The sequence below is a fragment of the Spermophilus citellus genome, assembly GCF_964194105.1.
Source record: "Spermophilus citellus genome assembly, chromosome: 5".
NCBI lineage: Eukaryota > Metazoa > Chordata > Mammalia > Rodentia > Sciuridae > Spermophilus > Spermophilus citellus.
The window spans coordinates 32,310,369-32,382,457 of record NC_138186.1 but is presented as its reverse complement, the minus strand read 5'-3'; positions in this window follow the sequence as shown (position 1 = coordinate 32,382,457).

The following is a 72,089-nucleotide window of genomic DNA, read 5'->3' as shown; positions in this document are numbered from 1 at the left end:
CTCGCCAGTCACTGCTTAGGGCTACATCAAGAGGAAACAAAACATAGAGATAGAACGTGAAACTACATTATTGTGTCAAGTTTCAAGAAGCTAGCACAAACCGTGTTGGATTTAGAGTTCCAAATACATCTATCAATATAGGAGAAAACAGAGTGAAACCTAAAAATTCAAACTGTTACTGGAAACGAACGCTTCAACATAGAAGAATTAAATTTGGGGAACCAAGTCAGCTTAGTGTACTGATCATTACCTGAAAGTATCATCCAGTTTGGGTGAAAAAATATTTGCTGAGATTTCTGGAGATTCGTAATTTTTGGACGCTTGGCAACCCGTTTCCATAAAAGTGTTTCTCCCAGTCACTGCTAAGGGCTACATCAAGAGGAAACAAAACATAGAGACAGAACGTGAAACTACTTTATTGTGTCAAGTTTCAAGAAGCTAGCACAAACCGTGTTGGATTTAGAGTTCCAAATACATCTATCAATATAGGAGAAAACAGAATGAAACCTAAAAATTCAAACTGTTACTGGAAATGAACGCTTCAACATAGAAGAACGAAGTTTCGGGAACCAAGTCGCCTTAGTGTACTGATCATTACCTGAAACTATCATCAAGTTTGGGTGAAAAAATATTTGCTGAGATTTCTGGAGATTCGTAATTTTTGGACGCTTGGCAACCCCTTTCCATGAAAGTGTTTCTCGCCAGTCACTGCTTAGGGCTACATCAAGAGGAAACAAAACATAGAGACAGAACGTGAAACTACTTTATTGTGTCAAGTTTCAAGAAGCTAGCACAAACCGTGCTGGATTTAGAGTTCCAAATACATCTATCAATATAGGAGAAAATAGAGTGAAACCTAAAAATTCAAACTGTTACTGGAAATGAACGCTTCAAAATAGAAGGACGAAGTTGCGGGAACCAAGTCGCCTTAGTGTACTGATCATTACCTGAAAGTATCATCCAGTTTGGGTGAAAAAATATTTGCTGAGATTTCTGGAGATTCGTAATTTTTGGACGCTTGGCAACCCCTTTATATGGAAGTGTTTCTCGCCAGTCACTGCTTAGGGCTACATCAAGAGGAAACAAAACATAGAGATAGAACGTGAAACTACATTATTGTGTCAAGTTTCAAGAAGCTAGCACAAACCGTGTTGGATTTAGAGTTCCAAATACATCTATCAATATAGGAGAAAACAGAGTGAAACCTAAAAATTCAAACTGTTACTGGAAACGAACGCTACAACATAGAAGAACGAAATTTGGTGAACCAAGTCAGCTTAGTGTACTGATCATTACCTGAAAGTATCATCCAGTTTGGGTGAAAAAATATTTGCTGAGATTTCTGGAGATTCGTCATTTTTGGACGCTTGGCAACCCCTTTATATGGAAGTGTTTCTCGCCAGTCACTGCTTAGGGCTACATCAAGAGGAAACAAAACATAGAGATAGAACGTGAAACTAATTTATTGTGTCAAGTTTCAAGAAGCTAGCACAAACCGTGTTGTATTTAGAGTTCCAAATACGTGTATCAATATAGGAGAAAACAGAGTGAAACCGAAAAATTCAAACTGTTACTGGAAACGAACGCTTCAACATAGAAGAATGAAATTTGGGGAACCAAGTCAGCTTAGTGTACTGATCATTACCTGAAAGTATCATCCAGTTTGGGTGAAAAAATATTTGCTGAGATTTCTGGAGATTCGTAATTTTTGGACGCTTGGCAACCCCTTTATATGGAAGTGTTTCTCGCCAGTCACTGCTTAGGGCTACATCAAGAGGAAACAAAACATAGAGATAGAACGTGAAACTACATTATTGTGTCAAGTTTCAAGAAGCTAGCACAAACCGTGTTGGATTTAGAGTTCCAAATACGTGTATCAATATAGGAGAAAACAGAGTGAAACCGAAAAATTCAAACTGTTACTGGAAACGAACGCTTCAACATAGAAGAATGAAATTTGGGGAACCAAGTCAGCTTAGTGTACTGATCATTACCTGAAAGTATCATCCAGTTTGGGTGACAAAATATTTGCTGAGATTTCTGGAGATTCGTAATTTTTGGACGCTTGGCAACCCCTTTCCATGAAAGTGTTTCTCGCCAGTCACTGCTTAGGGCTACATCAAGAGGAAACAAAACATAGATATAGAACGTGAAACTACTTTATTGTGTCAAGTTTCAAGAAGCTAGCACAAACCGTGTTGGATTTAGAGTTCCAAATACATCTATCAATATAGGAGAAAATAGAGTGAAACCTAAAAATTCAAACTGTTACTGGAAATGAACGCTTCAAAATAGAAGGACGAAGTTGCGGGAACCAAGTCGCCTTAGTGTACTGATCATTACCTGAAAGTATCATCCAGTTTGGGTGAAAAAATATTTGCTGAGATTTCTGGAGATTCGTAATTTTTGGACGCTTGGCAACCCCTTTATATGGAAGTGTTTCTCGCCAGCCACTGCTTAGGGCTACATCAAGAGGAAACAAAACATAGAGATAGAACATGGAACTACTTTATTGTGTCAAGTTTCAAGAATCTAGCACAAACCGTGTTGGATTTAGAGTTCCAAATACATCTATCAATATAGGAGAAAACAGAGTGAAACCTAAAAATTCAAACTGTTACTGGAAACGAACGCTTCAACATAGAAGAATGAAATTTGGGGAACCAAGTCAGCTTAGTGTACTGATCATTACCTGAAAGTATCATCCAGTTTGGGTGAAAAAATATTTGCTGAGATTTCTGGAGATTCGTAATTTTTGGACGCTTGGCAACCCGTTTCCATGAAAGTGTTTCTCGCCAGTCACTGCTAAGGGCTACATCAAGAGGAAACAAAACATAGAGACAGAACGTGAAACTACTTTATTGTGTCAAGTTTCAAAAAGCTAGCACAAACCGTGTTGGATTTAGAGTTCCAAATACATCTATCAATATAGGAGAAAATAGAGTTAAACCTAAAAATTCAAACTGTTACTGGAAATGAACGCTTCAAAATAGAAGGACGAAGTTGCGGGAACCAAGTCGCCTTAGTGTACTGATCATTACCTGAAAGTATCATCCAGTTTGGGTGAAAAAATATTTGCTGAGATTTCTGGAGATTCGTAATTTTTGGACGCTTGGCAACCCCTTTATATGGAAGTGTTTCTCGCCAGCCACTGCTTAGGGCTACATCAAGAGGAAACAAAACATAGAGATAGAACATGGAACTACATTATTGTGTCAAGTTTCAAGAATCTAGCACAAACCGTGTTGGATTTAGAGTTCCAAATACATCTATCAATATAGGAGAAAACAGAGTGAAACCTAAAAATTCAAACTGTTACTGGAAACGAACGCTTCAACATAGAAGAATGAAATTTGGGGAACCAAGTCAGCCTAGTGTACTGATCATTACCTGAAAGTATCATCCAGTTTGGGTGAAAAAATATTTGCTGAGATTTCTGGAGATTCGTAATTTTTGGACGCTTGGCAACCCGTTTCCATGAAAGTGTTTCTCCCAGTCACTGCTAAGGGCTACATCAAGAGGAAACAAAACATAGAGACAGAACGTGAAACTACTTTATTGTGTCAAGTTTCAAGAAGCTAGCACAAACCGTGTTGGATTTAGAGTTCCAAATATCTATCAATATAGGAGAAAACAGAATGAAACCTAAAAATTCAAACTGTTACTGGAAATGAACGCTTCAACATAGAAGAACGAAGTTTCGGGAACCAAGTCGCCTTAGTGTACTGATCATTACCTGAAAGTATCATCCAGTTTGGGTGAAAAAATATTTGCTGAGATTTCTGGAGATTCGTAATTTTTGGATGCTTGGCAACCCCTTTCCATGAAAGTGTTTCTCGCCAGTCACTGCTTAGGGCTACATCAAGAGGAAACAAAACATAGAGATAGAACGTGAAACTACATTATTGTGTCAAGTTTCAAGAAGCTAGCACAAACCGTGTTGTATTTAGAGTTCCAAATACATCTATCAATATAGGAGAAAAAGTGTGAAACCTAAAAATTCAAACTGTTACTGGAAACGAACGCTTCAACATAGAAGAATGAAATTTGGGGAACCAAGTCGCCTTAGTGTACTGATCATTACCTGAAAGTATCATCCAGTTTGGGTGAAAAAATATTTGCTGAGATTTCTGGAGATTCGTAATTTTTGGACGCTTGGCAACCCCTTTATATGGAAGTGTTTCTCGCCAGTCACTGCTTAGGGCTACATCAAGAGGAAACAAAACATAGAGATAGAACGTGAAACTACATTATTGTGTCAAGTTTCAAGAAGCTAGCACAAACCGTGTTGGATTTAGAGTTCCAAATACATCTATCAATATAGGAGAAAACAGAGTGAAACCTAAAAATTCAAACTGTTACTGGAAACGAACGCTACAACATAGAAGAACGAAATTTGGTGAACCAAGTCAGCTTAGTGTACTGATCATTACCTGAAAGTATCATCCAGTTTGGGTGAAAAAATATTTGCTGAGATTTCTGGAGATTCGTAATTTTTGGACGCTTGGCAACCTTTTTATATGGAAGTGTTTCTCGCCAGTCACTGCTTAGGGCTACATCAAGAGGAAACAAAACATAGAGATAGAACGTGAAACTACATTATTGTGTCAAGTTTCAAGAAGCTAGCACAAACCGTGTTGGATTTAGAGTTCCAAATACATCTATCAATATAGGAGAAAACAGAGTGAAACCTAAAAATTCAAACTGTTACTGGAAACGAACGCTTCAACATAGAAGAATGAAATTTGGGGAACCAAGTCAGCTTAGTGTACTGATCATTACCTGAAAGTATCATCCAGTTTGGGTGACAAAATATTTGCTGAGATTTCTGGAGATTCGTAATTTTTGGACGCTTGGCAACCCGTTTCAATGAAAGTGTTTCTCCCAGTCACTGCTAAGGGCTACATCAAGAGGAAACAAAACATAGAGACAGAACATGAAACTACTTTATTGTGTCAAGTTTCAAGAAGCTAGCACAAACCGTGTTGGATTTAGAGTTCCAAATACATCTATCAATATAGGAGAAAATAGAGTGAAACCTAAAAATTCAAACTGTTACTGGAAATGAACGCTTAAAAATAGAAGGACGAAGTTGCGGGAACCAAGTCGCCTTAGTGTACTGATCATTACCTGAAAGTATCATCCAGTTTGGGTGAAAAAATATTTGCTGAGATTTCTGGAGATTCGTAATTTTTGGACGCTTGGCAACCCCTTTATATGGAAGTGTTTCTCGCCAGTCACTGCTTAGGGCTACATCAAGAGGAAACAAAACATAGAGATAGAACATGAAACTACACTATTTTTTCAAGTTTCAAGAAGCTAGCACAAACCGTGTTGGATTTAGAGTTTCAAATACATCTATCAATATAGGAGAAAACAGAGTGAAACCTAAAAATTCAAACTGTTACTGGAAACGAACGCTTCAACATAGAAGAATGAAATTTGGGGAACCAAGTCAGCTTAGTGTACTGATCATTACCTGAAAGTATCATCCAGTTTGGGTGAAAAAATATTTGCTGAGATTTCTGGAGATTCGTAATTTTTGGACGCTTGGCAACCCGTTTCCATGAAAGTGTTTCTCCCAGTCACTGCTAAGGGCTACATCAAGAGGAAACAAAACATAGAGACAGAACGTGAAACTACTTTATTGTGTCAAGTTTCAAGAAGCTAGCACAAACCGTGTTGGATTTAGAGTTCCAAATACATCTATCAATATAGGAGAAAACGGAATGAAACCTAATAATTCAAACTGTTACTGGAAATGAACGCTTCAATATAGAAGAACGAAGTTTCGGGAACCAAGTCGCCTTAGTGTACTGATCATTACCTGAAACTATCATCAAGTTTGGGTGAAAAAATATTTGCTGAGATTTCTGGAGATTTGTAATTTTTGGATGCTTGGCAACCCCTTTCCATGAAAGTGTTTCTCGCCAGTCACTGCTTAGGGCTACATCAAGAGGAAACAAAACATAGAGATAGAACCTGAAACTACTTTATTGTCTCAAGTTTCAAGAAGCTAGCACAAACCGTGTTGGATTTAGAGTTCCAAATACATCTATCAATATAGGAGAAAGCAGAGTGAAACCTAAAAATTCAAACTGTTACTGGAAACGAACGCTTCAACATAGAAGAATGAAATTTGGGGAACCAAGTCGCCTTAGTGTACTGATCATTACCTGAAAGTATCATCCAGTTTGGGTGAAAAAATATTTGCTGAGATTTCTGGAGATTCGTAATTTTTGGACGCTTGGCAACCCCTTTATATGGAAGTGTTTCTCGCCAGTCACTGCTTAGGGCTACATCAAGAGGAAACAAAACATAGAGATAGAACGTGAAACTACATTATTGTGTCAAGTTTCAAGAAGCTAGCACAAACCGTGTTGGATTTAGAGTTCCAAATACATCTATCAATATAGGAGAAAACAGAGTGAAACCTAAAAATTCAAACTGTTACTGGAAACGAACGCTACAACATAGAAGAACGAAATTTGGTGAACCAAGTCAGCTTAGTGTACTGATCATTACCTGAAAGTATCATCCAGTTTGGGTGAAAAAATATTTGCTGAGATTTCTGGAGATTCGTCATTTTTGGACGCTTGGCAACCCCTTTATATGGAAGTGTTTCTCGCCAGTCACTGCTTAGGGCTACATCAAGAGGAAACAAAACATAGAGATAGAACGTGAAACTACATTATTGTGTCAAGTTTCAAGAAGCTAGCACAAACCGTGTTGTATTTAGAGTTCCAAATACGTCTATCAATATAGGAGAAAACGGAGTGAAACCGAAAAATTCAAACTGTTACTGGAAACGAACGCTTCAACATAGAAGAACGAAATTTGGTGAACCAAGTGGGCTTAGTGTACTGATCATTACCTGAAAGTATCATCCAGTTTGGGTGAAAAAATATTTGCTGAGATTTCTGGAGATTCGTAATTTTTGGACGCTTGGCAACCCGTTTCCATGAAAGTGTTTCTCCCAGTCACTGCTAAGGGCTACATCAAGAGGAAACAAAACATAGAGATAGAACGTGAAACTACATTATTGTGTCTAGTTTCAAGAAGCTAGCACAAACCGTGTTGGATTTAGAGTTCCAAATACATCTATCAATATAGGAGAAAACAGAGTGAAACCTAAAAATTCAAACTGTTACTGGAAACGAACGCTTCAACATAGAAGAATGAAATTTGGGGAACCAAGTCAGCCTAGTGTACTGATCATTACCTGAAAGTATCATCCAGTTTGGGTGAAAAAATATTTGCTGAGATTTCTGGAGATTCGTCATTTTTGGACGCTTGGCAACCCCTTTATATGGAAGTGTTTCTCGCCAGTCACTGCTTAGGGCTACATCAAGAGGAAACAAAACATAGAGATAGAACGTGAAACTACATTATTGTGTCAAGTTTCAAGAAGCTAGCACAAACCGTGTTGGATTTAGAGTTCCAAATACATCTATCAATATAGGAGAAAACAGAGTGAAACCTAAAAATTCAAACTGTTACTGGAAACGAACGCTACAACATAGAAGAACGAAATTTGGTGAACCAAGTCAGCTTAGTGTACTGATCATTACCTGAAAGTATCATCCAGTTTGGGTGAAAAAATATTTGCTGAGATTTCTGGAGATTCGTAATTTTTGGACGCTTGGCAACCTTTTTATATGGAAGTGTTTCTCGCCAGTCACTGCTTAGGGCTACATCAAGAGGAAACAAAACATAGAGATAGAACGTGAAACTACATTATTGTGTCAAGTTTCAAGAAGCTAGCACAAACCGTGTTGGATTTAGAGTTCCAAATACATCTATCAATATAGGAGAAAACAGAGTGAAACCTAAAAATTCAAACTGTTACTGGAAACGAACGCTTCAACATAGAAGAATGAAATTTGGGGAACCAAGTCAGCTTAGTGTACTGATCATTACCTGAAAGTATCATCCAGTTTGGGTGACAAAATATTTGCTGAGATTTCTGGAGATTCGTAATTTTTGGACGCTTGGCAACCCGTTTCAATGAAAGTGTTTCTCCCAGTCACTGCTAAGGGCTACATCAAGAGGAAACAAAACATAGAGACAGAACATGAAACTACTTTATTGTGTCAAGTTTCAAGAAGCTAGCACAAACCGTGTTGGATTTAGAGTTCCAAATACATCTATCAATATAGGAGAAAATAGAGTGAAACCTAAAAATTCAAACTGTTACTGGAAATGAACGCTTCAAAATAGAAGGACGAAGTTGCGGGAACCAAGTCGCCTTAGTGTACTGATCATTACCTGAAAGTATCATCCAGTTTGGGTGAAAAAATATTTGCTGAGATTTCTGGAGATTCGTAATTTTTGGACGCTTGGCAACCCCTTTATATGGAAGTGTTTCTCGCCAGTCACTGCTTAGGGCTACATCAAGAGGAAACAAAACATAGAGATAGAACATGAAACTACACTATTTTTTCAAGTTTCAAGAAGCTAGCACAAACCGTGTTGGATTTAGAGTTTCAAATACATCTATCAATATAGGAGAAAACAGAGTGAAACCTAAAAATTCAAACTGTTACTGGAAACGAACGCTTCAACATAGAAGAATGAAATTTGGGGAACCAAGTCAGCTTAGTGTACTGATCATTACCTGAAAGTATCATCCAGTTTGGGTGAAAAAATATTTGCTGAGATTTCTGGAGATTCGTAATTTTTGGACGCTTGGCAACCCGTTTCCATGAAAGTGTTTCTCCCAGTCACTGCTAAGGGCTACATCAAGAGGAAACAAAACATAGAGATAGAACATGAAACTACACTATTTTTTCAAGTTTCAAGAAGCTAGCACAAACCGTGTTGGATTTAGAGTTCCAAATACATCTATCAATATAGGAGAAAACGGAATGAAACCTAATAATTCAAACTGTTACTGGAAATGAACGCTTCAATATAGAAGAACGAAGTTTCGGGAACCAAGTCGCCTTAGTGTACTGATCATTACCTGAAACTATCATCAAGTTTGGGTGAAAAAATATTTGCTGAGATTTCTGGAGATTTGTAATTTTTGGATGCTTGGCAACCCCTTTCCATGAAAGTGTTTCTCGCCAGTCACTGCTTAGGGCTACATCAAGAGGAAACAAAACATAGAGATAGAACCTGAAACTACTTTATTGTCTCAAGTTTCAAGAAGCTAGCACAAACCGTGTTGGATTTAGAGTTCCAAATACATCTATCAATATAGGAGAAAGCAGAGTGAAACCTAAAAATTCAAACTGTTACTGGAAACGAACGCTTCAACATAGAAGAATGAAATTTGGGGAACCAAGTCGCCTTAGTGTACTGATCATTACCTGAAAGTATCATCCAGTTTGGGTGAAAAAATATTTGCTGAGATTTCTGGAGATTCGTAATTTTTGGACGCTTGGCAACCCCTTTATATGGAAGTGTTTCTCGCCAGTCACTGCTTAGGGCTACATCAAGAGGAAACAAAACATAGAGATAGAACGTGAAACTACATTATTGTGTCAAGTTTCAAGAAGCTAGCACAAACCGTGTTGGATTTAGAGTTCCAAATACATCTATCAATATAGGAGAAAACAGAGTGAAACCTAAAAATTCAAACTGTTACTGGAAACGAACGCTACAACATAGAAGAACGAAATTTGGTGAACCAAGTCAGCTTAGTGTACTGATCATTACCTGAAAGTATCATCCAGTTTGGGTGAAAAAATATTTGCTGAGATTTCTGGAGATTCGTCATTTTTGGACGCTTGGCAACCCCTTTATATGGAAGTGTTTCTCGCCAGTCACTGCTTAGGGCTACATCAAGAGGAAACAAAACATAGAGATAGAACGTGAAACTACATTATTGTGTCAAGTTTCAAGAAGCTAGCACAAACCGTGTTGTATTTAGAGTTCCAAATACGTCTATCAATATAGGAGAAAACAGAGTGAAACCGAAAAATTCAAACTGTTACTGGAAACGAACGCTTCAACATAGAAGAACGAAATTTGGTGAACCAAGTGGGCTTAGTGTACTGATCATTACCTGAAAGTATCATCCAGTTTGGGTGAAAAAATATTTGCTGAGATTTCTGGAGATTCGTAATTTTTGGACGCTTGGCAACCCGTTTCCATGAAAGTGTTTCTCCCAGTCACTGCTAAGGGCTACATCAAGAGGAAACAAAACATAGAGATAGAACGTGAAACTACATTATTGTGTCTAGTTTCAAGAAGCTAGCACAAACCGTGTTGGATTTAGAGTTCCAAATACATCTATCAATATAGGAGAAAACAGAGTGAAACCTAAAAATTCAAACTGTTACTGGAAACGAACGCTTCAACATAGAAGAATGAAATTTGGGGAACCAAATCAGCTTAGTGTACTGATCATTACCTGAACGTATCATCCAGTTTGGGTGAAAAAATATTTGCTGAGATTTCTGGAGATTCGTAATTTTTGGACGCTTGGCAACCCGTTTCCATGAAAGTGTTTCTCGCCAGTCACTGCTAAGGGCTACATCAAGAGGAAACAAAACATAGAGACAGAACGTGAAACTACTTTATTGTGTCAAGTTTCAAGAAGCTAGCACAAACCGTGTTGGATTTAGAGTTCCAAATACATCTATCAATATAGGAGAAAATAGAGTGAAACCTAAAAATTCAAACTGTTACTGGAAATGAACGCTTCAAAATAGAAGGACGAAGTTGCGGGAACCAAGTCGCCTTAGTGTACTGATCATTACCTGAAAGTATCATCCAGTTTGGGTGAAAAAATATTTGCTGAGATTTCTGGAGATTCGTAATTTTTGGACGCTTGGCAACCCCTTTATATGGAAGTGTTTCTCGCCAGCCACTGCTTAGGGCTACATCAAGAGGAAACAAAACATAGAGATAGAACATGGAACTACATTATTGTGTCAAGTTTCAAGAATCTAGCACAAACCGTGTTGGATTTAGAGTTCCAAATACATCTATCAATATAGGAGAAAACAGAGTGAAACCTAAAAATTCAAACTGTTACTGGAAACGAACGCTTCAACATAGAAGAATGAAATTTGGGGAACCAAGTCAGCTTAGTGTACTGATCATTACATGAAAGTATCATCCAGTTTGGGTGAAAAAATATTTGCTGAGATTTCTGGAGATTCGTAATTTTTGGACGCTTGGCAACCCGTTTCCATGAAAGTGTTTCTCCCAGTCACTGCTAAGGGCTACATCAAGAGGAAACAAAACATAGAGACAGAACGTGAAACTACTTTATTGTGTCAAGTTTCAAGAAGCTAGCACAAACCGTGTTGGATTTAGAGTTCCAAATATCTATCAATATAGGAGAAAACAGAATGAAACCTAAAAATTCAAACTGTTACTGGAAATGAGCGCTTCAACATAGAAGAACGAAGTTTCGGGATCCAAGTCGCCTTAGTGTACTGATCATTACCTGAAACTATCATCATGTTTTGGTGAAAAAATATTTGCTGAGATTTCTGGAGATTCGTAATTTTTGGATGCTTGGCAACCCCTTTCCATGAAAGTGTTTCTCGCCAGTCAGTGCTTAGGGCTACATCAAGAGGAAACAAAACATAGAGATAGAATGTGAAACTACTTTATTGTGTCAAGTTTCAAGAAGCTAGCACAAACCGTGTTGGATTTAGAGTTCCAAATACATCTATCAATATAGGAGAAAACAGAGTGAAACCGAAAAATTCAAACTGTTACTGGAAACGAACGCTTCAACATAGAAGAACGAAATTTGGTGAACCAAGTGGGCTTAGTGTACTGATCATTACCTGAGAGTATCATCCAGTTTGGGTGAAAAAATATTTGCTGAGATTTCTGGAGATTCGTAATTTTTGGACGCTTGGCAACCCCTTTATATGGAAGTGTTTCTCGCCAGTCACTGCTTAGGGCTACATCAAGAGGAAACAAAACATAGAGATAGAACGTGAAACTACATTATTGTGTCAAGTTTCAAGAAGCTAGCACAAACCGTGTTGGATTTAGAGTTCCAAATACATCTATCAATATAGGAGAAAACAGACTGAAACCTAAAAATTCAAACTGCTACTGGAAACGAACGCTACAACATAGAAGAACGAAATTTGATGAACCAAGTCAGCTTAGTGTACTGATCATTACCTGAAAGTATCATCCAGTTTGGGTGAAAAAATATTTGCTGAGATTTCTGGAGATTCGTAATTTTTGGACGCTTGGCAACCCCTTTATATGGAAGTGTTTCTCCCAGTCACTGCTTAGGGCTACATCAAGAGGAAACAAAACATAGAGATAGAACATGAAACTTCATTATTTTGTCAAGTTTCAAGAAGCTAGCACAAACCGTGTTGGATTTAGAGTTCCAAATACATCTATCAATATAGGAGAAAACAGAGTGAAACCGAAAAATTCAAACTGTTACTGGAAACGAACGCTTCAACATAGAAGAACGAAATTTGGTGAACCAAGTCAGCTTAGTGTACTGATCATTACCTGAAAGTATCATGCAGTTTGGGTGAAAAAATATTTGCTGAGATTTCTGGAGATTCGTAATTTTTGGACGCTTGGCAACCCCTTTATATGGAAGTGTTTCTCGCCAGTCACTGCTTAGGGCTACATCAAGAGGAAACAAAACATAGAGATAGAACGTGAAACTACATTATTGTGTCAAGTTTCAAGAAGCTAGCACAAACCGTGTTGGATTTAGAGTTCCAAATACATCTATCAATATAGGAGAAAACAGAGTGAAACCTAAAAATTCAAACTGTTACTGGAAACGAACGCTTCAACATAGAAGAATGAAATTTGGGGAACCAAGTCAGCTTAGTGTACTGATCATTACCTGAAAGTATCATCCAGTTTGGGTGACAAAATATTTGCTGAGATTTCTGGAGATTCGTAATTTTTGGACGCTTGGCAACCCGTTTCCATGAAAGTGTTTCTCGCCAGTCACTGCTAAGGGCTACATCAAGAGGAAACAAAACATAGAGACAGAACGTGAAACTACTTTATTGTGTCAAGTTTCAAGAAACTAGCACAATCCATGTTGGATTTAGAGTTCCAAATACATCTATCAATATAGGAGAAAATAGAGTGAAACCTAAAAATTCAAACTGTTACTGGAAATGAACGCTTCAACATAGAAGGACGAAGTTGCGGGAACCAAGTCGCCTTAGTGTACTGATCATTACCTGAAAGTATCATCCAGTTTGGGTGAAAAAATATTTGCTGAGATTTCTGGAGATTCGTAATTTTTGGACGCTTGGCAACCCCTTTATATGGAAGTGTTTCTCGCCAGTCACTGCTTAGGGCTACATCAAGAGGAAACAAAACATAGAGATAGAACATGAAACTACATTATTTTGTCAAGTTTCAAGAAGCTAGCACAAACCGTGTTGTATTTAGAGTTCCAAATACTTCTATCAATATAGGAGAAAACAGAGTGAAACCGAAAAATTCAAACTGTTACTGGAAACGAACGCTTCAACATAGAAGAACGAAATTTGGTGAACCAGTGGGCTTAGTGTACTGATCATAACCTGAGAGTATCATCCAGTTTGGGTGAAAAAATATTTGCTGAGATTTCTGGAGATTCGTAATTTTTGGACGCTTGGCAACCCCTTTATATGGAAGTGTTTCTCGCCAGTCACTGCTTAGGGCTACATCAAGAGGAAACAAAACATAGAGATAGAACGTGAAACTACATTATTGTGTCAAGTTTCAAGAAGCTAGCACAAACCGTGTTGGATTTAGAGTTCCAAATACATCTATCAATATAGGAGAAAACAGAGTGAAACCTAAAAATTCAAACTGTTACTGGAAACGAACGCTTCAACATAGAAGAATGAAATTTGGGGAACCAAGTCAGCTTAGTGTACTGATCATTACCTGAAAGTATCATCCAGTTTGGGTGAAAAAATATTTGCTGAGATTTCTGGAGATTCGTAATTTTTGGACGCTTGGCAACCCGTTTCCATGAAAGTGTTTCTCCCAGTCACTGAAAAGGGCTACATCAAGAGGAAACAAAACATAGAGACAGAACGTGAAACTACTTTATTGTGTCAAGTTTCAAGAAGCTAGCACAAACCGTGTTGGATTTAGAGTTCCAAATACATCTATCAATATAGGAGAAAACAGAATGAAACCTAAAAATTCAAACTGTTACTGGAAATGAACGCTTCAACATAGAAGAACGAAGTTTCGGGAACCAAGTCGCCTTAGTGTACTGATCATTACCTGAAACTATCATCAAGTTTGGGTGAAAAAATATTTGCTGAGATTTCTGGAGATTCGTAATTTTTGGACGCTTGGCAACCCCTTTCCATGAAAGTGTTTCTCGCCAGTCACTGCTTAGGGCTACATCAAGAGGAAACAAAACATAGAGATAGAACGTGAAACTACTTTATTGTGTCAAGTTTCAAGAAGCTAGCACAAACCGTGTTGGATTTAGAGTTCCAAATACATCTATCAATATAGGAGAAAATAGAGTGAAACCTAAAAATTCAAACTGTTAAAGGAAATGAACGCTTCAAAATAGAAGGACGAAGTTGCGGGAACCAAGTCGCCTTAGTGTACTGATCATTACCTGAAAGTATCATCCAGTTTGGGTGAAAAAATATTTGCTGAGATTTCTGGAGATTCGTAATTTTTGGACGCTTGGCAACCACTTTATATGGAAGTGTTTCTCGCCAGTCACTGCTTAGGGCTACATCAAGAGGAAACAAAACATAGAGATAGAACGTGAAACTACATTATTGTGTCAAGTTTCAAGAAGCTAGCACAAATCGTGTTGGATTTAGAGTTCCAAATACATCTATCAATATAGGAGAAAACAGAGTGAAACCTAAAAATTCAAACTGTTACTGGAAACGAACGCTACAACATAGAAGAACGAAATTTGGTGAACCAAGTCAGCTTAGTGTACTGATCATTACCTGAAAGTATCATCCAGTTTGGGTGAAAAAATATTTGCTGAGATTTCTGGAGATTCGTCATTTTTGGACGCTTGGCAACCCCTTTATATGGAAGTGTTTCTCGCCTTTCACTGCTTAGGGCTACATCAAGAAGAAACAAAACATACAGATAGAACGTGAAACTACATTATTGTGTCAAGTTTCAAGAAGCTAGCACAAACCGTGTTGTATTTAGAGTTCCAAATACGTGTATCAATATAGGAGAAAACAGAGTGAAACCTAAAAATTCAAACTGTTACTGGAAACGAACGCTTCAACATAGAAGAACGAAATTTGGTGAACCAAGTGGGCTTAGTGTACTGATCATTACCTGAAAGTATCATCCAGTTTGGGTGACAAAATATTTGCTGAGATTTCTGGAGATTCGTAATTTTTGGACGCTTGGCAACCCGTTTCCTGAAAGTGTTTCTCGCCAGTCACTGCTAAGGGCTACATCAAGAGGAAACAAAACATAGAGACAGAACGTGAAACTACTTTATTGTGTCAAGTTTCAAGAAACTAGCACAAACCGTGTTGGATTTAGAGTTCCAAATACATCTATCAATATAGGAGAAAATAGAGTGAAACCTAAAAATTCAAACTGTTACTGGAAATGAACGCTTCAACATAGAAGGACGAAGTTGCGGGAACCAAGTCGCCTTAGTGTACTGATCATTACCTGAAAGTATCATCCAGTTTGGGTGAAAAAATATTTGCTGAGATTTCTGGAGATTCGTAATGTTTGGACGCTTGGCAACCCCTTTATATGGAAGTGTTTCTCGCCAGTCACTGCTTAGGGCTACATCAAGAGGAAACAAAACATAGAGATAGAACATGAAACTACATTATTTTGTCAAGTTTCAAGAAGCTAGCACAAACCGTGTTGTATTTAGAGTTCCAAATACTTCTATCAATATAGGAGAAAACAGAGTGAAACCTAAAAATTCAAACTGTTACTGGAAACGAACGCTTCAACATAGAAGAATGAAATTTGGGGAACCAAGTCAGCTTAGTGTACTGATCATTACCTGAAAGTATCATCCAGTTTGGGTGAAAAAATATTTGCTGAGATTTCTGGAGATTCGTAATTTTTGGACGCTTGGCAACCCCTTTATATGGAAGTGTTTCTCGCCAGTCACTGCTTAGGGCTACATCAAGAGGAAACAAAACATAGAGATAGAATGTGAAACTACATTATTGTGTCAAGTTTCAAGAAGCTAGCACAAACCGTGTTGGATTTAGAGTTCCAAATACATCTATCAATATAGGAGAAAACAGAGTGAAACCTAAAAATTCAAACTGTTACTGGAAACGAACGCTTCAACATAGAAGAATTAAATTTGGGGAACCAAGTCAGCTTAGTGTACTGATCATTACCTGAAAGTATCATCCAGTTTGGGTGAAAAAATATTTGCTGAGATTTCTGGAGATTCGTAATTTTTGGACGCTTGGCAACCCGTTTCCATGAAAGTGTTTCTCCCAGTCACTGCTTAGGGCTACATCAAGAGGAAACAAAACATAGAGACAGAACGTGAAACTACTTTATTGTGTCAAGTTTCAAGAAGCTAGCACAAACCGTGTTGGATTTAGAGTTCCAAATACATCTATCAATATAGGGGAAAACAGAATGAAACCTAAAAATTCAAACTGTTACTGGAAATGAACGCTTCAACATAGAAGAACGAAGTTTCGGGAACCAAGTCGCCTTAGTGTACTGATCATTACCTGAAACTATCATCAAGTTTGGGTGAAAAAATATTTGCTGAGATTTCTGGAGATTCGTAATTTTTGGACGCTTGGCAACCCCTTTCCATGAAAGTGTTTCTCGCCAGTCACTGCTTAGGGCTACATCAAGAGGAAACAAAACATAGAGATAGAACGTGAAACTACTTTATTGTGTCAAGTTTCAAGAAGCTAGCACAAACCGTGTTGGATTTAGAGTTCCAAATACATCTATCAATATAGGAGAAAATAGAGTGAAACCTAAAAATTCAAACTGTTACTGGAAATGAACGCTTCAAAATAGAAGGACGAAGTTGCGGGAACCAAGTCGCCTTAGTGTACTGATCATTACCTGAAAGTATCATCCAGTTTGGGTGAAAAAATATTTGCTGAGATTTCTGGAGATTCGTAATTTTTGGACGCTTGGCAACCCCTTTATATGGAAGTGTTTCTCCCAGTCACTGCTTAGGGCTACATCAAGAGGAAACAAAACATAGAGATAGAACGTGAAACTACATTATTGTGTCAAGTTTCAAGAAGCTAGCACAAACCGTGTTGGATTTAGAGTTCCAAATACATCTATCAATATAGGAGAAAACAGAATGAAACCTAAAAATTCAAACTGTTACTGGAAATGAACTCTTCAACATAGAAGAACGAAGTTTCGGGAACCAAGTCGCCTTAGTGTACTGATCATTACCTGAAACTATCATCAAGTTTGGGTGAAAAAATATTTGCTGAGATTTCTGGAGATTCGTAATTTTTGGACGCTTGGCAACCCCTTTCCATGAAAGTGTTTCTCGCCAGTCACTGCTTAGGGCTACATCAAGAGGAAACAAAACATAGAGATAGAACGTGAAACTACTTTATTGTGTCAAGTTTCAAGAAGCTAGCACAAACCGTGTTGGATTTAGAGTTCCAAATACATCTATCAATATAGGAGAAAATAGAATGAAACCTAAAAATTCAAACTGTTACTGGAAATGAACGCTTCAAAATAGAAGGACGAAGTTGCGGGAACCAAGTCGCCTTAGTGTACTGATCATTACCTGAAAGTATCATCCAGTTTGGGTGAAAAAATATTTGCTGAGATTTCTGGAGATTCGTAATTTTTGGACGCTTGGCAACCCCTTTATATGGAAGTGTTTCTCGCCAGCCACTGCTTAGGGCTACATCAAGAGGAAACAAAACATAGAGATAGAACATGGAACTACTTTATTGTGTCAAGTTTCAAGAATCTAGCACAAACCGTGTTGGATTTAGAGTTCCAAATACATCTATCAATATAGGAGAAAACAGAGTGAAACCTAAAAATTCAAACTGTTACTGGAAACGAACGCTTCAACATAGAAGAATGAAATTTGGGGAACCAAGTCAGCTTAGTGTACTGATCATTACCTGAAAGTATCATCCAGTTTGGGTGAAAAAATATTTGCTGAGATTTCTGGAGATTCGTAATTTTTGGACGCTTGGCAACCCGTTTCCATGAAAGTGTTTCTCGCCAGTCACTGCTAAGGGCTACATCAAGAGGAAACAAAACATAGAGACAGAACGTGAAACTACTTTATTGTGTCAAGTTTCAAAAAGCTAGCACAAACCGTGTTGGATTTAGAGTTCCAAATACATCTATCAATATAGGAGAAAATAGAGTGAAACCTAAAAATTCAAACTGTTACTGGAAATGAACGCTTCAAAATAGAAGGACGAAGTTGCGGGAACCAAGTCGCCTTAGTGTACTGATCATTACCTGAAAGTATCATCCAGTTTGGGTGAAAAAATATTTGCTGAGATTTCTGGAGATTCGTAATTTTTGGACGCTTGGCAACCCCTTTATATGGAAGTGTTTCTCGCCAGCCACTGCTTAGGGCTACATCAAGAGGAAACAAAACATAGAGATAGAACATGGAACTACATTATTGTGTCAAGTTTCAAGAATCTAGCACAAACCGTGTTGGATTTAGAGTTCCAAATACTTCTATCAATATAGGAGAAAACAGAGTGAAACCTAAAAATTCAAACTGTTACTGGAAACGAACGCTTCAACATAGAAGAATGAAATTTGGTGAACCAAGTCAGCTTAGTGTACTGATCATTACCTGAAAGTATCATCCAGTTTGGGTGAAAAAATATTTGCTGAGATTTCTGGAGATTCGTAATTTTTGGACGCTTGGCAACCCGTTTCCATGAAAGTGTTTCTCCCAGTCACTGCTAAGGGCTACATCAAGAGGAAACAAAACATAGAGACAGAACGTGAAACTACTTTATTGTGTCAAGTTTCAAGAAGCTAGCACAAACCGTGTTGGATTTAGAGTTCCAAATATCTATCAATATAGGAGAAAACAGAATGAAACCTAAAAATTCAAACTGTTACTGGAAATGTACGCTTCAACATAGAAGAACGAAGTTTCGGGAACCAAGTCGCCTTAGTGTACTGATCATTACCTGAAACTATCATCAAGTTTGGGTGAAAAAATATTTGCTGAGATTTCTGGAGATTCGTAATTTTTGGATGCTTGGCAACCCCTTTCCATGAAAGTGTTTCTCGCCAGTCACTGCTTAGGGCTACATCAAGAGGAAACAAAACATAGAGATAGAACGTGAAACTAATTTATTGTGTCAAGTTTCAAGAAGCTAGCACAAACCATGTTGGATTTAGAGTTCCAAATACATCTATCAATATAGGAGAAAAAGTGTGAAACCTAAAAATTCAAACTGTTACTGGAAACGAACGCTTCAACATAGAAGAATGAAATTTGGGGAACCAAGTCGCCTTAGTGTACTGATCATTACCTGAAAGTATCATCCAGTTTGGGTGAAAAAATATTTGCTGAGATTTCTGGAGATTCGTAATTTTTGGACGCTTGGCAACCCCTTTATATGGAAGTGTTTCTCGCCAGTCACTGCTTAGGGCAACATCAAGAGGAAACAAAACAGAGATAGAACGTGAAACTACATTATTGTGTCAAGTTTCAAGAAGCTAGCACAAACCGTGTTGGATTTAGAGTTCCAAATACATCTATCAATATAGGAGAAAACAGAGTGAAACCTAAAAATTCAAACTGTTACTGGAAACGAACGCTTCAACATAGAAGAATGAAATTTGGGGAACCAAGTCAGCTTAGTGTACTGATCATTACCTGAAAGTATCATCCAGTTTGGGTGAAAAAATATTTGCTGAGATTTCTGGAGATTCGTAATTTTTGGATGCTTGGCAACCCCTTTCCATGAAAGTGTTTCTCGCCAGTCACTGCTTAGGGCTACATCAAGAGGAAACAAAACATAGAGATAGAACGTGAAACTAATTTATTGTGTCAAGTTTCAAGAAGCTAGCACAAACCCTGTTGGATTTAGAGTTCCAAATACATCTATCAATATAGGAGAAAAAGTGTGAAACCTAAAAATTCAAACTGTTACTGGAAACGAACGCTTCAACATAGAAGAATGAAATTTGGGGAACCAAGTCGCCTTAGTGTACTGATCATTACCTGAAAGTATCATCCAGTTTGGGTGAAAAAATATTTGCTGAGATTTCTGGAGATTCGTAATTTTTGGACGCTTGGCAACCCCTTTATATGGAAGTGTTTCTCGCCAGTCACTGCTTAGGGCTACATCAAGAGGAAACAAAACATAGAGATAGAACGTGAAACTACATTATTGTGTCAAGTTTCAAGAAGCTAGCACAAACCGTGTTGGATTTAGAGTTCCAAATACATCTATCAATATAGGAGAAAACAGAGTGAAACCTAAAAATTCAAACTGTTACTGGAAACGAACGCTACAACATAGAAGAACGAAATTTGGTGAACCAAGTCAGCTTAGTGTACTGATCATTACCTGAAAGTATCATCCAGTTTGGGTGAAAAAATATTTGCTGAGATTTCTGGAGATTCGTCATTTTTGGACGCTTGGCAACCCCTTTATATGGAAGTGTTTCTCGCCAGTCACTGCTTAGGGCTACATCAAGAGGAAACAAAACATAGAGATAGAACGTGAAACTACATTATTGTGTCAAGTTTCAAGAAGCTAGCACAAACCGTGTTGTATTTAGAGTTCCAAATACGTGTATCAATATAGGAGAAAACAGAGTGAAACCGAAAAATTCAAACTGTTACTGGAAACGAACGCTTCAACATAGAAGAATTAAATTTGGGGAACCAAGTCAGCTTAGTGTACTGATCATTACCTGAAAGTATCATCCAGTTTGGGTGAAAAAATATTTGCTGAGATTTCTGGAGATTCGTAATTTTGGACGCTTGGCAACCCCTTTATATGGAAGTGTTTCTCGCCAGCCACTGCTTAGGGCTACATCAAGAGGAAACAAAACATAGAGATAGAACATGGAACTACTTTATTGTGTCAAGTTTCAAGAATCTAGCACAAACCGTGTTGGATTTAGAGTTCCAAATACATCTATCAATATAGGAGAAAACAGAGTGAAACCTAAAAATTCAAACTGTTACTGGAAACGAACGCTTCAACATAGAAGAATGAAATTTGGGGAACCAAGTCAGCTTAGTGTACTGATCATTACCTGAAAGTATCATCCAGTTTGGGTGACAAAATATTTGCTGAGATTTCTGGAGATTCGTAATTTTTGGACGCTTGGCAACCCGTTTCCATGAAAGTGTTTCTCGCCAGTCACTGCTAAGGGCTACATCAAGAGGAAACAAAACATAGAGACAGAACGTGAAACTACTTTATTGTGTCAAGTTTCAAAAAGCTAGCAAAAACCGTGTTGGATTTAGAGTTCCAAATACATCTATCAATATAGGAGAAAATAGAGTGAAACCTAAAAATTCAAACTGTTACTGGAAATGAACGCTTCAAAATAGAAGGACGAAGTTGCGGGAACCAAGTCGCCTTAGTGTACTGATCATTACCTGAAAGTATCATCCAGTTTGGGTGAAAAAATATTTGCTGAGATTTCTGGAGATTCGTAATTTTTGGACGCTTGGCAACCCCTTTATATGGAAGTGTTTCTCGCCAGCCACTGCTTAGGGCTACATCAACAGGAAACAAAACATAGAGATAGAACATGGAACTACATTATTGTGTCAAGTTTCAAGAATCTAGCACAAACCGTGTTGGATTTAGAGTTCCAAATACATCTATCAATATAGGAGAAAAGAGAGTGAAACCTAAAAATTCAAACTGTTACTGGAAACGAACGCTTCAACATAGAAGAATGAAATTTGGGGAACCAAGTCAGCTTAGTGTACTGATCATTACCTGAAAGTATCATCCAGTTTGGGTGAAAAAATATTTGCTGAGATTTCTGGAGATTCGTAATTTTTGGACGCTTGGCAACCCGTTTCCATGAAAGTGTTTCTCCCAGTCACTGCTAAGGGCTACATCAAGAGGAAACAAAACATAGAGACAGAACGTGAAACTACTTTATTGTGTCAAGTTTCAAGAAGCTAGCACAAACCGTGTTGGATTTAGAGTTCCAAATATCTATCAATATAGGAGAAAACAGAATGAAACCTAAAAATTCAAACTGTTACTGGAAATGAACGCTTCAACATAGAAGAACGAAGTTTCGGGAACCAAGTCGCCTTAGTGTACTGATCATTACCTGAAACTATCATCAAGTTTGGGTGAAAAAATATTTGCTGAGATTTCTGGAGATTCGTAATTTTTGGATGCTTGGCAACCCCTTTCCATGAAAGTGTTTCTCGCCAGTCACTGCTTAGGGCTACATCAAGAGGAAACAAAACATAGAGATAGAACGTGAAACTAATTTATTGTGTCAAGTTTCAAGAAGCTAGCACAAACCGTGTTGGATTTAGAGTTCCAAATACATCTATCAATATAGGAGAAAAAGTGTGAAACCTAAAAATTCAAACTGTTACTGGAAACGAACGCTTCAACATAGAAGAATGAAATTTGGGGAACCAAGTCGCCTTAGTGTACTGATCATTACCTGAAAGTATCATCCAGTTTGGGTGAAAAAATATTTGCTGAGATTTCTGGAGATTCGTAATTTTTGGACGCTTGGCAACCCCTTTATATGGAAGTGTTTCTCGCCAGTCACTGCTTAGGGCTACATCAAGAGCAAACAAAACATAGAGAAAGAACGTGAAACTACATTATTGTGTCAAGTTTCAAGAAGCTAGCACAAACCGTGTTGGATTTAGAGTTCCAAATACATCTATCAATATAGGAGAAAACAGAGTGAAACCTAAAAATTCAAACTGTTACTGGAAACGAACGCTACAACATAGAAGAACGAAATTTGGTGAACCAAGTCAGCTTAGTGTACTGATCATTACCTGAAAGTATCATCCAGTTTGGGTGAAAAAATATTTGCTGAGATTTCTGGAGATTCGTAATTTTTGGACGCTTGGCAACCCGTTTCCATGAAAGTGTTTCTCGCCAGTCACTGCTAAGGGCTACATCAAGAGGAAACAAAACATAGAGACAGAACGTGAAACTACTTTATTGTGTCAAGTTTCAAGAAACTAGCACAAACCGTGTTGGATTTAGAGTTCCAAATACATCTATCAATATAGGAGAAAATAGAGTGAAACCTAAAAATTCAAACTGTTACTGGAAATGAACGCTTCAACATAGAAGGACGAAGTTGCGGGAACCAAGTCGCCTTAGTGTACTGATCATTACCTGAAAGTATCATCCAGTTTGGGTGAAAAAATATTTGCTGAGATTTCTGGAGATTCGTAATTTTTGGACGCTTGGCAACCCCTTTATATGGAAGTGTTTCTCGCCAGTCACTGCTTAGGGCTACATCAAGAGGAAACAAAACATAGAGATAGAACATGAAACTACATTATTTTGTCAAGTTTCAAGAAGCTAGCACAAACCGTGTTGTATTTAGAGTTCCAAATACTTCTATCAATATAGGAGAAAACAGAGTGAAACCTAAAAATTCAAACTGTTACTGGAAACGAACGCTTCAACATAGAAGAATGAAATTTGGGGAACCAAGTCAGCTTAGTGTACTGATCATTACCTGAAAGTATCATCCAGTTTGGGTGAAAAAATATTTGCTGAGATTTCTGGAGATTCGTAATTTTTGGACGCTTGGCAACCCCTTTATATGGAAGTGTTTCTCGCCAGTCACTGCTTAGTGCTACATCAAGAGGAAACAAAACATAGAGATAGAACGTGAAACTACATTATTGTGTCAAGTTTCAAGAAGCTAGCACAAACCGTGTTGGATTTAGAGTTCCAAATACATCTATCAATATAGGAGAAAACAGAGTGAAACCTAAAAATTCAAACTGTTACTGGAAACGAACGCTTCAACATAGAAGAATGAAATTTGGGGAACCAAGTCAGCTTAGTGTACTGATCATTACCTGAAAGTATCATCCAGTTTGGGTGAAAAAATATTTGCTGAGATTTCTGGAGATTCGTAATTTTTGGACGCTTGGCAACCCCTTTATATGGAAGTGTTTCTCGCCAGTCACTGCTTAGGGCTACATCAAGAGGAAACAAAACATAGAGATAGAACGTGAAACTACATTATTGTGTCAAGTTTCAAGAAGCTAGCACAAATCGTGTTGGATTTAGAGTTCCAAATACATCTATCAATATAGGAGAAAACAGAGTGAAACCTAAAAATTCAAACTGTTACTGGAAACGAACGCTACAACATAGAAGAACGAAATTTGGTGAACCAAGTCAGCTTAGTGTACTGATCATTACCTGAAAGTATCATCCAGTTTGGGTGAAAAAATATTTGCTGAGATTTCTGGAGATTCGTCATTTTTGGACGCTTGGCAACCCCTTTATATGGAAGTGTTTCTCGCCCGTCACTGCTTAGGGCTACATCAAGAGGAAACAAAACATAGAGATAGAACGTGAAACTACATTATTGTGTCAAGTTTCAAGAAGCTAGCACAAACCGTGTTGTATTTAGAGTTCCAAATACGTGTATCAATATAGGAGAAAACAGAGTGAAACCGAAAAATTCAAACTGTTACTGGAAACGAACGCTTCAACATAGAAGAACGAAATTTGGTGAACCAAGTGGGCTTAGTGTACTGATCATTACCTGAAAGTATCATCCAGTTTGGGTGAAAAAATATTTGCTGAGATTTCTGGAGATTCGTAATTTTTGGACGCTTGGCAACCCCTTTATATGGAAGTGTTTCTCGCCAGTCACTGCTTAGGGCTACATCAAGAGGAAACAAAACATAGAGATAGAACGTGAAACTACATTATTGTGTCAAGTTTCAAGAAGCTAGCACAAACCGTGTTGGATTTAGAGTTCCAAATACATCTATCAATATAGGAGAAAACAGAGTGAAACCTAAAAATTCAAACTGTTACTGGAAACGAACGCTTCAACATAGAAGAATGAAATTTGGGGAAACAAGTCAGCATAGTGTACTGATCATTACCTGAAAGTATCATCCAGTTTGGGTGACAAAGTATTTGCTGAGATTTCTGGAGATTCGTAATTTTTGGACGCTTGGCAACCCGTTTCCATGAAAGTGTTTCTCGCCAGTCACTGCTAAGGGCTACATCGAGAGGAAACAAAGCATAGAGACAGAACGTGAAACTACTTTATTGTGTCAAGTTTCAAGAAGCTAGCACAAACCGTGTTGGATTTAGAGTTCCAAATACAACTATCAATATAGGAGAAAATAGAGTGAAACCTAAAAATTCAAACTGTTACTGGAAATGAACGCTTCAAAATAGAAGGACGAAGTTGCGGGAACCAAGTCGCCTTAGTGTACTGATCATTACCTGAAAGTATCATCCAGTTTGGGTGAAAAAATATTTGCTGAGATTTCTGGAGATTCATAATTTTTGGACGCTTGGCAACCCCTTTATATGGAAGTGTTTCTCGCCAGTCACTGCTTAGGGCTACATCAAGAGGAAACAAAACATAGAGATAGAACATGAAACTACATTATTTTTTCAAGTTTCAAGAAGCTAGCACAAACCGTGTTGGATTTAGAGTTCCAAATACATCTATCAATATAGGAGAAAACAGAGTGAAACCTAAAAATTCAAACTGTTACTGGAAACGAACGCTTCAACATAGAAGAATGAAATTTGGGGAACCAAGTCAGCTTAGTGTACTGATCATTACCTGAAAGTATCATCCAGTTTGGGTGAAAAAATATTTGCTGAGATTTCTGGAGATTCGTAATTTTTGGACGCTTGGCAACCCGTTTCCATGAAAGTGTTTCTCCCAGTCACTGCTAAGGGCTACATCAAGAGGAAACAAAACATAGAGACAGAACGTGAAACTACTTTATTGTGTCAAGTTTCAAGAAGCTAGCACAAACCGTGTTGGATTTAGAGTTCCAAATACATCTATCAATATAGGAGAAAACAGAATGAAACCTAAAAATTCAAACTGTTACTGGAAATGAACTCTTCAACATAGAAGAACGAAGTTTCGGGAACCAAGTCGCCTTAGTGTACTGATCATTACCTGAAACTATCATCAAGTTTGGGTGAAAAAATATTTGCTGAGATTTCTGGAGATTCGTAATTTTTGGATGCTTGGCAACCCCTTTCCATGAAAGTGTTTCTCGCCAGTCACTGCTTAGGGCTACATCAAGAGGAAACAAAACATAGAGATAGAACGTGAAACTACTTTATTGTGTCAAGTTTCAAGAAGCTAGCACAAACCGTGTTGGATTTAGAGTTCCAAATACATCTATCAATATAGGAGAAAATAGAGTGAAACCTAAAAATTCAAACTGTTACTGGAAATGAACGCTTCAAAATAGAAGGACGAAGTTGCGGAAACCAAGTCGCCTTAGTGTACTGATCATTACCTGAAAGTATCATCCAGTTTGGGTGAAAAAATATTTGCTGAGATTTCTGGAGATTCGTAATTTTTGGACGCTTGGCAACCCCTTTATATGGAAGTGTTTCTCGCCAGCCACTGCTTAGGGCTACATCAAGAGGAAACAAAACATAGAGATAGAACATGGAACTACTTTATTGTGTCAAGTTTCAAGAATCTAGCACAAACCGTGTTGGATTTAGAGTTCCAAATACATCTATCAATATAGGAGAAAACAGAGTGAAACCTAAAAATTCAAACTGTTACTGGAAACGAACGCTTCAACATAGAAGAATGAAATTTGGGGAACCAAGTCAGCTTAGTGTACTGATCATTACCTGAAAGTATCATCCAGTTTGGGTGAAAAAATATTTGCTGAGATTTCTGGAGATTCGTAATTTTTGGACGCTTGGCAACCCGTTTCCATGAAAGTGTTTCTCGCCAGTCACTGCTAAGGGCTACATCAAGAGGAAACAAAACATAGAGACAGAACGTGAAACTACTTTATTGTGTCAAGTTTCAAAAAGCTAGCACAAACCGTGTTGGATTTAGAGTTCCAAATACATCTATCAATATAGGAGAAAATAGAGTGAAACCTAAAAATTCAAACTGTTACTGGAAATGAACGCTTCAAAATAGAAGGACGAAGTTGCGGGAACCAAGTCGCCTTAGTGTACTGATCATTACCTGAAAGTATCATCCAGTTTGGGTGAAAAAATATTTGCTGAGATTTCTGGAGATTCGTAATTTTTGGACGCTTGGCAACCCCTTTATATGGAAGTGTTTCTCGCCAGCCACTGCTTAGGGCTACATCAAGAGGAAACAAAACATAGAGATAGAACATGGAACTACATTATTGTGTCAAGTTTCAAGAATCTAGCACAAACCGTGTTGGATTTAGAGTTCCAAATACATCTATCAATATAGGAGAAAACAGAGTGAAACCTAAAAATTCAAACTGTTACTGGAAACGAACGCTTCAACATAGAAGAATGAAATTTGGGGAACCAAGTCAGCTTAGTGTACTGATCATTACCTGAAAGTATCATCCAGTTTGGGTGAAAAAATATTTGCTGAGATTTCTGGAGATTCGTAATTTTTGGACGCTTGGCAACCCGTTTCCATGAAAGTGTTTCTCCCAGTCACTGCTAAGGGCTACATCAAGAGGAAACAAAACATAGAGACAGAACGTGAAACTACTTTATTGTGTCAAGTTTCAAGAAGCTAGCACAAACCGTGTTGGATTTAGAGTTCCAAATATCTATCAATATAGGAGAAAACAGAGTGAAACCTAAAAATTCAAACTGTTACTGGAAACGAACGCTTCAACATAGAAGAACGAAGTTTCGGGAACCAAGTCGCCTTAGTGTACTGATCATTACCTGAAACTATCATCAAGTTTGGGTGAAAAAATATTTGCTGAGATTTCTGGAGATTCGTAATTTTTGGATGCTTGGCAACCCCTTTCCATGAAAGTGTTTCTCGCCAGTCACTGCTTAGGGCTACATCAAGAGGAAACAAAACATAGAGATAGAACGTGAAACTAATTTATTGTGTCAAGTTTCAAGAAGCTAGCACAAACCATGTTGGATTTAGAGTTCCAAATACATCTATCAATATAGGAGAAAAAGTGTGAAACCTAAAAATTCAAACTGTTACTGGAAACGAACGCTTCAACATAGAAGAATGAAATTTGGGGAACCAAGTCGCCTTAGTGTACTGATCATTACCTGAAAGTATCATCCAGTTTGGGTGAAAAAATATTTGCTGAGATTTCTGGAGATTCGTAATTTTTGGACGCTTGGCAACCCCTTTATATGGAAGTGTTTCTCGCCAGTCACTGCTTAGGGCAACATCAACAGGAAACAAAACAGAGATAGAACGTGAAACTACATTATTGTGTCAAGTTTCAAGAAGCTAGCACAAACCGTGTTGGATTTAGAGTTCCAAATACATCTATCAATATAGGAGAAAACAGAGTGAAACCTAAAAATTCAAACTGTTACTGGAAACGAACGCTTCAACATAGAAGAATGAAATTTGGGGAACCAAGTCAGCTTAGTGTACTGATCATTACCTGAAAGTATCATCCAGTTTGGGTGAAAAAATATTTGCTGAGATTTCTGGAGATTCGTAATTTTTGGACGCTTGGCAACCCCTTTCCATGAAAGTGTTTCTCGCCAGTCACTGCTTAGGGCTACATCAAGAGGAAACAAAACATAGAGATAGAACGTGAAACTAATTTATTGTGTCAAGTTTCAAGAAGCTAGCACAAACCCTGTTGGATTTAGAGTTCCAAATACATCTATCAATATAGGAGAAAAAGTGTGAAACCTAAAAATTCAAACTGTTACTGGAAACGAACGCTTCAACATAGAAGAATGAAATTTGGGGAACCAAGTCGCCTTAGTGTACTGATCATTACCTGAAAGTATCATCCAGTTTGGGTGAAAAAATATTTGCTGAGATTTCTGGAGATTCGTAATTTTTGGACGCTTGGCAACCCCTTTATATGGAAGTGTTTCTCGCCAGTCACTGCTTAGGGCTACATCAAGAGGAAACAAAACATAGAGATAGAACGTGAAACTACATTATTGTGTCAAGTTTCAAGAAGCTAGCACAAACCGTGTTGGATTTAGAGTTCCAAATACATCTATCAATATAGGAGAAAACAGAGTGAAACCTAAAAATTCAAACTGTTACTGGAAACGAACGCTACAACATAGAAGAACGAAATTTGGTGAACCAAGTCAGCTTAGTGTACTGATCATTACCTGAAAGTATCATCCAGTTTGGGTGAAAAAATATTTGCTGAGATTTCTGGAGATTCGTCATTTTTGGACGCTTGGCAACCCCTTTATATGGAAGTGTTTCTCGCCAGTCACTGCTTAGGGCTACATCAAGAGGAAACAAAACATAGAGATAGAACGTGAAACTACATTATTGTGTCAAGTTTCAAGAAGCTAGCACAAACCGTGTTGTATTTAGAGTTCCAAATACGTGTATCAATATAGGAGAAAACAGAGTGAAACCGAAAAATTCAAACTGTTACTGGAAACGAACGCTTCAACATAGAAGAATGAAATTTGGGGAACCAAGTCAGCTTAGTGTACTGATCATTACCTGAAAGTATCATCCAGTTTGGGTGAAAAAATATTTGCTGAGATTTCTGGAGATTCGTAATTTTTGGACGCTTGGCAACCCCTTTATATGGAAGTGTTTCTCGCCAGTCACTGCTTAGGGCTACATCAAGAGGAAACAAAACATAGAGATAGAACGTGAAACTAATTTATTGTGTCAAGTTTCAAGAAGCTAGCACAAACCGTGTTGGATTTAGAGTTCCAAATACATCTATCAATATAGGAGAAAACAGAGTGAAACCTAAAAATTCAAACTGTTACTGGAAACGAACGCTTCAACATAGAAGAATGAAATTTGGGGAACCAAGTCAGCTTAGTGTACTGATCATTACCTGAAAGTATCATCCAGTTTGGGTGACAAAATATTTGCTGAGATTTCTGGAGATTCGTAATTTTTGGACGCTTGGCAACCCGTTTCCATGAAAGTGTTTCTCGCCAGTCACTGCTAAGGGCTACATCAAGAGGAAACAAAACATAGAGACAGAACGTGAAACTACTTTATTGTGTCAAGTTTCAAGAAGCTAGCACAAACCGTGTTGGATTTAGAGTTCCAAATACATCTATCAATATAGGAGAAAATAGAGTGAAACCTAAAAATTCAAACTGTTACTGGAAATGAACGCTTCAAAATAGAAGGACGAAGTTGCGGGAACCAAGTCGCCTTAGTGTACTGATCATTACCTGAAAGTATCATCCAGTTTGGGTGAAAAAATATTTGCTGAGATTTCTGGAGATTCGTAATTTTGGACGCTTGGCAACCCCTTTATATGGAAGTGTTTCTCGCCAGCCACTGCTTAGGGCTACATCAAGAGGAAACAAAACATAGAGATAGAACATGGAACTACTTTATTGTGTCAAGTTTCAAGAATCTAGCACAAACCGTGTTGGATTTAGAGTTCCAAATACATCTATCAATATAGGAGAAAACAGAGTGAAACCTAAAAATTCAAACTGTTACTGGAAACGAACGCTTCAACATAGAAGAATGAAATTTGGGGAACCAAGTCAGCTTAGTGTACTGATCATTACCTGAAAGTATCATCCAGTTTGGGTGACAAAATATTTGCTGAGATTTCTGGAGATTCGTAATTTTTGGACGCTTGGCAACCCGTTTCCATGAAAGTGTTTCTCGCCAGTCACTGCTAAGGGCTACATCAAGAGGAAACAAAACATAGAGACAGAACGTGAAACTACTTTATTGTGTCAAGTTTCAAAAAGCTAGCAAAAACCGTGTTGGATTTAGAGTTCCAAATACATCTATCAATATAGGAGAAAATAGAGTGAAACCTAAAAATTCAAACTGTTACTGGAAATGAACGCTTCAAAATAGAAGGACGAAGTTGCGGGAACCAAGTCGCCTTAGTGTACTGATCATTACCTGAAACTATCATCAAGTTTGGGTGAAAAAATATTTGCTGAGATTTCTGGAGATTCGTAATTTTTGGATGCTTGGCAACCCCTTTCCATGAAAGTGTTTCTCGCCAGTCACTGCTTAGGGCTACATCAAGAGGAAACAAAACATAGAGATAGAACGTGAAACTAATTTATTGTGTCAAGTTTCAAGAAGCTAGCACAAACCGTGTTGGATTTAGAGTTCCAAATACATCTATCAATATAGGAGAAAAAGTGTGAAACCTAAAAATTCAAACTGTTACTGGAAACGAACGCTTCAACATAGAAGAATGAAATTTGGGGAACCAAGTCGCCTTAGTGTACTGATCATTACCTGAAAGTATCATCCAGTTTGGGTGAAAAAATATTTGCTGAGATTTCTGGAGATTCGTAATTTTTGGACGCTTGGCAACCCCTTTATATGGAAGTGTTTCTCGCCAGTCACTGCTTAGGGCAACATCAAGAGGAAACAAAACAGAGATAGAACGTGAAACTACATTATTGTGTCAAGTTTCAAGAAGCTAGCACAAACCGTGTTGGATTTAGAGTTCCAAATACATCTATCAATATAGGAGAAAACAGAGTGAAACCTAAAAATTCAAACTGTTACTGGAAACGAACGCTTCAACATAGAAGAATGAAATTTGGGGAACCAAGTCAGCTTAGTGTACTGATCATTACCTGAAAGTATCATCCAGTTTGGGTGAAAAAATATTTGCTGAGATTTCTGGAGATTCGTAATTTTTGGACGCTTGGCAACCCATTTCCATGAAAGTGTTTCTCCCAGTCACTGCTAAGGGCTACATCAAGAGGAAACAAAACATAGAGATAATACGTGAAACTACTTTATTGTGTCAAGTTTCAAGAAGCTAGCACAAACCGTGTTGGATTTAGAGTTCCAAATATCTATCAATATAGGAGAAAACAGAATGAAACCTAAAAATTCAAACTGTTACTGGAAATGAACGCTTCAACATAGAAGAAGGAAGTTTCGGGAACCAAGTCGCCTTAGTGTACTGATCATTACCTGAAACTATCATCAAGTTTGGGTGAAAAAATATTTGCTGAGATTTCTGGAGATTCGTAATTTTTGGATGCTTGGCAACCCCTTTCCATGAAAGTGTTTCTCGCCAGTCACTGCTTAGGGCTACATCAAGAGGAAACAAAACATAGAGATAGAACGTGAAACTAATTTATTGTGTCAAGTTTCAAGAAGCTAGCACAAACCGTGTTGGATTTAGAGTTCCAAATACATCTATCAATATAGGAGAAAAAGTGTGAAACCTAAAAATTCAAACTGTTACTGGAAACGAACGCTTCAACATAGAAGAATGAAATTTGGGGAACCAAGTCGCCTTAGTGTACTGATCATTACCTGAAAGTATCATCCAGTTTGGGTGAAAAAATATTTGCTGAGATTTCTGGAGATTCGTAATTTTGGACGCTTGGCAACCCCTTTATATGGAAGTGTTTCTCGCCAGTCACTGCTTAGGGCTACATCAAGAGGAAACAAAACATAGAGAAAGAACGTGAAACTACATTATTGTGTCAAGTTTCAAGAAGCTAGCACAAACCGTGTTGGATTTAGAGTTCCAAATACATCTATCAATATAGGAGAAAACAGAGTGAAACCTAAAAATTCAAACTGTTACTGGAAACGAACGCTACAACATAGAAGAACGAAATTTGGTGAACCAAGTCAGCTTAGTGTACTGATCATTACCTGAAAGTATCATCCAGTTTGGGTGAAAAAATATTTGCTGAGATTTCTGGAGATTCGTCATTTTTGGACGCTTGGCAACCCCTTTATATGGAAGTGTTTCTCGCCAGTCACTGCTTAGGGCTACATCAAGAGGAAACAAAACATAGAGATAGAACGTGAAACTACATTATTGTGTCAAGTTTCAAGAAGCTAGCACAAACCGTGTTGGATTTAGAGTTCCAAATACATCTATCAATATAGGAGAAAACAGAGTGAAACCTAAAAATTCAAACTGTTACTGGAAACGAACGCTTCAACATAGAAGAATGAAATTTGGGGAACCAAGTCAGCTTAGTGTACTGATCATTACCTGAAAGTATCATCCAGTTTGGGTGACAAAATATTTGCTGAGATTTCTGGAGATTCGTAATTTTTGGACGCTTGGCAACCCGTTTCCATGAACGTGTTTCTCGCCAGTCACTGCTAAGGGCTACATCAAGAGGAAACAAAACATAGAGACAGAACGTGAAACTACTTTATTGTGTCAAGTTTCAAGAAGCTAGCACAAACCGTGTTGGATTTAGAGTTCCAAATACATCTATCAATATAGGAGAAAATAAAGTGAAACCTAAAAATTCAAACTGTTACTGGAAATGAACGCTTAAAAATAGAAGGACGAAGTTGCGGGAACCAAGTCGCCTTAGTGTACTGATCATTACCTGAAAGTATCATCCAGTTTGGGTGAAAAAATATTTGCTGAGATTTCTGGAGATTCGTAATTTTTGGACGCTTGGCAACCCCTTTATATGGAAGTGTTTCTCGCCAGTCACTGCTTAGGGCTACATCAAGAGGAAACAAAACATAGAGATAGAACATGAAACTACACTATTTTTTCAAGTTTCAAGAAGCTAGCACAAACCGTGTTGGATTTAGAGTTTCAAATACATCTATCAATATAGGAGAAAACAGAGTGAAACCTAAAAATTCAAACTGTTACTGGAAACGAACGCTTCAACATAGAAGAATGAAATTTGGGGAACCAAGTCAGCTTAGTGTACTGATCATTACCTGAAAGTATCATCCAGTTTGGGTGAAAAAATATTTGCTGAGATTTCTGGAGATTCGTAATTTTTGGACGCTTGGCAACCCCTTTATATGGAAGTGTTTCTCGCCAGTCACTGCTTAGGGCTACATCAAGAGGAAACAAAACATAGAGATAGAACGTGAAACTACATTATTATGTCAAGTTTCAAGAAGCTAGCACAAACCGTGTTGTATTTAGAGTTCCAAATACGTCTATCAATATAGGAGAAAACAGAGTGAAACCGAAAAATTCAAACTGTTACTGGAAACGAACGCTTCAACATAGAAGAACGAAATTTGGTGAACCAAGTGGGCTTAGTGTACTGATCATTACCTGAAAGTATCATCCAGTTTGGGTGAAAAAATATTTGCTGAGATTTCTGGAGATTCGTAATTTTTGGACGCTTGGCAACCTGTTTCCATGAAAGTGTTTCTCCCAGTCACTGCTAAGGGCTACATCAAGAGGAAACAAAACATAGAGATAGAACGTGAAACTACATTATTGTGTCAAGTTTCAAGAAGCTAGCACAAACCGTGTTGGATTTAGAGTTCCAAATACATCTATCAATATAGGAGAAAATAGAGTGAAACCTAAAAATTCAAACTGTTACTGGAAATGAACGCTTCAAAATAGAAGGACGAAGTTGCGGGAACCAAGTCGCCTTCGTGTACTGATCATTACCTGAAAGTATCATCCAGTTTGGGTGAAAAAATATTTGCTGAGATTTCTGGAGATTCGTAATTTTTGGACGCTTGGCAACCCCTTTATATGGAAGTGTTTCTCGCCAGTCACTGCTTAGGGCTACATCAAGAGGAAACAAAACATAGAGATAGAACGTGAAACTAATTTATTGTGTCAAGTTTCAAGAAGCTAGCACAAACCGTGTTGGATTTAGAGTTCCAAATACATCTATCAATATAGGAGAAAACAGAGTGAAACCTAAAAATTCAAACTGTTACTGGAAACGAACGCTTCAACATAGAAGAATGAAATTTGGGGAACCAAGTCAGCTTAGTGTACTGATCATTACATGAAAGTATCATCCAGTTTGGGTGAAAAAATATTTGCTGAGATTTCTGGAGATTCGTAATTTTTGGACGCTTGGCAACCCGTTTCCATGAAAGTGTTTCTCCCAGTCACTGCTAAGGGCTACATCAAGAGGAAACAAAACATAGAGACAGAACGTGAAACTACTTTATTGTGTCAAGTTTCAAGAAGCTAGCACAAACCGTGTTGGATTTAGAGTTCCAAATATCTATCAATATAGGAGAAAACAGAATGAAACCTAAAAATTCAAACTGTTACTGGAAATGAGCGCTTCAACATAGAAGAACGAAGTTTCGGGATCCAAGTCGCCTTAGTGTACTGATCATTACCTGAAACTATCATCATGTTTTGGTGAAAAAATATTTGCTGAGATTTCTGGAGATTCGTAATTTTTGGACGCTTGGCAACCCCTTTATATGGAAGTGTTTCTCGCCAGTCACTGCTTAGGGCTACATCAAGAGGAAACAAAACATAGAGATAGAACGTGAAACTACATTATTGTGTCAAGTTTCAAGAAGCTAGCACAAACCGTGTTGGATTTAGAGTTCCAAATACATCTATCAATATAGGAGAAAACAGAGTGAAACCTAAAAATTCAAACTGTTACTGGAAACGAACGCTACAACATAGAAGAACGAAATTTGGTGAACCAAGTCAGCTTAGTGTACTGATCATTACCTGAAAGTATCATCCAGTTTGGGTGAAAAAATATTTGCTGAGATTTCTGGAGATTCGTCATTTTTGGACGCTTGGCAACCCCTTTATATGGAAGTGTTTCTCGCCAGTCACTGCTTAGGGCTACATCAAGAGGAAACAAAACATAGAGATAGAACGTGAAACTACATTATTGTGTCAAGTTTCAAGAAGCTAGCACAAACCGTGTTGTATTTAGAGTTCCAAATACGTCTATCAATATAGGAGAAAACGGAGTGAAACCGAAAAATTCAAACTGTTACTGGAAACGAACGCTTCAACATAGAAGAACGAAATTTGGTGAACCAAGTGGGCTTAGTGTACTGATCATTACCTGAAAGTATCATCCAGTTTGGGTGAAAAAATATTTGCTGAGATTTCTGGAGATTCGTAATTTTTGGACGCTTGGCAACCCGTTTCCATGAAAGTGTTTCTCCCAGTCACTGCTAAGGGCTACATCAAGAGGAAACAAAACATAGAGATAGAACGTGAAACTACATTATTGTGTCTAGTTTCAAGAAGCTAGCACAAACCGTGTTGGATTTAGAGTTCCAAATACATCTATCAATATAGGAGAAAACAGAGTGAAACCTAAAAATTCAAACTGTTACTGGAAACGAACGCTTCAACATAGAAGAATGAAATTTGGGGAACCAAGTCAGCCTAGTGTACTGATCATTACCTGAAAGTATCATCCAGTTTGGGTGAAAAAATATTTGCTGAGATTTCTGGAGATTCGTAATTTTTGGACGCTTGGCAACCCGTTTCCATGAAAGTGTTTCTCCCAGTCACTGCTAAGGGCTACATCAAGAGGAAACAAAACATAGAGACAGAACGTGAAACTACTTTATTGTGTCAAGTTTCAAGAAGCTAGCACAAACCGTGTTGGATTTAGAGTTCCAAATATCTATCAATATAGGAGAAAACAGAATGAAACCTAAAAATTCAAACTGTTACTGGAAATGAACGCTTCAACATAGAAGAACGAAGTTTCGGGAACCAAGTCGCCTTAGTGTACTGATCATTACCTGAAAGTATCATCCAGTTTCGGTGAAAAAATATTTGCTGAGATTTCTGGAGATTCGTAATTTTTGGATGCTTGGCAACCCCTTTCCATGAAAGTGTTTCTCGCCAGTCACTGCTTAGGGCTACATCAAGAGGAAACAAAACATAGAGATAGAACGTGAAACTACATTATTGTGTCAAGTTTCAAGAAGCTAGCACAAACCGTGTTGGATTTAGAGTTCCAAATACATCTATCAATATAGGAGAAAAAGTGTGAAACCTAAAAATTCAAACTGTTACTGGAAACGAACGCTTCAACATAGAAAATGAAATTTGGGGAACCAAGTCGCCTTAGTGTACTGATCATTACCTGAAAGTATCATCCAGTTTGGGTGAAAAAATATTTGCTGAGATTTCTGGAGATTCGTAATTTTTGGACGCTTGGCAACCCCTTTATATGGAAGTGTTTCTCGCCAGTCACTGCTTAGGGCTACATCAAGAGGAAACAAAACATAGAGATAGAACGTGAAACTACATTATTGTGTCAAGTTTCAAGAAGCTAGCACAAACCGTGTTGGATTTAGAGTTCCAAATACATCTATCAATATAGGAGAAAACAGAGTGAAACCTAAAAATTCAAACTGTTACTGGAAACGAACGCTACAACATAGAAGAACGAAATTTGGTGAACCAAGTCAGCTTAGTGTACTGATCATTACCTGAAAGTATCATCCAGTTTGGGTGAAAAAATATTTGCTGAGATTTCTGGAGATTCGTAATTTTTGGACGCTTGGCAACCTTTTTATATGGAAGTGTTTCTCGCCAGTCACTGCTTAGGGCTACATCAAGAGGAAACAAAACATAGAGATAGAACGTGAAACTACATTATTGTGTCAAGTTTCAAGAAGCTAGCACAAACCGTGTTGGATTTAGAGTTCCAAATACATCTATCAATATAGGAGAAAACAGAGTGAAACCTAAAAATTCAAACTGTTACTGGAAACGAACGCTTCAACATAGAAGAATGAAATTTGGGGAACCAAGTCAGCTTAGTGTACTGATCATTACCTGAAAGTATCATCCAGTTTGGGTGACAAAATATTTGCTGAGATTTCTGGAGATTCGTAATTTTTGGACGCTTGGCAACCCGTTTCAATGAAAGTGTTTCTCCCAGTCACTGCTAAGGGCTACATCAAGAGGAAACAAAACATAGAGACAGAACATGAAACTACTTTATTGTGTCAAGTTTCAAGAAGCTAGCACAAACCGTGTTGGATTTAGAGTTCCAAATACATCTATCAATATAGGAGAAAATAGAGTGAAACCTAAAAATTCAAACTGTTACTGGAAATGAACGCTTCAAAATAGAAGGACGAAGTTGCGGGAACCAAGTCGCCTTAGTGTACTGATCATTACCTGAAAGTATCATCCAGTTTGGGTGAAAAAATATTTGCTGAGATTTCTGGAGATTCGTAATTTTTGGACGCTTGGCAACCCCTTTATATGGAAGTGTTTCTCGCCAGTCACTGCTTAGGGCTACATCAAGAGGAAACAAAACATAGAGATAGAACATGAAACTACACTATTTTTTCAAGTTTCAAGAAGCTAGCACAAACCGTGTTGGATTTAGAGTTTCAAATACATCTATCAATATAGGAGAAAACAGAGTGAAACCTAAAAATTCAAACTGTTACTGGAAACGAACGCTTCAACATAGAAGAATGAAATTTGGGGAACCAAGTCAGCTTAGTGTACTGATCATTACCTGAAAGTATCATCCAGTTTGGGTGAAAAAATATTTGCTGAGATTTCTGGAGATTCGTAATTTTTGGACGCTTGGCAACCCGTTTCCATGAAAGTGTTTCTCCCAGTCACTGCTAAGGGCTACATCAAGAGGAAACAAAACATAGAGATAGAACATGAAACTACACTATTTTTTCAAGTTTCAAGAAGCTAGCACAAACCGTGTTGGATTTAGAGTTCCAAATACATCTATCAATATAGGAGAAAACGGAATGAAACCTAATAATTCAAACTGTTACTGGAAATGAACGCTTCAATATAGAAGAACGAAGTTTCGGGAACCAAGTCGCCTTAGTGTACTGATCATTACCTGAAACTATCATCAAGTTTGGGTGAAAAAATATTTGCTGAGATTTCTGGAGATTTGTAATTTTTGGATGCTTGGCAACCCCTTTCCATGAAAGTGTTTCTCGCCAGTCACTGCTTAGGGCTACATCAAGAGGAAACAAAACATAGAGATAGAACCTGAAACTACTTTATTGTCTCAAGTTTCAAGAAGCTAGCACAAACCGTGTTGGATTTAGAGTTCCAAATACATCTATCAATATAGGAGAAAGCAGAGTGAAACCTAAAAATTCAAACTGTTACTGGAAACGAACGCTTCAACATAGAAGAATGAAATTTGGGGAACCAAGTCGCCTTAGTGTACTGATCATTACCTGAAAGTATCATCCAGTTTGGGTGAAAAAATATTTGCTGAGATTTCTGGAGATTCGTAATTTTTGGACGCTTGGCAACCCCTTTATATGGAAGTGTTTCTCGCCAGTCACTGCTTAGGGCTACATCAAGAGGAAACAAAACATAGAGATAGAACGTGAAACTACATTATTGTGTCAAGTTTCAAGAAGCTAGCACAAACCGTGTTGGATTTAGAGTTCCAAATACATCTATCAATATAGGAGAAAACAGAGTGAAACCTAAAAATTCAAACTGTTACTGGAAACGAACGCTACAACATAGAAGAACGAAATTTGGTGAACCAAGTCAGCTTAGTGTACTGATCATTACCTGAAAGTATCATCCAGTTTGGGTGAAAAAATATTTGCTGAGATTTCTGGAGATTCGTCATTTTTGGACGCTTGGCAACCCCTTTATATGGAAGTGTTTCTCGCCAGTCACTGCTTAGGGCTACATCAAGAGGAAACAAAACATAGAGATAGAACGTGAAACTACATTATTGTGTCAAGTTTCAAGAAGCTAGCACAAACCGTGTTGTATTTAGAGTTCCAAATACGTCTATCAATATAGGAGAAAACAGAGTGAAACCGAAAAATTCAAACTGTTACTGGAAACGAACGCTTCAACATAGAAGAACGAAATTTGGTGAACCAAGTGGGCTTAGTGTACTGATCATTACCTGAAAGTATCATCCAGTTTGGGTGAAAAAATATTTGCTGAGATTTCTGGAGATTCGTAATTTTTGGACGCTTGGCAACCCGTTTCCATGAAAGTGTTTCTCCCAGTCACTGCTAAGGGCTACATCAAGAGGAAACAAAACATAGAGATAGAACGTGAAACTACATTATTGTGTCTAGTTTCAAGAAGCTAGCACAAACCGTGTTGGATTTAGAGTTCCAAATACATCTATCAATATAGGAGAAAACAGAGTGAAACCTAAAAATTCAAACTGTTACTGGAAACGAACGCTTCAACATAGAAGAATGAAATTTGGGGAACCAAATCAGCTTAGTGTACTGATCATTACCTGAACGTATCATCCAGTTTGGGTGAAAAAATATTTGCTGAGATTTCTGGAGATTCGTAATTTTTGGACGCTTGGCAACCCGTTTCCATGAAAGTGTTTCTCGCCAGTCACTGCTAAGGGCTACATCAAGAGGAAACAAAACATAGAGACAGAACGTGAAACTACTTTATTGTGTCAAGTTTCAAGAAGCTAGCACAAACCGTGTTGGATTTAGAGTTCCAAATACATCTATCAATATAGGAGAAAATAGAGTGAAACCTAAAAATTCAAACTGTTACTGGAAATGAACGCTTCAAAATAGAAGGACGAAGTTGCGGGAACCAAGTCGCCTTAGTGTACTGATCATTACCTGAAAGTATCATCCAGTTTGGGTGAAAAAATATTTGCTGAGATTTCTGGAGATTCGTAATTTTTGGACGCTTGGCAACCCCTTTATATGGAAGTGTTTCTCGCCAGCCACTGCTTAGGGCTACATCAAGAGGAAACAAAACATAGAGATAGAACATGGAACTACATTATTGTGTCAAGTTTCAAGAATCTAGCACAAACCGTGTTGGATTTAGAGTTCCAAATACATCTATCAATATAGGAGAAAACAGAGTGAAACCTAAAAATTCAAACTGTTACTGGAAACGAACGCTTCAACATAGAAGAATGAAATTTGGGGAACCAAGTCAGCTTAGTGTACTGATCATTACATGAAAGTATCATCCAGTTTGGGTGAAAAAATATTTGCTGAGATTTCTGGAGATTCGTAATTTTTGGACGCTTGGCAACCCGTTTCCATGAAAGTGTTTCTCCCAGTCACTGCTAAGGGCTACATCAAGAGGAAACAAAACATAGAGACAGAACGTGAAACTACTTTATTGTGTCAAGTTTCAAGAAGCTAGCACAAACCGTGTTGGATTTAGAGTTCCAAATATCTATCAATATAGGAGAAAACAGAATGAAACCTAAAAATTCAAACTGTTACTGGAAATGAGCGCTTCAACATAGAAGAACGAAGTTTCGGGATCCAAGTCGCCTTAGTGTACTGATCATTACCTGAAACTATCATCATGTTTTGGTGAAAAAATATTTGCTGAGATTTCTGGAGATTCGTAATTTTTGGATGCTTGGCAACCCCTTTCCATGAAAGTGTTTCTCGCCAGTCAGTGCTTAGGGCTACATCAAGAGGAAACAAAACATAGAGATAGAATGTGAAACTACTTTATTGTGTCAAGTTTCAAGAAGCTAGCACAAACCGTGTTGGATTTAGAGTTCCAAATACATCTATCAATATAGGAGAAAACAGAGTGAAACCGAAAAATTCAAACTGTTACTGGAAACGAACGCTTCAACATAGAAGAACGAAATTTGGTGAACCAAGTGGGCTTAGTGTACTGATCATTACCTGAGAGTATCATCCAGTTTGGGTGAAAAAATATTTGCTGAGATTTCTGGAGATTCGTAATTTTTGGACGCTTGGCAACCCCTTTATATGGAAGTGTTTCTCGCCAGTCACTGCTTAGGGCTACATCAAGAGGAAACAAAACATAGAGATAGAACGTGAAACTACATTATTGTGTCAAGTTTCAAGAAGCTAGCACAAACCGTGTTGGATTTAGAGTTCCAAATACATCTATCAATATAGGAGAAAACAGACTGAAACCTAAAAATTCAAACTGCTACTGGAAACGAACGCTACAACATAGAAGAACGAAATTTGATGAACCAAGTCAGCTTAGTGTACTGATCATTACCTGAAAGTATCATCCAGTTTGGGTGAAAAAATATTTGCTGAGATTTCTGGAGATTCGTAATTTTTGGACGCTTGGCAACCCCTTTATATGGAAGTGTTTCTCCCAGTCACTGCTTAGGGCTACATCAAGAGGAAACAAAACATAGAGATAGAACATGAAACTTCATTATTTTGTCAAGTTTCAAGAAGCTAGCACAAACCGTGTTGGATTTAGAGTTCCAAATACATCTATCAATATAGGAGAAAACAGAGTGAAACCGAAAAATTCAAACTGTTACTGGAAACGAACGCTTCAACATAGAAGAACGAAATTTGGTGAACCAAGTCAGCTTAGTGTACTGATCATTACCTGAAAGTATCATGCAGTTTGGGTGAAAAAATATTTGCTGAGATTTCTGGAGATTCGTAATTTTTGGACGCTTGGCAACCCCTTTATATGGAAGTGTTTCTCGCCAGTCACTGCTTAGGGCTACATCAAGAGGAAACAAAACATAGAGATAGAACGTGAAACTACATTATTGTGTCAAGTTTCAAGAAGCTAGCACAAACCGTGTTGGATTTAGAGTTCCAAATACATCTATCAATATAGGAGAAAACAGAGTGAAACCTAAAAATTCAAACTGTTACTGGAAACGAACGCTTCAACATAGAAGAATGAAATTTGGGGAACCAAGTCAGCTTAGTGTACTGATCATTACCTGAAAGTATCATCCAGTTTGGGTGACAAAATATTTGCTGAGATTTCTGGAGATTCGTAATTTTTGGACGCTTGGCAACCCGTTTCCATGAAAGTGTTTCTCGCCAGTCACTGCTAAGGGCTACATCAAGAGGAAACAAAACATAGAGACAGAACGTGAAACTACTTTATTGTGTCAAGTTTCAAGAAACTAGCACAATCCGTGTTGGATTTAGAGTTCCAAATACATCTATCAATATAGGAGAAAATAGAGTGAAACCTAAAAATTCAAACTGTTACTGGAAATGAACGCTTCAACATAGAAGGACGAAGTTGCGGGAACCAAGTCGCCTTAGTGTACTGATCATTACCTGAAAGTATCATCCAGTTTGGGTGAAAAAATATTTGCTGAGATTTCTGGAGATTCGTAATTTTTGGACGCTTGGCAACCCCTTTATATGGAAGTGTTTCTCGCCAGTCACTGCTTAGGGCTACATCAAGAGGAAACAAAACATAGAGATAGAACATGAAACTACATTATTTTGTCAAGTTTCAAGAAGCTAGCACAAACCGTGTTGTATTTAGAGTTCCAAATACTTCTATCAATATAGGAGAAAACAGAGTGAAACCGAAAAATTCAAACTGTTACTGGAAACGAACGCTTCAACATAGAAGAACGAAATTTGGTGAACCAGTGGGCTTAGTGTACTGATCATAACCTGAGAGTATCATCCAGTTTGGGTGAAAAAATATTTGCTGAGATTTCTGGAGATTCGTAATTTTTGGACGCTTGGCAACCCCTTTATATGGAAGTGTTTCTCGCCAGTCACTGCTTAGGGCTACATCAAGAGGAAACAAAACATAGAGATAGAACGTGAAACTACATTATTGTGTCAAGTTTCAAGAAGCTAGCACAAACCGTGTTGGATTTAGAGTTCCAAATACATCTATCAATATAGGAGAAAACAGAGTGAAACCTAAAAATTCAAACTGTTACTGGAAACGAACGCTTCAACATAGAAGAATGAAATTTGGGGAACCAAGTCAGCTTAGTGTACTGATCATTACCTGAAAGTATCATCCAGTTTGGGTGAAAAAATATTTGCTGAGATTTCTGGAGATTCGTAATTTTTGGACGCTTGGCAACCCGTTTCCATGAAAGTGTTTCTCCCAGTCACTGAAAAGGGCTACATCAAGAGGAAACAAAACATAGAGACAGAACGTGAAACTACTTTATTGTGTCAAGTTTCAAGAAGCTAGCACAAACCGTGTTGGATTTAGAGTTCCAAATACATCTATCAATATAGGAGAAAACAGAATGAAACCTAAAAATTCAAACTGTTACTGGAAATGAACGCTTCAACATAGAAGAACGAAGTTTCGGGAACCAAGTCGCCTTAGTGTACTGATCATTACCTGAAACTATCATCAAGTTTGGGTGAAAAAATATTTGCTGAGATTTCTGGAGATTCGTAATTTTTGGACGCTTGGCAACCCCTTTCCATGAAAGTGTTTCTCGCCAGTCACTGCTTAGGGCTACATCAAGAGGAAACAAAACATAGAGATAGAACGTGAAACTACTTTATTGTGTCAAGTTTCAAGAAGCTAGCACAAACCGTGTTGGATTTAGAGTTCCAAATACATCTATCAATATAGGAGAAAATAGAGTGAAACCTAAAAATTCAAACTGTTAAAGGAAATGAACGCTTCAAAATAGAAGGACGAAGTTGCGGGAACCAAGTCGCCTTAGTGTACTGATCATTACCTGAAAGTATCATCCAGTTTGGGTGAAAAAATATTTGCTGAGATTTCTGGAGATTCGTAATTTTTGGACGCTTGGCAACCACTTTATATGGAAGTGTTTCTCGCCAGTCACTGCTTAGGGCTACATCAAGAGGAAACAAAACATAGAGATAGAACGTGAAACTACATTATTGTGTCAAGTTTCAAGAAGCTAGCACAAATCGTGTTGGATTTAGAGTTCCAAATACATCTATCAATATAGGAGAAAACAGAGTGAAACCTAAAAATTCAAACTGTTACTGGAAACGAACGCTACAACATAGAAGAACGAAATTTGGTGAACCAAGTCAGCTTAGTGTACTGATCATTACCTGAAAGTATCATCCAGTTTGGGTGAAAAAATATTTGCTGAGATTTCTGGAGATTCGTCATTTTTGGACGCTTGGCAACCCCTTTATATGGAAGTGTTTCTCGCCTTTCACTGCTTAGGGCTACATCAAGAAGAAACAAAACATACAGATAGAACGTGAAACTACATTATTGTGTCAAGTTTCAAGAAGCTAGCACAAACCGTGTTGTATTTAGAGTTCCAAATACGTGTATCAATATAGGAGAAAACAGAGTGAAACCTAAAAATTCAAACTGTTACTGGAAACGAACGCTTCAACATAGAAGAACGAAATTTGGTGAACCAAGTGGGCTTAGTGTACTGATCATTACCTGAAAGTATCATCCAGTTTGGGTGACAAAATATTTGCTGAGATTTCTGGAGATTCGTAATTTTTGGACGCTTGGCAACCCGTTTCCTGAAAGTGTTTCTCGCCAGTCACTGCTAAGGGCTACATCAAGAGGAAACAAAACATAGAGACAGAACGTGAAACTACTTTATTGTGTCAAGTTTCAAGAAACTAGCACAAACCGTGTTGGATTTAGAGTTCCAAATACATCTATCAATATAGGAGAAAATAGAGTGAAACCTAAAAATTCAAACTGTTACTGGAAATGAACGCTTCAACATAGAAGGACGAAGTTGCGGGAACCAAGTCGCCTTAGTGTACTGATCATTACCTGAAAGTATCATCCAGTTTGGGTGAAAAAATATTTGCTGAGATTTCTGGAGATTCGTAATGTTTGGACGCTTGGCAACCCCTTTATATGGAAGTGTTTCTCGCCAGTCACTGCTTAGGGCTACATCAAGAGGAAACAAAACATAGAGATAGAACATGAAACTACATTATTTTGTCAAGTTTCAAGAAGCTAGCACAAACCGTGTTGTATTTAGAGTTCCAAATACTTCTATCAATATAGGAGAAAACAGAGTGAAACCTAAAAATTCAAACTGTTACTGGAAACGAACGCTTCAACATAGAAGAATGAAATTTGGGGAACCAAGTCAGCTTAGTGTACTGATCATTACCTGAAAGTATCATCCAGTTTGGGTGAAAAAATATTTGCTGAGATTTCTGGAGATTCGTAATTTTTGGACGCTTGGCAACCCCTTTATATGGAAGTGTTTCTCGCCAGTCACTGCTTAGGGCTACATCAAGAGGAAACAAAACATAGAGATAGAACGTGAAACTACATTATTGTGTCAAGTTTCAAGAAGCTAGCACAAACCGTGTTGGATTTAGAGTTCCAAATACATCTATCAATATAGGAGAAAACAGAGTGAAACCTAAAAATTCAAACTGTTACTGGAAACGAACGCTTCAACATAGAAGAATTAAATTTGGGGAACCAAGTCAGCTTAGTGTACTGATCATTACCTGAAAGTATCATCCAGTTTGGGTGAAAAAATATTTGCTGAGATTTCTGGAGATTCGTAATTTTTGGACGCTTGGCAACCCGTTTCCATGAAAGTGTTTCTCCCAGTCACTGCTTAGGGCTACATCAAGAGGAAACAAAACATAGAGACAGAACGTGAAACTACTTTATTGTGTCAAGTTTCAAGAAGCTAGCACAAACCGTGTTGGATTTAGAGTTCCAAATACATCTATCAATATAGGGGAAAACAGAATGAAACCTAAAAATTCAAACTGTTACTGGAAATGAACGCTTCAACATAGAAGAACGAAGTTTCGGGAACCAAGTCGCCTTAGTGTACTGATCATTACCTGAAACTATCATCAAGTTTGGGTGAAAAAATATTTGCTGAGATTTCTGGAGATTCGTAATTTTTGGACGCTTGGCAACCCCTTTCCATGAAAGTGTTTCTCGCCAGTCACTGCTTAGGGCTACATCAAGAGGAAACAAAACATAGAGATAGAACGTGAAACTACTTTATTGTGTCAAGTTTCAAGAAGCTAGCACAAACCGTGTTGGATTTAGAGTTCCAAATACATCTATCAATATAGGAGAAAATAGAGTGAAACCTAAAAATTCAAACTGTTACTGGAAATGAACGCTTCAAAATAGAAGGACGAAGTTGCGGGAACCAAGTCGCCTTAGTGTACTGATCATTACCTGAAAGTATCATCCAGTTTGGGTGAAAAAATATTTGCTGAGATTTCTGGAGATTCGTAATTTTTGGACGCTTGGCAACCCCTTTATATGGAAGTGTTTCTCCCAGTCACTGCTTAGGGCTACATCAAGAGGAAACAAAACATAGAGATAGAACGTGAAACTACATTATTGTGTCAAGTTTCAAGAAGCTAGCACAAACCGTGTTGGATTTAGAGTTCCAAATACATCTATCAATATAGGAGAAAACAGAATGAAACCTAAAAATTCAAACTGTTACTGGAAATGAACTCTTCAACATAGAAGAACGAAGTTTCGGGAACCAAGTCGCCTTAGTGTACTGATCATTACCTGAAACTATCATCAAGTTTGGGTGAAAAAATATTTGCTGAGATTTCTGGAGATTCGTAATTTTTGGACGCTTGGCAACCCCTTTCCATGAAAGTGTTTCTCGCCAGTCACTGCTTAGGGCTACATCAAGAGGAAACAAAACATAGAGATAGAACGTGAAACTACTTTATTGTGTCAAGTTTCAAGAAGCTAGCACAAACCGTGTTGGATTTAGAGTTCCAAATACATCTATCAATATAGGAGAAAATAGAATGAAACCTAAAAATTCAAACTGTTACTGGAAATGAACGCTTCAAAATAGAAGGACGAAGTTGCGGGAACCAAGTCGCCTTAGTGTACTGATCATTACCTGAAAGTATCATCCAGTTTGGGTGAAAAAATATTTGCTGAGATTTCTGGAGATTCGTAATTTTTGGACGCTTGGCAACCCCTTTATATGGAAGTGTTTCTCGCCAGCCACTGCTTAGGGCTACATCAAGAGGAAACAAAACATAGAGATAGAACATGGAACTACTTTATTGTGTCAAGTTTCAAGAATCTAGCACAAACCGTGTTGGATTTAGAGTTCCAAATACATCTATCAATATAGGAGAAAACAGAGTGAAACCTAAAAATTCAAACTGTTACTGGAAACGAACGCTTCAACATAGAAGAATGAAATTTGGGGAACCAAGTCAGCTTAGTGTACTGATCATTACCTGAAAGTATCATCCAGTTTGGGTGAAAAAATATTTGCTGAGATTTCTGGAGATTCGTAATTTTTGGACGCTTGGCAACCCGTTTCCATGAAAGTGTTTCTCGCCAGTCACTGCTAAGGGCTACATCAAGAGGAAACAAAACATAGAGACAGAACGTGAAACTACTTTATTGTGTCAAGTTTCAAAAAGCTAGCACAAACCGTGTTGGATTTAGAGTTCCAAATACATCTATCAATATAGGAGAAAATAGAGTGAAACCTAAAAATTCAAACTGTTACTGGAAATGAACGCTTCAAAATAGAAGGACGAAGTTGCGGGAACCAAGTCGCCTTAGTGTACTGATCATTACCTGAAAGTATCATCCAGTTTGGGTGAAAAAATATTTGCTGAGATTTCTGGAGATTCGTAATTTTTGGACGCTTGGCAACCCCTTTATATGGAAGTGTTTCTCGCCAGCCACTGCTTAGGGCTACATCAAGAGGAAACAAAACATAGAGATAGAACATGGAACTACATTATTGTGTCAAGTTTCAAGAATCTAGCACAAACCGTGTTGGATTTAGAGTTCCAAATACTTCTATCAATATAGGAGAAAACAGAGTGAAACCTAAAAATTCAAACTGTTACTGGAAACGAACGCTTCAACATAGAAGAATGAAATTTGGTGAACCAAGTCAGCTTAGTGTACTGATCATTACCTGAAAGTATCATCCAGTTTGGGTGAAAAAATATTTGCTGAGATTTCTGGAGATTCGTAATTTTTGGACGCTTGGCAACCCGTTTCCATGAAAGTGTTTCTCCCAGTCACTGCTAAGGGCTACATCAAGAGGAAACAAAACATAGAGACAGAACGTGAAACTACTTTATTGTGTCAAGTTTCAAGAAGCTAGCACAAACCGTGTTGGATTTAGAGTTCCAAATATCTATCAATATAGGAGAAAACAGAATGAAACCTAAAAATTCAAACTGTTACTGGAAATGTACGCTTCAACATAGAAGAACGAAGTTTCGGGAACCAAGTCGCCTTAGTGTACTGATCATTACCTGAAACTATCATCAAGTTTGGGTGAAAAAATATTTGCTGAGATTTCTGGAGATTCGTAATTTTTGGATGCTTGGCAACCCCTTTCCATGAAAGTGTTTCTCGCCAGTCACTGCTTAGGGCTACATCAAGAGGAAACAAAACATAGAGATAGAACGTGAAACTAATTTATTGTGTCAAGTTTCAAGAAGCTAGCACAAACCATGTTGGATTTAGAGTTCCAAATACATCTATCAATATAGGAGAAAAAGTGTGAAACCTAAAAATTCAAACTGTTACTGGAAACGAACGCTTCAACATAGAAGAATGAAATTTGGGGAACCAAGTCGCCTTAGTGTACTGATCATTACCTGAAAGTATCATCCAGTTTGGGTGAAAAAATATTTGCTGAGATTTCTGGAGATTCGTAATTTTTGGACGCTTGGCAACCCCTTTATATGGAAGTGTTTCTCGCCAGTCACTGCTTAGGGCAACATCAAGAGGAAACAAAACAGAGATAGAACGTGAAACTACATTATTGTGTCAAGTTTCAAGAAGCTAGCACAAACCGTGTTGGATTTAGAGTTCCAAATACATCTATCAATATAGGAGAAAACAGAGTGAAACCTAAAAATTCAAACTGTTACTGGAAACGAACGCTTCAACATAGAAGAATGAAATTTGGGGAACCAAGTCAGCTTAGTGTACTGATCATTACCTGAAAGTATCATCCAGTTTGGGTGAAAAAATATTTGCTGAGATTTCTGGAGATTCGTAATTTTTGGATGCTTGGCAACCCCTTTCCATGAAAGTGTTTCTCGCCAGTCACTGCTTAGGGCTACATCAAGAGGAAACAAAACATAGAGATAGAACGTGAAACTAATTTATTGTGTCAAGTTTCAAGAAGCTAGCACAAACCCTGTTGGATTTAGAGTTCCAAATACATCTATCAATATAGGAGAAAAAGTGTGAAACCTAAAAATTCAAACTGTTACTGGAAACGAACGCTTCAACATAGAAGAATGAAATTTGGGGAACCAAGTCGCCTTAGTGTACTGATCATTACCTGAAAGTATCATCCAGTTTGGGTGAAAAAATATTTGCTGAGATTTCTGGAGATTCGTAATTTTTGGACGCTTGGCAACCCCTTTATATGGAAGTGTTTCTCGCCAGTCACTGCTTAGGGCTACATCAAGAGGAAACAAAACATAGAGATAGAACGTGAAACTACATTATTGTGTCAAGTTTCAAGAAGCTAGCACAAACCGTGTTGGATTTAGAGTTCCAAATACATCTATCAATATAGGAGAAAACAGAGTGAAACCTAAAAATTCAAACTGTTACTGGAAACGAACGCTACAACATAGAAGAACGAAATTTGGTGAACCAAGTCAGCTTAGTGTACTGATCATTACCTGAAAGTATCATCCAGTTTGGGTGAAAAAATATTTGCTGAGATTTCTGGAGATTCGTCATTTTTGGACGCTTGGCAACCCCTTTATATGGAAGTGTTTCTCGCCAGTCACTGCTTAGGGCTACATCAAGAGGAAACAAAACATAGAGATAGAACGTGAAACTACATTATTGTGTCAAGTTTCAAGAAGCTAGCACAAACCGTGTTGTATTTAGAGTTCCAAATACGTGTATCAATATAGGAGAAAACAGAGTGAAACCGAAAAATTCAAACTGTTACTGGAAACGAACGCTTCAACATAGAAGAATTAAATTTGGGGAACCGAGTCAGCTTAGTGTACTGATCATTACCTGAAAGTATCATCCAGTTTGGGTGAAAAAATATTTGCTGAGATTTCTGGAGATTCGTAATTTTTGGACGCTTGGCAACCCCTTTATATGGAAGTGTTTCTCGCCAGTCACTGCTTAGGGCTACATCAAGAGGAAACAAAACATAGAGATAGAACGTGAAACTACATTATTGTGTCAAGTTTCAAGAAGCTAGCACAAACCGTGTTGGATTTAGAGTTCCAAATACATCTATCAATATAGGAGAAAACAGAGTGAAACCTAAAAATTCAAACTGTTACTGGAAACGAACGCTTCAACATAGAAGAATGAAATTTGGGGAACCAAGTCAGCTTAGTGTACTGATCATTACCTGAAAGTATCATCCAGTTTGGGTGAAAAAATATTTGCTGAGATTTCTGGAGATTCGAAATTTTTGGACGCTTGGCAACCCGTTTCCATGAAAGTGTTTCTCGCCAGTCACTGCTAAGGGCTACATCAAGAGGAAACAAAACATAGAGACAGAACGTGAAACTACTTTATTGTGTCAAGTTTCAAGAAGCTAGCACAAACCGTGTTGGATTTAGAGTTCCAAATACATCTATCAATATAGGAGAAAATAGAGTGAAACCTAAAAATTCAAACTGTTACTGGAAATGAACGCTTCAAAATAGAAGGACGAAGTTGCGGGAACCAAGTCGCCTTAGTGTACTGATCATTACCTGAAAGTATCATCCAGTTTGGGTGAAAAAATATTTGCTGAGATTTCTGGAGATTCGTAATTTTGGACGCTTGGCAACCCCTTTATATGGAAGTGTTTCTCGCCAGCCACTGCTTAGGGCTACATCAAGAGGAAACAAAACATAGAGATAGAACATGGAACTACTTTATTGTGTCAAGTTTCAAGAATCTAGCACAAACCGTGTTGGATTTAGAGTTCCAAATACATCTATCAATATAGGAGAAAACAGAGTGAAACCTAAAAATTCAAACTGTTACTGGAAACGAACGCTTCAACATAGAAGAATGAAATTTGGGGAACCAAGTCAGCTTAGTGTACTGATCATTACCTGAAAGTATCATCCAGTTTGGGTGACAAAATATTTGCTGAGATTTCTGGAGATTCGTAATTTTTGGACGCTTGGCAACCCGTTTCCATGAAAGTGTTTCTCGCCAGTCACTGCTAAGGGCTACATCAAGAGGAAACAAAACATAGAGACAGAACGTGAAACTACTTTATTGTGTCAAGTTTCAAAAAGCTAGCAAAAACCGTGTTGGATTTAGAGTTCCAAATACATCTATCAATATAGGAGAAAATAGAGTGAAACCTAAAAATTCAAACTGTTACTGGAAATGAACGCTTCAAAATAGAAGGACGAAGTTGCGGGAACCAAGTCGCCTTAGTGTACTGATCATTACCTGAAAGTATCATCCAGTTTGGGTGAAAAAATATTTGCTGAGATTTCTGGAGATTCGTAATTTTTGGACGCTTGGCAACCCCTTTATATGGAAGTGTTTCTCGCCAGCCACTGCTTAGGGCTACATCAACAGGAAACAAAACATAGAGATAGAACATGGAACTACATTATTGTGTCAAGTTTCAAGAATCTAGCACAAACCGTGTTGGATTTAGAGTTCCAAATACATCTATCAATATAGGAGAAAAGAGAGTGAAACCTAAAAATTCAAACTGTTACTGGAAACGAACGCTTCAACATAGAAGAATGAAATTTGGGGAACCAAGTCAGCTTAGTGTACTGATCATTACCTGAAAGTATCATCCAGTTTGGGTGAAAAAATATTTGCTGAGATTTCTGGAGATTCGTAATTTTTGGACGCTTGGCAACCCGTTTCCATGAAAGTGTTTCTCCCAGTCACTGCTAAGGGCTACATCAAGAGGAAACAAAACATAGAGACAGAACGTGAAACTACTTTATTGTGTCAAGTTTCAAGAAGCTAGCACAAACCGTGTTGGATTTAGAGTTCCAAATATCTATCAATATAGGAGAAAACAGAATGAAACCTAAAAATTCAAACTGTTACTGGAAATGAACGCTTCAACATAGAAGAACGAAGTTTCGGGAACCAAGTCGCCTTAGTGTACTGATCATTACCTGAAACTATCATCAAGTTTGGGTGAAAAAATATTTGCTGAGATTTCTGGAGATTCGTAATTTTTGGATGCTTGGCAACCCCTTTCCATGAAAGTGTTTCTCGCCAGTCACTGCTTAGGGCTACATCAAGAGGAAACAAAACATAGAGATAGAACGTGAAACTAATTTATTGTGTCAAGTTTCAAGAAGCTAGCACAAACCGTGTTGGATTTAGAGTTCCAAATACATCTATCAATATAGGAGAAAAAGGGTGAAACCTAAAAATTCAAACTGTTACTGGAAACGAACGCTTCAACATAGAAGAATGAAATTTGGGGAACCAAGTCGCCTTAGTGTACTGATCATTACCTGAAAGTATCATCCAGTTTGGGTGAAAAAATATTTGCTGAGATTTCTGGAGATTCGTAATTTTTGGACGCTTGGCAACCCCTTTATATGGAAGTGTTTCTCGCCAGTCACTGCTTAGGGCTACATCAAGAGGAAACAAAACATAGAGAAAGAACGTGAAACTACATTATTGTGTCAAGTTTCAAGAAGCTAGCACAAACCGTGTTGGATTTAGAGTTCCAAATACATCTATCAATATAGGAGAAAACAGAGTGAAACCTAAAAATTCAAACTGTTACTGGAAACGAACGCTACAACATAGAAGAACGAAATTTGGTGAACCAAGTCAGCTTAGTGTACTGATCATTACCTGAAAGTATCATCCAGTTTGGGTGAAAAAATATTTGCTGAGATTTCTGGAGATTCGTAATTTTTGGACGCTTGGCAACCCGTTTCCATGAAAGTGTTTCTCGCCAGTCACTGCTAAGGGCTACATCAAGAGGAAACAAAACATAGAGACAGAACGTGAAACTACTTTATTGTGTCAAGTTTCAAGAAACTAGCACAAACCGTGTTGGATTTAGAGTTCCAAATACATCTATCAATATAGGAGAAAATAGAGTGAAACCTAAAAATTCAAACTGTTACTGGAAATGAACGCTTCAACATAGAAGGACGAAGTTGCGGGAACCAAGTCGCCTTAGTGTACTGATCATTACCTGAAAGTATCATCCAGTTTGGGTGAAAAAATATTTGCTGAGATTTCTGGAGATTCGTAATTTTTGGACGCTTGGCAACCCCTTTATATGGAAGTGTTTCTCGCCAGTCACTGCTTAGGGCTACATCAAGAGGAAACAAAACATAGAGATAGAACATGAAACTACATTATTTTGTCAAGTTTCAAGAAGCTAGCACAAACCGTGTTGTATTTAGAGTTCCAAATACTTCTATCAATATAGGAGAAAACAGAGTGAAACCTAAAAATTCAAACTGTTACTGGAAACGAACGCTTCAACATAGAAGAATGAAATTTGGGGAACCAAGTCAGCTTAGTGTACTGATCATTACCTGAAAGTATCATCCAGTTTGGGTGAAAAAATATTTGCTGAGATTTCTGGAGATTCGTAATTTTTGGACGCTTGGCAACCCCTTTATATGGAAGTGTTTCTCGCCAGTCACTGCTTAGGGCTACATCAAGAGGAAACAAAACATAGAGATAGAACGTGAAACTACATTATTGTGTCAAGTTTCAAGAAGCTAGCACAAACCGTGTTGGATTTAGAGTTCCAAATACATCTATCAATATAGGAGAAAACAGAGTGAAACCTAAAAATTCAAACTGTTACTGGAAACGAACGCTTCAACATAGAAGAATGAAATTTGGGGAACCAAGTCAGCTTAGTGTACTGATCATTACCTGAAAGTATCATCCAGTTTGGGTGAAAAAATATTTGCTGAGATTTCTGGAGATTCGTAATTTTTGGACGCTTGGCAACCCGTTTCCATGAAAGTGTTTCTCCCAGTCACTGCTTAGGGCTACATCAAGAGGAAACAAAACATAGAGACAGAACGTGAAACTACTTTATTGTGTCAAGTTTCAAGAAGCTAGCACAAACCGTGTTGGATTTAGAGTTCCAAATACATCTATCAATATAGGAGAAAACAGAATGAAACCTAAAAATTCAAACTGTTACTGGAAATGAACGCTTCAACATAGAAGAACGAAGTTTCGGGAACCAAGTCGCCTTAGTGTACTGATCATTACCTGAAACTATCATCAAGTTTGGGTGAAAAAATATTTGCTGAGATTTCTGGAGATTCGTAATTTTTGGACGCTTGGCAACCCCTTTCCATGAAAGTGTTTCTCGCCAGTCACTGCTTAGGGCTACATCAAGAGGAAACAAAACATAGAGATAGAACGTGAAACTACTTTATTGTGTCAAGTTTCAAGAAGCTAGCACAAACCGTGTTGGATTTAGAGTTCCAAATACATCTATCAATATAGGAGAAAATAGAGTGAAACCTAAAAATTCAAACTGTTACTGGAAATGAACGCTTCAAAATAGAAGGACGAAGTTGCGGGAACCAAGTCGCCTTAGTGTACTGATCATTACCTGAAAGTATCATCCAGTTTGGGTGAAAAAATATTTGCTGAGATTTCTGGAGATTCGTAATTTTTGGACGCTTGGCAACCCCTTTATATGGAAGTGTTTCTCGCCAGTCACTGCTTAGGGCTACATCAAGAGGAAACAAAACATAGAGATAGAACGTGAAACTACATTATTGTGTCAAGTTTCAAGAAGCTAGCACAAATCGTGTTGGATTTAGAGTTCCAAATACATCTATCAATATAGGAGAAAACAGAGTGAAACCTAAAAATTCAAACTGTTACTGGAAACGAACGCTACAACATAGAAGAACGAAATTTGGTGAACCAAGTCAGCTTAGTGTACTGATCATTACCTGAAAGTATCATCCAGTTTGGGTGAAAAAATATTTGCTGAGATTTCTGGAGATTCGTCATTTTTGGACGCTTGGCAACCCCTTTATATGGAAGTGTTTCTCGCCCGTCACTGCTTAGGGCTACATCAAGAGGAAACAAAACATAGAGATAGAACGTGAAACTACATTATTGTGTCAAGTTTCAAGAAGCTAGCACAAACCGTGTTGTATTTAGAGTTCCAAATACGTGTATCAATATAGGAGAAAACAGAGTGAAACCGAAAAATTCAAACTGTTACTGGAAACGAACGCTTCAACATAGAAGAACGAAATTTGGTGAACCAAGTGGGCTTAGTGTACTGATCATTACCTGAAAGTATCATCCAGTTTGGGTGAAAAAATATTTGCTGAGATTTCTGGAGATTCGTAATTTTTGGACGCTTGGCAACCCCTTTATATGGAAGTGTTTCTCGCCAGTCACTGCTTAGGGCTACATCAAGAGGAAACAAAACATAGAGATAGAACGTGAAACTACATTATTGTGTCAAGTTTCAAGAAGCTAGCACAAACCGTGTTGGATTTAGAGTTCCAAATACATCTATCAATATAGGAGAAAACAGAGTGAAACCTAAAAATTCAAACTGTTACTGGAAACGAACGCTTCAACATAGAAGAATGAAATTTGGGGAAACAAGTCAGCATAGTGTACTGATCATTACCTGAAAGTATCATCCAGTTTGGGTGACAAAGTATTTGCTGAGATTTCTGGAGATTCGTAATTTTTGGACGCTTGGCAACCCGTTTCCATGAAAGTGTTTCTCGCCAGTCACTGCTAAGGGCTACATCGAGAGGAAACAAAGCATAGAGACAGAACGTGAAACTACTTTATTGTGTCAAGTTTCAAGAAGCTAGCACAAACCGTGTTGGATTTAGAGTTCCAAATACAACTATCAATATAGGAGAAAATAGAGTGAAACCTAAAAATTCAAACTGTTACTGGAAATGAACGCTTCAAAATAGAAGGACGAAGTTGCGGGAACCAAGTCGCCTTAGTGTACTGATCATTACCTGAAAGTATCATCCAGTTTGGGTGAAAAAATATTTGCTGAGATTTCTGGAGATTCATAATTTTTGGACGCTTGGCAACCCCTTTATATGGAAGTGTTTCTCGCCAGTCACTGCTTAGGGCTACATCAAGAGGAAACAAAACATAGAGATAGAACATGAAACTACATTATTTTTTCAAGTTTCAAGAAGCTAGCACAAACCGTGTTGGATTTAGAGTTCCAAATACATCTATCAATATAGGAGAAAACAGAGTGAAACCTAAAAATTCAAACTGTTACTGGAAACGAACGCTTCAACATAGAAGAATGAAATTTGGGGAACCAAGTCAGCTTAGTGTACTGATCATTACCTGAAAGTATCATCCAGTTTGGGTGAAAAAATATTTGCTGAGATTTCTGGAGATTCGTAATTTTTGGACGCTTGGCAACCCGTTTCCATGAAAGTGTTTCTCCCAGTCACTGCTAAGGGCTACATCAAGAGGAAACAAAACATAGAGACAGAACGTGAAACTACTTTATTGTGTCAAGTTTCAAGAAGCTAGCACAAACCGTGTTGGATTTAGAGTTCCAAATACATCTATCAATATAGGAGAAAACAGAATGAAACCTAAAAATTCAAACTGTTACTGGAAATGAACTCTTCAACATAGAAGAACGAAGTTTCGGGAACCAAGTCGCCTTAGTGTACTGATCATTACCTGAAACTATCATCAAGTTTGGGTGAAAAAATATTTGCTGAGATTTCTGGAGATTCGTAATTTTTGGATGCTTGGCAACCCCTTTCCATGAAAGTGTTTCTCGCCAGTCACTGCTTAGGGCTACATCAAGAGGAAACAAAACATAGAGATAGAACGTGAAACTACTTTATTGTGTCAAGTTTCAAGAAGCTAGCACAAACCGTGTTGGATTTAGAGTTCCAAATACATCTATCAATATAGGAGAAAATAGAGTGAAACCTAAAAATTCAAACTGTTACTGGAAATGAACGCTTCAAAATAGAAGGACGAAGTTGCGGGAACCAAGTCGCCTTAGTGTACTGATCATTACCTGAAAGTATCATCCAGTTTGGGTGAAAAAATATTTGCTGAGATTTCTGGAGATTCGTAATTTTTGGACGCTTGGCAACCCCTTTATATGGAAGTGTTTCTCGCCAGCCACTGCTTAGGGCTACATCAAGAGGAAACAAAACATAGAGATAGAACATGGAACTACTTTATTGTGTCAAGTTTCAAGAATCTAGCACAAACCGTGTTGGATTTAGAGTTCCAAATACATCTATCAATATAGGAGAAAACAGAGTGAAACCTAAAAATTCAAACTGTTACTGGAAACGAACGCTTCAACATAGAAGAATGAAATTTGGGGAACCAAGTCAGCTTAGTGTACTGATCATTACCTGAAAGTATCATCCAGTTTGGGTGAAAAAATATTTGCTGAGATTTCTGGAGATTCGTAATTTTTGGACGCTTGGCAACCCGTTTCCATGAAAGTGTTTCTCGCCAGTCACTGCTAAGGGCTACATCAAGAGGAAACAAAACATAGAGACAGAACGTGAAACTACTTTATTGTGTCAAGTTTCAAAAAGCTAGCACAAACCGTGTTGGATTTAGAGTTCCAAATACATCTATCAATATAGGAGAAAATAGAGTGAAACCTAAAAATTCAAACTGTTACTGGAAATGAACGCTTCAAAATAGAAGGACGAAGTTGCGGGAACCAAGTCGCCTTAGTGTACTGATCATTACCTGAAAGTATCATCCAGTTTGGGTGAAAAAATATTTGCTGAGATTTCTGGAGATTCGTAATTTTTGGACGCTTGGCAACCCCTTTATATGGAAGTGTTTCTCGCCAGCCACTGCTTAGGGCTACATCAAGAGGAAACAAAACATAGAGATAGAACATGGAACTACATTATTGTGTCAAGTTTCAAGAATCTAGCACAAACCGTGTTGGATTTAGAGTTCCAAATACATCTATCAATATAGGAGAAAACAGAGTGAAACCTAAAAATTCAAACTGTTACTGGAAACGAACGCTTCAACATAGAAGAATGAAATTTGGGGAACCAAGTCAGCTTAGTGTACTGATCATTACCTGAAAGTATCATCCAGTTTGGGTGAAAAAATATTTGCTGAGATTTCTGGAGATTCGTAATTTTTGGACGCTTGGCAACCCGTTTCCATGAAAGTGTTTCTCCCAGTCACTGCTAAGGGCTACATCAAGAGGAAACAAAACATAGAGACAGAACGTGAAACTACTTTATTGTGTCAAGTTTCAAGAAGCTAGCACAAACCGTGTTGGATTTAGAGTTCCAAATATCTATCAATATAGGAGAAAACAGAGTGAAACCTAAAAATTCAAACTGTTACTGGAAACGAACGCTTCAACATAGAAGAACGAAGTTTCGGGAACCAAGTCGCCTTAGTGTACTGATCATTACCTGAAACTATCATCAAGTTTGGGTGAAAAAATATTTGCTGAGATTTCTGGAGATTCGTAATTTTTGGATGCTTGGCAACCCCTTTCCATGAAAGTGTTTCTCGCCAGTCACTGCTTAGGGCTACATCAAGAGGAAACAAAACATAGAGATAGAACGTGAAACTAATTTATTGTGTCAAGTTTCAAGAAGCTAGCACAAACCATGTTGGATTTAGAGTTCCAAATACATCTATCAATATAGGAGAAAAAGTGTGAAACCTAAAAATTCAAACTGTTACTGGAAACGAACGCTTCAACATAGAAGAATGAAATTTGGGGAACCAAGTCGCCTTAGTGTACTGATCATTACCTGAAAGTATCATCCAGTTTGGGTGAAAAAATATTTGCTGAGATTTCTGGAGATTCGTAATTTTTGGACGCTTGGCAACCCCTTTATATGGAAGTGTTTCTCGCCAGTCACTGCTTAGGGCAACATCAAGAGGAAACAAAACAGAGATAGAACGTGAAACTACATTATTGTGTCAAGTTTCAAGAAGCTAGCACAAACCGTGTTGGATTTAGAGTTCCAAATACATCTATCAATATAGGAGAAAACAGAGTGAAACCTAAAAATTCAAACTGTTACTGGAAACGAACGCTTCAACATAGAAGAATGAAATTTGGGGAACCAAGTCAGCTTAGTGTACTGATCATTACCTGAAAGTATCATCCAGTTTGGGTGAAAAAATATTTGCTGAGATTTCTGGAGATTCGTAATTTTTGGACGCTTGGCAACCCGTTTCCATGAAAGTGTTTCTCCCAGTCACTGCTAAGGGCTACATCAAGAGGAAACAAAACATAGAGACAGAACGTGAAACTACTTTATTGTGTCAAGTTTCAAGAAGCTAGCACAAACCGTGTTGGATTTAGAGTTCCAAATATCTATCAATATAGAAGAAAACAGAATGAAACCTAAAAATTCAAACTGTTACTGGAAATGAACGCTTCAACATAGAAGAACGAAGTTTCGGGAACCAAGTCGCCTTAGTGTACTGATCATTACCTGAAACTATCATCAAGTTTGGGTGAAAAAATATTTGCTGAGATTTCTGGAGATTCGTAATTTTTGGATGCTTGGCAACCCCTTTCCATGAAAGTGTTTCTCGCCAGTCACTGCTTAGGGCTACATCAAGAGGAAACAAAACATAGAGATAGAACGTGAAACTAATTTATTGTGTCAAGTTTCAAGAAGCTAGCACAAACCCTGTTGGATTTAGAGTTCCAAATACATCTATCAATATAGGAGAAAAAGTGTGAAACCTAAAAATTCAAACTGTTACTGGAAACGAACGCTTCAACATAGAAGAATGAAATTTGGGGAACCAAGTCGCCTTAGTGTACTGATCATTACCTGAAAGTATCATCCAGTTTGGGTGAAAAAATATTTGCTGAGATTTCTGGAGATTCGTAATTTTTGGACGCTTGGCAACCCCTTTATATGGAAGTGTTTCTCGCCAGTCACTGCTTAGGGCTACATCAAGAGGAAACAAAACATAGAGATAGAACGTGAAACTACATTATTGTGTCAAGTTTCAAGAAGCTAGCACAAACCGTGTTGGATTTAGAGTTCCAAATACATCTATCAATATAGGAGAAAACAGAGTGAAACCTAAAAATTCAAACTGTTACTGGAAACGAACGCTACAACATAGAAGAACGAAATTTGGTGAACCAAGTCAGCTTAGTGTACTGATCATTACCTGAAAGTATCATCCAGTTTGGGTGAAAAAATATTTGCTGAGATTTCTGGAGATTCGTCATTTTTGGACGCTTGGCAACCCCTTTATATGGAAGTGTTTCTCGCCAGTCACTGCTTAGGGCTACATCAAGAGGAAACAAAACATAGAGATAGAACGTGAAACTACATTATTGTGTCAAGTTTCAAGAAGCTAGCACAAACCGTGTTGTATTTAGAGTTCCAAATACGTGTATCAATATAGGAGAAAACAGAGTGAAACCGAAAAATTCAAACTGTTACTGGAAACGAACGCTTCAACATAGAAGAATGAAATTTGGGGAACCAAGTCAGCTTAGTGTACTGATCATTACCTGAAAGTATCATCCAGTTTGGGTGAAAAAATATTTGCTGAGATTTCTGGAGATTCGTAATTTTTGGACGCTTGGCAACCCCTTTATATGGAAGTGTTTCTCGCCAGTCACTGCTTAGGGCTACATCAAGAGGAAACAAAACATAGAGATAGAACGTGAAACTAATTTATTGTGTCAAGTTTCAAGAAGCTAGCACAAACCGTGTTGGATTTAGAGTTCCAAATACATCTATCAATATAGGAGAAAACAGAGTGAAACCTAAAAATTCAAACTGTTACTGGAAACGAACGCTTCAACATAGAAGAATGAAATTTGGGGAACCAAGTCAGCTTAGTGTACTGATCATTACCTGAAAGTATCATCCAGTTTGGGTGACAAAATATTTGCTGAGATTTCTGGAGATTCGTAATTTTTGGACGCTTGGCAACCCGTTTCCATGAAAGTGTTTCTCGCCAGTCACTGCTAAGGGCTACATCAAGAGGAAACAAAACATAGAGACAGAACGTGAAACTACTTTATTGTGTCAAGTTTCAAGAAGCTAGCACAAACCGTGTTGGATTTAGAGTTCCAAATACATCTATCAATATAGGAGAAAATAGAGTGAAACCTAAAAATTCAAACTGTTACTGGAAATGAACGCTTCAAAATAGAAGGACGAAGTTGCGGGAACCAAGTCGCCTTAGTGTACTGATCATTACCTGAAAGTATCATCCAGTTTGGGTGAAAAAATATTTGCTGAGATTTCTGGAGATTCGTAATTTTGGACGCTTGGCAACCCCTTTATATGGAAGTGTTTCTCGCCAGCCACTGCTTAGGGCTACATCAAGAGGAAACAAAACATAGAGATAGAACATGGAACTACTTTATTGTGTCAAGTTTCAAGAATCTAGCACAAACCGTGTTGGATTTAGAGTTCCAAATACATCTATCAATATAGGAGAAAACAGAGTGAAACCTAAAAATTCAAACTGTTACTGGAAACGAACGCTTCAACATAGAAGAATGAAATTTGGGGAACCAAGTCAGCTTAGTGTACTGATCATTACCTGAAAGTATCATCCAGTTTGGGTGACAAAATATTTGCTGAGATTTCTGGAGATTCGTAATTTTTGGACGCTTGGCAACCCGTTTCCATGAAAGTGTTTCTCGCCAGTCACTGCTAAGGGCTACATCAAGAGGAAACAAAACATAGAGACAGAACGTGAAACTACTTTATTGTGTCAAGTTTCAAAAAGCTAGCAAAAACCGTGTTGGATTTAGAGTTCCAAATACATCTATCAATATAGGAGAAAATAGAGTGAAACCTAAAAATTCAAACTGTTACTGGAAATGAACGCTTCAAAATAGAAGGACGAAGTTGCGGGAACCAAGTCGCCTTAGTGTACTGATCATTACCTGAAACTATCATCAAGTTTGGGTGAAAAAATATTTGCTGAGATTTCTGGAGATTCGTAATTTTTGGATGCTTGGCAACCCCTTTCCATGAAAGTGTTTCTCGCCAGTCACTGCTTAGGGCTACATCAAGAGGAAACAAAACATAGAGATAGAACGTGAAACTAATTTATTGTGTCAAGTTTCAAGAAGCTAGCACAAACCGTGTTGGATTTAGAGTTCCAAATACATCTATCAATATAGGAGAAAAAGTGTGAAACCTAAAAATTCAAACTGTTACTGGAAACGAACGCTTCAACATAGAAGAATGAAATTTGGGGAACCAAGTCGCCTTAGTGTACTGATCATTACCTGAAAGTATCATCCAGTTTGGGTGAAAAAATATTTGCTGAGATTTCTGGAGATTCGTAATTTTTGGACGCTTGGCAACCCCTTTATATGGAAGTGTTTCTCGCCAGTCACTGCTTAGGGCAACATCAAGAGGAAACAAAACAGAGATAGAACGTGAAACTACATTATTGTGTCAAGTTTCAAGAAGCTAGCACAAACCGTGTTGGATTTAGAGTTCCAAATACATCTATCAATATAGGAGAAAACAGAGTGAAACCTAAAAATTCAAACTGTTACTGGAAACGAACGCTTCAACATAGAAGAATGAAATTTGGGGAACCAAGTCAGCTTAGTGTACTGATCATTACCTGAAAGTATCATCCAGTTTGGGTGAAAAAATATTTGCTGAGATTTCTGGAGATTCGTAATTTTTGGACGCTTGGCAACCCATTTCCATGAAAGTGTTTCTCCCAGTCACTGCTAAGGGCTACATCAAGAGGAAACAAAACATAGAGATAATACGTGAAACTACTTTATTGTGTCAAGTTTCAAGAAGCTAGCACAAACCGTGTTGGATTTAGAGTTCCAAATATCTATCAATATAGGAGAAAACAGAATGAAACCTAAAAATTCAAACTGTTACTGGAAATGAACGCTTCAACATAGAAGAAGGAAGTTTCGGGAACCAAGTCGCCTTAGTGTACTGATCATTACCTGAAACTATCATCAAGTTTGGGTGAAAAAATATTTGCTGAGATTTCTGGAGATTCGTAATTTTTGGATGCTTGGCAACCCCTTTCCATGAAAGTGTTTCTCGCCAGTCACTGCTTAGGGCTACATCAAGAGGAAACAAAACATAGAGATAGAACGTGAAACTAATTTATTGTGTCAAGTTTCAAGAAGCTAGCACAAACCGTGTTGGATTTAGAGTTCCAAATACATCTATCAATATAGGAGAAAAAGTGTGAAACCTAAAAATTCAAACTGTTACTGGAAACGAACGCTTCAACATAGAAGAATGAAATTTGGGGAACCAAGTCGCCTTAGTGTACTGATCATTACCTGAAAGTATCATCCAGTTTGGGTGAAAAAATATTTGCTGAGATTTCTGGAGATTCGTAATTTTGGACGCTTGGCAACCCCTTTATATGGAAGTGTTTCTCGCCAGTCACTGCTTAGGGCTACATCAAGAGGAAACAAAACATAGAGAAAGAACGTGAAACTACATTATTGTGTCAAGTTTCAAGAAGCTAGCACAAACCGTGTTGGATTTAGAGTTCCAAATACATCTATCAATATAGGAGAAAACAGAGTGAAACCTAAAAATTCAAACTGTTACTGGAAACGAACGCTACAACATAGAAGAACGAAATTTGGTGAACCAAGTCAGCTTAGTGTACTGATCATTACCTGAAAGTATCATCCAGTTTGGGTGAAAAAATATTTGCTGAGATTTCTGGAGATTCGTCATTTTTGGACGCTTGGCAACCCCTTTATATGGAAGTGTTTCTCGCCAGTCACTGCTTAGGGCTACATCAAGAGGAAACAAAACATAGAGATAGAACGTGAAACTACATTATTGTGTCAAGTTTCAAGAAGCTAGCACAAACCGTGTTGGATTTAGAGTTCCAAATACATCTATCAATATAGGAGAAAACAGAGTGAAACCTAAAAATTCAAACTGTTACTGGAAACGAACGCTTCAACATAGAAGAATGAAATTTGGGGAACCAAGTCAGCTTAGTGTACTGATCATTACCTGAAAGTATCATCCAGTTTGGGTGACAAAATATTTGCTGAGATTTCTGGAGATTCGTAATTTTTGGACGCTTGGCAACCCGTTTCCATGAACGTGTTTCTCGCCAGTCACTGCTAAGGGCTACATCAAGAGGAAACAAAACATAGAGACAGAACGTGAAACTACTTTATTGTGTCAAGTTTCAAGAAGCTAGCACAAACCGTGTTGGATTTAGAGTTCCAAATACATCTATCAATATAGGAGAAAATAAAGTGAAACCTAAAAATTCAAACTGTTACTGGAAATGAACGCTTAAAAATAGAAGGACGAAGTTGCGGGAACCAAGTCGCCTTAGTGTACTGATCATTACCTGAAAGTATCATCCAGTTTGGGTGAAAAAATATTTGCTGAGATTTCTGGAGATTCGTAATTTTTGGACGCTTGGCAACCCCTTTATATGGAAGTGTTTCTCGCCAGTCACTGCTTAGGGCTACATCAAGAGGAAACAAAACATAGAGATAGAACCTGAAACTACATTATTTTGTCAAGTTTCAAGAAGCTAGCACAAACCGTGTTGGATTTAGAGTTCCAAATACATCTATCAATATAGGAGAAAACAGAGTGAAACCTAAAAATTCAAACTGTTACTGGAAACGAACGCTTCAACATAGAAGAATGAAATTTGGGGAACCAAGTCAGCTTAGTGTACTGATCATTACCTGAAATTATCATCCAGTTTGGGTGAAAAAATATTTGCTGAGATTTCTGGAGATTCGTAATTTTTGGACGCTTGGCAACCCGTTTCCATGAAAGTGTTTCTCCCAGTCACTGCTAAGGGCTACATCAAGAGGAAACAAAACATAGAGACAGAACATGAAACTACTTTATTGTGTCAAGTTTCAAGAAGCTAGCACAAACCGTGTTGGATTTAGAGTTCCAAATACATCTATCAATATAGGAGAAAACAGAATGAAACCTAAAAATTCAAACTGTTACTGGAAATGAACGCTTCAACATAGAAGAACGAAGTTTCGGGAACCAATTCGCCTTAGTGTACTGATCATTACCTGAAACTATTATCAAGTTTGGGTGAAAAAATATTTGCTGAGATTTCTGGAGATTTGTAATTTTTGGATGCTTGGCAACCCCTTTCCATGAAAGTGTTTCTCGCCAGTCACTGCTTAGGGCTACATCAAGAGGAAACAAAACATAGAGATAGAACATGAAACTACTTTATTGTGTCAAGTTTCAAGAAGCTAGCACAAACCATGTTGGATTTAGAGTTCCAAATACATCTATCAATATAGGAGAAAACAGAGTGAAACCTAAAAATTCAAACTGTTACTGGAAACGAACGCTTCAACATAGAAGAATGAAATTTGGGGAACCAAGTCGCCTTAGTGTACTGATCATTACCTGAAAGTATCATCCAGTTTGGGTGAAAAAATATTTGCTGAGATTTCTGGAGATTCGTAATTTTTGGACGCTTGGCAACCCCTTTATATGGAAGTGTTTCTCGCCAGTCACTGCTTAGGGCTACATCAAGAGGAAACAAAACATAGAGATAGAACGTGAAACTACATTACTGTGTCAAGTTTCAAGAAGCTAGCACAAACCGTGTTGGATTTAGAGTTCCAAATACATCTATCAATATAGGAGAAAACAGAGTGAAACCTAAAAATTCAAACTGTTACTGGAAACGAATGCTACAACATAGAAGAACGAAATTTGGTGAACCAAGTCAGCTTAGTGTACTGATCATTACCTGAAAGTATCATCCAGTTTGGGTTAAAAAATATTTGCTGAGATTTCTGGAGATTCGTCATTTTTGGACGCTTGGCAACCCCTTTATATGGAAGTGTTTCTCGCCAGTCACTGCTTAGGGCTACATCAAGAGGAAACAAAACATAGAGATAGAACGTGAAACTACATTATTGTGTCAAGTTTCAAGAAGCTAGCACAAACCGTGTTGGATTTAGAGTTCCAAATACATCTATCAATATAGGAGAAAACAGAGTGAAACCTAAAAATTCAAACTGTTACTGGAAACGAACGCTTCAACATAGAAGAATGAAATTTGGGGAACCAAGTCAACTTAGTGTACTGATCATTACCTGAAAGTATCATCCAGTTTGGGTGAAAAAATATTTGCTGAGATTTCTGGAGATTCGTAATTTTTGGACGCTTGGCAACCCGTTTCCATGAAAGTGTTTCTCGCCAGTCACTGCTAAGGGCTACATCAAGAGGAAACAAAACATAGAGACAGAACGTGAAACTACTTTATTGTGTCAAGTTTCAAGAAGCTAGCACAAACCGTGTTGGATTTAGAGTTCCAAATACATCTATCAATATAGGAGAAAATAGAGTGAAACCTAAAAATTCAAACTGTTACTGGAAATGAACGCTTCAAAATAGAAGGACGAAGTTGCGGGAACCAAGTCGCCTTAGTGTACTGATCATTACCTGAAAGTATCATCCAGTTTGGGTGAAAAAATATTTGCTGAGATTTCTGGAGATTCGTAATTTTTGGACGCTTGGCAACCCTTTATATGGAAGTGTTTCTCGCCAGCCACTGCTTAGGGCTACATCAAGAGGAAACAAAACATAGAGATAGAACATGGAACTACATTATTGTGTCAAGTTTCAAGAATCTAGCACAAACCGTGTTGGATTTAGAGTTCCAAATACATCTATCAATATAGGAGAAAACAGAGTGAAACCTAAAAATTCAAACTGTTACTGGAAACGAACGCTTCAACATAGAAGAATGAAATTTGGGGAACCAAGTCAGCATAGTGTACTGATCATTACCTGAAAGTATCATCCAGTTTGGGTGAAAAAATATTTGCTGAGATTTCTGGAGATTCGTCATTTTTGGACGCTTGGCAACCCCTTTATATGGAAGTGTTTCTCGCCAGTCACTGCTTAGAGCTACATCAAGAGGAAACAAAACATAGAGATAGAACGTGAAACTACATTATTGTGTCAAGTTTCAAGAAGCTAGCACAAACCGTGTTGTATTTAGAGTTCCAAATACGTCTATCAATATAGGAGAAAACAGAGTGAAACCGAAAAATTCAAACTGTTACTGGAAACGAACACTTCAACATAGAAGAACGAAATTTGGTGAACCAAGTGGGCTTAGTGTACTGATCATTACCTGAAAGTATCATCCAGTTTGGGTGAAAAAATATTTGCTGAGATTTCTGGAGATTCGTAATTTTTGGACGCTTCGCAACCCGTTTCCATGAAAGTGTTTCTCCCAGTCACTGCTAAGGGCTACATCAAGAGGAAACAAAACATAGAGATAGAACGTGAAACTACATTATTGTGTCAAGTTTCAAGAAGCTAGCACAAACCGTGTGGGATTTAGAGTTCCAAATACATCTATCAATATAGGAGAAAACAGAGTGAAACCTAAAAATTCAAACTGTTACTGGAAACGAACGCTTCAACATAGAAGAATGAAATTTGGGGAACCAAGTCAGCTTAGTGTACTGATCATTACCTGAAAGTATCATCCAGTTTGGGTGAAAAAATATTTGCTGAGATTTCTGGAGATTCGTAATTTTTGGATGCTTGGCAACCCGTTTCCATGAAAGTGTTTCTCGCCAGTCACTGCTAAGGGCTACATCAAGAGGAAACAAAACATAGAGACAGAACGTGAAACTACTTTATTGTGTCAAGTTTCAAGAAGCTAGCACAAACCGTGTTGGATTTAGAGTTCCAAATACATCTATCAATATAGGAGAAAATAGAGTGAAACCTAAAAATTCAAACTGTTACTGGAAATGAACGCTTCAAAATAGAAGGACGAAGTTGCGGGAACCAAGTCGCCTTAGTGTACTGATCATTACCTGAAAGTATCATCCAGTTTGGGTGAAAAAATATTTGCTGAGATTTCTGGAGATTCGTAATTTTTGGACGCTTGGCAACCCCTTTATATGGAAGTGTTTCTCGCCAGCCACTTCTTAGGGCTACATCAAGAGGAAACAAAACATAGAGATAGAACATGGAACTACATTATTGTGTCAAGTTTCAAGAATCTAGCACAAACCGTGTTGGATTTAGAGTTCCAAATACATCTATCAATATAGGAGAAAACAGAGTGAAACCTAAAAATTCAAACTGTTACTGGAAACGAACGCTTCAACATAGAAGAATGAAATTTGGGGAACCAAGTCAGCATAGTGTACTGATCATTACCTGAAAGTATCATCCAGTTTGGGTGAAAAAATATTTGCTGAGATTTCTGGAGATTCGTAATTTTTGGACGCTTGGCAACCCGTTTCCATGAAAGTGTTTCTCGCCAGTCACTGCTAAGGGCTACATCAAGAGGAAACAAAACATAGAGACAGAACGTGAAACTACTTTATTGTGTCAAGTTTCAAGAAACTAGCACAAACCGTGTTGGATTTAGAGTTCCAAATACATCTATCAATATAGGAGAAAATAGAGTGAAACCTAAAAATTCAAACTGTTACTGGAAATGAACGCTTCAACATAGAAGGACGAAGTTGCGGGAACCAAGTCGCCTTAGTGTACTGATCATTACCTGAAAGTATCATCCAGTTTGGGTGAAAAAATATTTGCTGAGATTTCTGGAGATTCGTAATTTTTGGACGCTTGGCAACCCCTTTATATGTAAGTGTTTCTCGCCAGTCACTGCTTAGGGCTACATCAAGAGGAAAGAAATCATAGAGATAGAACGTGAAACTACATTATTGTGTCAAGTTTCAAGAAGCTAGCACAAACCGTGTTGGATTTAGAGTTCCAAATACATCTATCAATATAGGAGAAAACAGAGTGAAACCTAAAAATTCAAACTGTTACTGGAAACGAACGCTTCAACATAGAAGAATTAAATTTGGGGAACCAAGTCAGCTTAGTGTACTGATCATTACCTGAAAGTATCATCCAGTTTGGGTGAAAAAATATTTGCTGAGATTTCTGGAGATTCGTAATTTTTGGACGCTTGGCAACCTGTTTCCATGAAAGTGTTTCTCCCAGTCACTGCTAAGGGCTACATCAAGAGGAAACAAAACATAGAGACAGAACGTGAAACTACTTTATTGTGTCAAGTTTCAAGAAGCTAGCACAAACCGTGTTGGATTTAGAGTTCCAAATACATCTATCAATATAGGAGAAAACAGAATGAAACCTAAAAATTCAAACTGTTACTGGAAATGAACGCTTCAACATAGAAGAACGAAGTTTCGGGAACCAAGTCGCCTTAGTGTACTGATCATTACCTGAAACTATCATCAAGTTTGGGTGAAAAAATATTTGCTGAGATTTCTGGAGATTCGTAATTTTTGGACGCTTGGCAACCCCTTTCCATGAAAGTGTTTCTCGCCAGTCACTGCTTAGGGCTACATCAAGAGGAAACAAAACATAGAGATAGAACGTGAAACTACTTTATTGTGTCAAGTTTCAAGAAGCTAGCACAAACCGTGTTGGATTTAGAGTTCCAAATACATCTATCAATATAGGAGAAAATAGAGTGAAACCTAAAAATTCAAACTGTTACTGGAAATGAACGCTTCAAAATAGAAGGACGAAGTTGCGGGAACCAAGTCGCCTTAGTGTACTGATCATTACCTGAAAGTATCATCCAGTTTGGGTGAAAAAATATTTGCTGAGATTTCTGGAGATTCGTAATTTTTGGACGCTTGGCAACCCCTTTATATGGAAGTGTTTCTCACCAGTCACTGCTTAGGGCTACATCAAGAGGAAACAAAACATAGAGATAGAACGTGAAACTACATTATTGTGTCAAGTTTCAAGAAGCTAGCACAAACCGTGTTGGATTTAGAGTTCCAAATACATCTATCAATATAGGAGAAAACAGAGTGAAACCTAAAAATTCAAACTGTTACTGGAAACGAACGCTTCAACATAGAAGAATGAAATTTGGGGAACCAAGTCAGCTTAGTGTACTGATCATTACCTGAAAGTATCATCCAGTTTGGGTGACAAAATATTTGCTGAGATTTCTGGAGATTCGTAATTTTTGGACGCTTGGCAACCCGTTTCCATGAAAGTGTTTCTCGCCAGTCACTGCTAAGTGCTACATCGAGAGGAAACAAAGCGTAGAGACAGAACGTGAAACTACTTTATTGTGTCAAGTTTCAAGAAGCTAGCACAAACCGTGTTGGATTTAGAGTTCCAAATACAACTATCAATATAGGAGAAAATAGAGTGAAACCTAAAAATTCAAACTGTTACTGGAAATGAACGCTTCAAAATAGAAGGACGAAGTTGCGGGAACCAAGTCGCCTTAGTGTACTGATCATTACCTGAAAGTATCATCCAGTTTGGGTGAAAAAATATTTGCTGAGATTTCTGGAGATTCATAATTTTTGGACGCTTGGCAACCCCTTTATATGGAAGTGTTTCTCGCCAGTCACTGCTTAGGGCTACATCAAGAGGAAACAAAACATAGAGATAGAACATGAAACTACATTATTTTTTCAAGTTTCAAGAAGCTAGCACAAACCGTGTTGGATTTAGAGTTCCAAATACATCTATCAATATAGGAGAAAACAGAGTGAAACCTAAAAATTCAAACTGTTACTGGAAACGAACGCTTCAACATAGAAGAATGAAATTTGGGGAACCAAGTCAGCTTAGTGTACTGATCATTACCTGAAAGTATCATCCAGTTTGGGTGAAAAAATATTTGCTGAGATTTCTGGAGATTCGTAATTTTTGGACGCTTGGCAACCCGTTTCCATGAAAGTGTTTCTCCCAGTCACTGCTAAGGGCTACATCAAGAGGAAATAAAACATAGAGACAGAACGTGAAACTACTTTATTGTGTCAAGGTTCAAGAAGCTAGCACAAACCGTGTTGGATTTAGAGTTCCAAATACATCTATCAATATAGGAGAAAACAGAGTGAAACCTAAAAATTCAAACTGTTACTGGAAATGAACTCTTCAACATAGAAGAACGAAGTTTCGGGAACCAAGTCGCCTTAGTGTACTGATCATTACCTGAAACTCTCATCAAGTTTGGGTGAAAAAATATTTGCTGAGATTTCTGGAGATTCGTAATTTTTGGACGCTTGGCAACCCCTTTCCATGAAAGTGTTTCTCGCCAGTCACTGCTTAGAGCTACATCAAGAGGAAACAAAACATAGAGATAGAACGTGAAACTACTTTATTGTGTCAAGTTTCAAGAAGCTAGCACAAACCGTGTTGGATTTAGAGTTCCAAATACATCTATCAATATAGGAGAAAATAGAGTGAAACCTAAAAATTCAAACTGTTACTGGAAATGAACGCTTCAAAATAGAAGGTCGAAGTTGCGGGAACCAAGTCGCCTTAGTGTACTGATCATTACCTGAAAGTATCATCCAGTTTGGGTGAAAAAATATTTGCTGAGATTTCTGGAGATTCGTAATTTTTGGACGCTTGGCAACCCCTTTATATGGAAGTGTTTCTCGCCAGCCACTGCTTAGGGCTACTCAAGAGGAAACAACACATAGAGATAGAACATGGAACTACTTTATTGTGTCAAGTTTCAAGAATCTAGCACAAACCGTGTTGGATTTAGAGTTCCAAATACATCTATCAATATAGGAGAAAACAGAGTGAAACCTAAAAATTCAAACTGTTACTGGAAACGAACGCTTCAACATAGAAGAATGAAATTTGGGGAACCAAGTCAGCTTAGTGTACTGATCATTACCTGAAAGTATCATCCAGTTTGGGTGAAAAAATATTTGCTGAGATTTCTGGAGATT